Source organism: Larus michahellis, chromosome 3 (assembly GCF_964199755.1).
Source record: "Larus michahellis chromosome 3, bLarMic1.1, whole genome shotgun sequence".
NCBI lineage: Eukaryota > Metazoa > Chordata > Aves > Charadriiformes > Laridae > Larus > Larus michahellis.
Genome location: NC_133898.1, coordinates 51,432,961 through 51,503,902, shown reverse-complemented (window position 1 = coordinate 51,503,902; position 70,942 = coordinate 51,432,961). Strand labels below are relative to the sequence as shown.

General features: G+C 44.6%; 2 protein-coding genes across 6 annotated transcripts; one reads left to right on the top strand and one right to left on the bottom strand.

Annotated features, from left to right (window-relative positions):
- The first annotated feature begins 17,434 nt into the window (after window positions 1-17,434).
- CCSAP (centriole, cilia and spindle associated protein) lies at window positions 17,435-33,041 on the top strand. The gene is made up of 3 exons (XM_074580133.1): window positions 17,435-17,795; window positions 26,690-27,021; window positions 28,903-33,041. Exons 1-3 carry the CDS (start codon window positions 17,498-17,500, stop codon window positions 29,074-29,076), a joined length of 804 nt encoding a protein of 267 aa, XP_074436234.1. The 5' UTR covers window positions 17,435-17,497; the 3' UTR covers window positions 29,077-33,041.
- Window positions 33,042-34,242: 1,201 nt separating this feature from the next.
- Window positions 34,243-56,066, bottom strand: RAB4A (RAB4A, member RAS oncogene family). Of its 5 annotated transcripts, XR_012586156.1 has the most exons (9): window positions 55,845-56,066; window positions 46,041-46,121; window positions 45,145-45,259; window positions 43,602-43,664; window positions 42,206-42,360; window positions 41,185-41,280; window positions 39,047-39,207; window positions 37,516-37,720; window positions 34,243-36,429 (listed from the first exon to the last, which is right to left on the bottom strand). XR_012586156.1 is itself a non-coding variant. In XM_074580136.1 (8 exons), exons 1-7 carry the CDS (start codon window positions 55,873-55,875, stop codon window positions 39,092-39,094), a joined length of 657 nt encoding a protein of 218 aa, XP_074436237.1. In that variant the 5' UTR covers window positions 55,876-56,066; the 3' UTR covers window positions 34,243-37,720; window positions 39,047-39,091. The 5 variants fall into 5 exon arrangements, 4 of the variants coding, with proteins under 4 accessions (XP_074436237.1, XP_074436235.1, XP_074436238.1 ...); XM_074580136.1 differs by having other exon boundaries at window positions 34,243-37,720; XM_074580134.1 differs by lacking the exon at window positions 55,845-56,066 and adding an exon at window positions 55,177-55,787 and having other exon boundaries at window positions 34,243-37,720.
- Between the last annotated feature and the right edge of the window lie 14,876 nt (window positions 56,067-70,942).

Below are 70,942 nucleotides of genomic sequence, written 5' to 3'. Positions count from 1 at the left end.
TCTGCAGATGTCAGGGCTGTTAGCAAAATTATTAAAAATAAAGTAATAGGGAAACCTGGGTTCTGAGGGACAGGCTGGAGGGAGGCTCTGAGCAGCAGAACAACGGGACTCCTGGAGAAGATGAGGGCACTGAAGGTGCTTCCTAATTTCAGTTTGACAGAGAATTTGCTAGTGTGATAATCTGCATTGCGCAGGGAGCAGAGCGTGGCCCCCTCCCACAAAATGTCACGGCTCTGTCCCCTGTTTGGGCAGGGGAGCTAGGGCCCTGACACACTTCTCCCCTGGGGCTCCAAAACTTCAGAAGCAAAAAGCACTTTGACCTACAGTATTTACTGGGTTTGGCTTTGCTGAGAGGACCTGAACACCTTCTTAGTGCTGACACCAGTGCAGCTCCACGGCGTGCTCAGTTGACTGTGAATCTCCCGTGGGCATTTGGCCAATAATATTTATTCAATGAGATTTAGTAAAGGGACAAAATAGAGGCCACTTGAAAATTACAGTTCTTTCTTTCTTTCTTTCTTTCTTTCTTTCTTTCTTTCTTTCTTTCTTTCTTTCTTTCTTTCTTTCTTTCTTTCTTTCTTTCTTTCTTTCTTTCTTTCTTTCTTTCTTTCTTTCTTTCTTTCTTTCTTTCTTTCTTTCTTTCTCTCTTTCTTTCTCTCTTTCTCTCTTTCTCTCTTTCTCTCTTTCTCTCTTTCTCTCTTTCTTTCTCTCTCTCTTTCTCTCTCTCTTTCTTTCTCTCTTTCTCTCTTTCTCTCTTTCTCTCTTTCTTTCTCTCTTTCTTTCTTTCTCTCTTTCTTTCTCTCTTTCTTTCTCTCTTTCTTTCTTTCTTTCTTTCTTTCTTTCTTTCTTTCTTTCTTTCTTTCTCTCTCCCTTTCTTTCTCTCTTTCTCCCTTTCTTTCTCTCTTTCTCTCTTTCTTTCTCTTTCTCTCTTTCTTTCTTTTTTTCTCCCTTTCTTTCTCTCTTTCTCTCTTTCTCTCTCTCTTTCTTTCTCTCTCTCTTTCTCTCTTTCTTTGTCTCTTTGTCTCTTTCTCTCTTTCTCTCTTTCTTTCCCTTTTCTCTTTCTTTCTCTTTCTTTCTTTCTCTCTCTCTCTCTTTCTCTCTCTCTTTCTCTCTTTCTTTCTCTCTCTTTCTTTCTCTCTTTCTCTCTCTTTCTCTCTCTTTCTCTCTCTATCTTTGTTTCTTTCTTTCTTGAACCAAATGGGCTTTTTTTCTTTAAAAAATAATTAAAAGAGCTGTTCAGATGTATAGATTTCCATGGCGTATCTCCTGGGGCTGGAAAAAGGAGCACACGAGGGTGACTGTAACCTATTGATCAGCCGACGGGCGATGGCAGGCAGTGCTGATGTGGAGGGCTCCCACGTGGGACAGATGCCAGTCAGGGTGGGCAGCTTTAGTGACAGGGCCATTCGGAGCATCCCCCAGGCTTCACGCTCCCTCCTGGGAACTGCTGGCAGCTTTGGGGATCTTCTTCAGTCCCCCAGGGGCAGAACAGCCTTTGGGGTGACCAAAATGGTCTGGCTTCATTGTAATTGACGCTGGCAAAGGCTCAATTTTTAATTTGTTCAGGACCTGAAAAATAAATCAGCTTCTCATTTGATACGTAGTGGGAACAGACAGGAGTCTTGCTGGCTCCCACTGGGGATGTGCGCTGCGTGTGATGGGGATGAGAGAAACTTTATTGCCCAGAGGGTCTCCTTCTTCCCCCCAGGGCATCCCATCAACCTTGACCCTACACCTCCCGGCGCGGAGCTGGGGCCAGCAGCGTGTAAACCCCCAGCACAGGGATGACCCCGGGCAGCTTATCCTCTTGCGCTTGCAGGGACCACAGCCAAATCCCGTCTTGTCTTGGCTACTCAAAGCCACGCTCTGAAACTAAAGCGTGTGGCTCGGAGGCAGCCCTGGCCACGGTTGTTCAGGGACTGCCGCAGGCAGCCTGGGAATGAGCCTCTCTGTAACCCCACCTTGGGGAGCTGTGTATATATAGATCCCTGGAAGCAGCTTTCTCCCTTGGCACATCTCTCCCACTTGGAATACCCTCCAAACATGCCCTTTCTGTCCCCCTGCGCCCTCGCTGCTCGGCTTCCAGCAGCTTCTCTCCCTTCCAAGGAAAACCAAGGCTTTGAAGCTGAGAAATCTGGAGGAAAAGCTGGAGGGAAAAGGGGGAGGACCACCTTGTAAAAGGGCCCTCACATGTGCTCAGAAATAAGCAGCCTAAAGCTGGTGGCAACAGGCATCAGTGCCTGACCCTGGCTCACGGAGGCACATTTGTTTCATTGCAACGTGGACGGGCTCTTCCACAAGGAGCGGAGCTGTATTTGCAAAGGAGGCCATGCCTCCTAGATCTTCTGGTTCAGTTGCCCTCTCTTACCAAAGCAGGAGCGCTCTGAGAGGGAGTTCAGGTACATGGATGTAGGAGGATCTCTGTATGGCTGCAGCTCTGCCCTTTTCCTAGCGGAAGAGCTGCCCTGGTGCCCGGCACACGCGGGAGGGGACAGAGGTCCTCCCACAGGCAGCACTGGGGTGGTGACAGGAGATAGAGACCCTTCATCTCACACCTATTGGTCCCTCAGACACAGACATCACCTAATCTATTTGAGTGCAAAACAAAATGAGTTTATATTGCCATTAACAGTGGCCAGTGCTAAGCTTAGGTTGCTCACGTTGCGTTGGCTAAGACAGCACTGGGAAGGGGACATCCACAGAGCAGAGAAAGGGCTGGTCGCAAGTGCGGTGCAAGACTCACAGCACCTCTGTCCCTGCCGGGGGGGCAGGTGACCACAGGACAGTCCTGCCCTTTCCAAACCTCCCTGTGGCTGCAGGGAGCAGCTGTCTGCAGAGAGAGGGATGGGGACCATGCAAGTGGGAGGAGGTCCAAAGGATGGTCAACCTAACAGAAGCCAATAAGGTTTCCTAGGGCAACTACATCTGCTTCTGTAACATTTTGAATTCCCTTTAGCAAAGACAATCACAAAGAATGGTTAAAATAACAGGGGCATGAGGGTCTAAAACAGCTTGAGTTTGCTGGCAATGAACAATGCTGTCACTGGGCTATTTGTCTGTGGAGTACAGCCAAAGGGCCCAGCAGGGAGCTCTGCACGCTCTGCGCTACAGCCCGTGCTGAAAATGGAGCGTGGTCCAGGTGCTGAGGCCGTCCGCTTGCTTGCCACCAGTTATTAGGGCACAAGTCTTATGAGGAGCGGCTGAGGGAGCTGGGGTTGTTTAGCCTGGAGAAAAGGAGGCCGAGGGGAGACCTTCCCGCTCTCTGCAGCTACCTGAAAGGAGGTTGTAGCGAGGTGGGGGTCGGTCTCTTCTCCCAAGTAACAGGCAATAGGACAAGAGGAAATGGCCTCAAGTTGTGCCAGGGGAGGTTTAGATTGGATATTAAGAAAATTTTCTTCACCAAAAGCGTTGTCAAGCATCAGAACAGGCTGCCCAGGCTAGTGGTCAAGTTGCCATTCCTGGAGATATTTAAGTGTAGACGTGGTGCCGAGGGACATGATTTGGTGGTAACTTGGCAGTTTACAGTGGGACTCGATGACCTTAAAGGTCTTTTCCAACCTAAATGATTCTGTGATTCGGAGTGGTTGTGCAGGGATCAAAGCACTTTTCAAAAGCTGTAGAATAGGATATTTCCTCCATAAGGATTTTTTGTCCAGGAAACCCTTACCCCACAACCAACCAACTGAGAGCTCCCAGAACCCCCAACCCCAAACATTTTGAAGTAATGACGGTGTTGTTTCAACCTAATCCCAGCAGCACTGCCGCAGGTGACATGCTGTGCTTCTGTGACTGCAGGAACTGAGCAGTTTACATGGGGAGGTTGGTTTTCTTTCCCTTTTCTCCTTTCCCATCCCAAGCCCATCATGGTTTTCGTCTGTGCCCATGAGCAAGTCAACATTCGCAGCTCTGTTTGTTACCAGCAAAGTGGCTTTTCTATTTTCTGTCTCAAAGGAAGATAATAGGGAATAGGTAATGTTCATGAAGGGGTTTGAGATGTTGTCATAGAAGGTGTTTGGGGAATGTGAAATACTTGTGATCCTAAATTTAGCTCTGACAGACATGCAGCCCAGTTTCCTGGCACAAATACCAGAGAAAGTCTTGAAATCTGAATGTTTTCCAAGCATGGCCACAAGCTGGAGGCTGCAGTAGCCACCGGTGGTGCCGGGGATCCCCGGCTGTGCCTCCAGAGAGTCCATTGCCTTGCTGAGGGCCCAGACCACCCTCTTCCTCCCAAGCTGTTCACACCAGGAACCCGAAACACCAGCAGTTTCTGTCCTTGCTCTGGGTGTGATGTCTCCGTACGTGGCCTGCGAGAGCCTTGTGGGATAAGATTATTTTTCAAACCTAAAAAAAGTGGCAAATTTAGGAGGATTACAGTACTCAATCCAGTCAGCTCAGGGAGAATATGAGAAATCTCCACCGGGATACGTGTTTTAGGAAAAGCACGGCAATTGATTTTGGACCAACTACTCTGAGATTTACTCCCTCTTCCCTTTACTTTTGTTAGCCCACTGAAGCCGGCCCATCCTGGCCGACCCTGCATGGATGAGGGGTTATCATCCCCTGAGGGGTTAAATGCTAGGCAGATTAATATAGAAGATTGATCTGCTTAGGCGGAAAAATTTGGCATTAAGCGGAAGGTGGTGCTAAAATCCAAAATCCAAGTAAAAAGGGTGTAATTTAATCCTTGAGATGCTTACCTGCATCTCCTTGCACCTGCTGACACCTTGCTGTATTTTTTTCCTAGTGCCCGTTGCCCATGTTCCTGTGCGGAGAAGCAACTTGACGTAACTCCTGTTACGTCTTGACCGGGATGCAGAGACCAGGTGTAGCTCTGCCTGAACTGGAGGCGCTTGGTTTCTTCATCGGCCGCAGCTTCCCCGGGCAAAGGCTGAAGCAGGACTGCGGGCGGCCCAGGGAGTGCACCTGCTGAATGTGCATCATTGTTTAAAAATAAAAAAGGGGAGAGCAAAGAATACCATGGAAAATATTGCAAGGTCAGCAGATGGCGTGGGGAGGGCTTGTGCCTGGGCAGGGGGGTCTGGGCAGGGACAGAACAAATACCAGGAACTGTGGACGCGGAGGCCACGTAAGGAGAAGGTGTCGGGTAATGTGCTGCGCAGGAAGGATGGAGACGGCTCCCAGAGGTCCTGTATTGACGTTGCACTTAGTAGTAATTTTTATTATTTTGCCTTTTACAGTGTTGCAGCAAAGTTTCAGTCCGTTTATCCAGTCTCAGATAACCCTCTGCTGGGCGAGACAAACCCTCAGTGTAAAGGTTTGTGAACATGCTGGAGTCGATTCATGCAAGTAATCCTCACTGAAGCCACTGAGAGGACAACGGATTTGTTAATGTTTAAGTGCTTGCATGATTAGGTCCCAGATTAAGAAACAAAGCCAGAGCAATAAAAGCATGCGCCTGAGGAAGCAGAAGGGAGAAAGAGGGAACAATTAATTTATTGCTCTAAGTCCAGAACCTGGCATGGCTTGAGGCCATGAAATGATCAGCTGGAAGAAAAAGATTAAAAAAATATTATTTTCCTGACATGTGTAAGATGCATGTGTTTAATCTATTGCCTGTTCTGTAGGGGATTTATTGCTGATTTCATAATTCACATGTGTTTTTCTCCATTTTCTCCATGTGGAAGAATCAGCCTGAATTAAGGAACGGTTGAACAAATGAGGGTATAGAAGAAAACTGAAAAGCTGTTAAGACCCAAGTCTGGACCACAGGTATTCTGCAAGAGTAGTAGTTTTGACAAATAAGATACATGAGTGGTAAAAAAAGCATTTAAGGAGATAATATTTTATGACATAACGGTCGTCCCATTGGCCTTGCGCTGGGAGGGAGCGCTGAGTTGCAGAGCTGGAAGCAAGGGCAGGCTCAAGCTTCGAGGAGGTATTTTCATTTTATCTCTGACCAGCCAGACGGTAAATGGCTTCTGAGTAGTTTTGGAGAAATTACCATAAATACACCAACTGCATATGGGAACGGTGTTTTTATACGGTAAGTGTAGCCGTGAGCAGGGCTGGGCATTGCTAAATGAATATTTAAAGCAAATGTCTGATAAGTTCTTCAGTGGCAGTTTGACTTGTGAGTCACGTTGCACAGTCCCCAACCATGCCCCTCTCTATTTATAAATTCATGCCTTACTATATCTGACTCATTAAATAAGCCTTCCGAATTGCGGAAGGGATTCTGGTGGAGTATTATGGGACACGGGGAATAATTTAGAAGAGTAAGGGAAGTTAGAAAGGGCACGGCAAATCTCCGCACGCTCGTCACCTTCTGAAGAGCAGCGCTAATGTGCCACTTGGCTTTTTTACGGCAAAAAAGTCTGGGAGGCGCATCCCATCGACTACAGTCTGCCAGGCACAAGGTGGGGAATGAAGGTGAGAGGGAGGGCTCATCTGGTCCGAGCCCCTGGCTGTGTTTTAGGACATGCAGAGGCCCAGGGTGAGGTTATCCCAGGGAAGTGTGCCCACAAACACAATTGCGATTGAGCTGTCATTCCCTACGCACGGTGCCTGGAGGGAGGGTGTGGAGATGCTGGAGCTCATCCCTGCTAATGGAAAGGAGTGGAGTCTCAGTGGGGGCCCCCCCCTGCGTCTGCCCAGGACCCTGATGCGCTTCAGTGCTCTTTCTACTGACAGGACTCTACCCACTTGTTAGAATGAAGGGTAATGGTTTTAAACTGAAAGAGAGGAGATTTAGATTAGACATTAGGAAGAAATTCTTTCCTGTGAGGGCGGTGAGGCACTCGAACAGGTTGCCCAGGGAAGCTGTGGATGCCCCATCCCTGGAAGTGTTCAAGGCCAGGCTGGATGGGGCTTTGAGCAGCCTGGTCTAGTGGGAGGTGTCCCTGCCCATGGCAGGGGGGTTGGAACTAGATGGTTTTTATGGTCCCTTCCAACCCAAACCATTCTATGATTCTGTGATTCCAGGTGTCTGCCGGCCATGGGGTGCCTCGGCTCTGACAGGGTTTCAATGCACAGGAGGGTGAGCGGACGCATCTCTAGAGCTGCATCCTCCTCCCCAGGGCTCCAGTTGGAGATGGGAAAAAGTGCGTGTTACCAAATGCCAGGCTGCAGAAGCCCTCCCAGACACTGTGTCAGTGCCCACTGCTGGCACAGGGTCTCTGGCACCATCTGTGTTGCTCCCTGCAGCAGGGAGAAAAAGGCAGGAAAAGGCTCCCCATGCCCTGCCTGCCGCTGCCTTCTGTGGGGCAGAGACGGGACCCCCATCCCCAACAAGGACCCAGCCAGAGCCCCCGTGCACAGCTGCTGGGTTGCACTGGGTTGTGCTGGGTTGTCCCATTCAGTGTTTTCTTCAAATGCCCAAGCCCGCGACTCGTGCAGAGCGGTGCACCTCTCCCACCAAGCCAGCGGAGGGCAAGGGTGGTGAGGCAAGTGTGCCTTAGATGCGCAGCAGAAATGGTACTGGGGAGCACAGCGGCGGTGCCACTAAGGTGGAAGGACGAGTCCTGACCTGTTCTGGCCATCTCCTCTCCATAGGCAAAGGGCAAAGAGGTACAAAGACAGGCAAAGAGTTTTTAAAGCTCGTTCATATGAATGCATGATCTTCTTTCTCCCTGGCAGTCATTTTGCCATGGTGGTTGTCTTCAAATGCATTGAGCAAACGAGACACCAGGACTCAATGTGGGACACGCGTATGTTCTCATCTTTGGAGTCACCTTGGGGCCTGAAGGTCATGTCTGCCTTCTCAGAAGGAAGGGTGGTGCAGTCAGTGTAGGCTGTAGCAGCCTGTAGCCCCAAAGGTCTTTAATAAAACAAAATTTGGTATCATACATGGACATACACAAAATCCCCTACACATAAATCAGTATTTAGATTCCATGAAAGCGATTTCTTTCCTGCCTGGCTTAGCAAGGCCGTGCTGCTGCGGGTGTTCATCCACCTTCACGGAACATCTCCCTCCGCAGAGGTCTCGGGGCAGGCGGTCGGTCTGAGCACCACAGCGACAGCAAACTGAAGCAGTCACGTAGGGCGGTTCAGACAGCGGTAAAACTACAAATGAACTAGTACTTCACAGCGAGAGGAAGATGCTGCTCTGCTCTTGTGCCGGAGGGGGAACGGGAGCGTGGGGACAGCAGGGATGCCCACCCTGCTGTGGGAGTGCCAGGAGCACAACCCAGAGTCCCAAATTCCCAAACACGGAGTAAAGCCATCTACCTTCTCAGCTCCTGTGAGCAAAATGCATGGCTCAAGTTTGCTTGCGGGTAACACTCACGTTTCTTCTGAGCGAGCACGGATCTGGTACCAAGCTTCTCCTGCGAACTTGGCTCAGCGCAATTGTTTTAATTCTGTATCCCCTGAATTTCCCTGCATTGCCCATCAGCCCTGTTCCAGGGTGAGCAGAGGGTGCAGAAGGAGTCATTTCTTTCTTGCTAGTGTGCCAGGCGAGCATCGGTACTGGGGCAGGAGCCGGCAAGCTGCGCAGCCAGCTCCTCTGCTGCTCCAAAAACAGTCCCCTGCAGTGCCCTTGGCCCCCTCGGAGGCGAAAACAGGATGTAATTCTCCATGTGCAGCCCAGATGACACTTACAGAGGTGTTTCTGGCCACTGATGGTTTGTTTTTCACGGGGTGGTGGGGACAAGGTGGGGTCCAGCTGCCTTTTCCTCCCCCGGTGCCGCCGTGGGCTCAGGGCTCCGTGGTGGGTGGTGCAGGGAGAGGTCTGGTTCAGGGGCTGCTGGGGCTGGATTCACACCAGTGAGCTGGGGAGATGAAAGTCATCCTAACACCACTCTCCAGAGCCAACAGGTTCCCTGCGCTGAGTAGATAATTCATTATAAACAATATACACAGATGTCAGCACTCTCTAGGGGAGCCGCTCACAAGTGGTGGACAGGTTTTTTTCAAGGGCACCCATTTGTCAAGACAATTCCCGAGATAATTTCTCGTGCCTGGGGGGATCCAGCATTTCAAGCTGGGGCTTTTTTTTCCTGCTGGGCACGGGTTGTGCTTCATCCCAGTTCCCTGAGAACCAAAAATCCCGGTGCCAAGCCGTATGATGACAGATTTGAGGTATCCTTTTCCGTAAGGACCACGCAGGGTCTGTAGCTGCTGTTGGAAAGTGGCTGGCCTTTTCCGTGACTGTCCTTGCAGGGAGGCTGTTTTTCTGGAGCATTTTGGGATGGAGAGCACCAGTGGGGACAAACAGGTGTCTGGAGACAAATGTATTAAAATGTTAGTCTGGAGAGACCTGGGGAAGTGGCTGTAGTGTTTGCTTTTCTGTGTTCTAGATTGGCACTGTGTTTTGCTGAAGAGCTGGGCTTTCTCCCTGGAGGCAATAAGGAAGCCCTTTAGCCCGGACGGGAGATCTTCCGCAAAATGCTGGGTGGCGTGAAGGGCTGCAGAGACACCCCCGCCTCCCCCCCACCAAGGCAGGCCACTGGTTTAATTACAGAAATGGAGGAGGCCCAGGTTGGAGGGTGCATCTCGCCTGCTGCCTGTCCAGAAGGGACATCGGGGCTCAGGACAATGCCAGACCACAGGCCAGGATGGCCGGCATCAGCCCCGATGGCTTTGCCGCAGTGCTGACAGAAGGGCTGAGCCCCCGTGGCCCCACTGTCCTGCTGCCGGCGGCTACTGGCGGGTCCCAGCAGCACTGGTCCCTGCTGCCTCCCACGGGCAAAGCCAGGCGGGATGCCGAGGTTAGAAACCCAGACCCAGTGTGGCCCTTTCCAAAAAGAAAACTGCAAAGCCAGTGTCCGGCCAGCAGCGCTTAACACGTATGCGTGTGCTCAGGCTGGTAGCTGGGGTTGCTACCAAGCCAAAGGAAGGGACACGGTAGGACTTTAATCTCCCGCCTCCCTGGAGGCTAAATGAACTGTGACTATACTGGTATTTCCCAGCCCAATGGCCAAATGGCTAATTGCATGCCTCTCGCTAGCTGCGGAGACCTGCACACCCGGGGTTTGCACATCTGCAGGCTCCGAAGGGTTAAAAATAGATCCCACCCTGCCAATGGCACATTCTATGTCCATTTAAAGGTGTGCCATGCTTTTTGTGTATTTCCATCCTAACGCTCCTCTCTGAGACCAGAGAAAAGGCCTTCCCCGGGGATGACAAGGTCCCTTTTCTTCCGACGCGCGGCTGCCCGGGCCAGCTCCCCTCCAAAGCACTATTTCAGCGGGGCTGCGTTTGCCACCGAGGTGCCTTGTGATCACTGGGGAGCTGCAGCAAGATTGCCAGCACGGCTGTGGTGCTCTCCGCTGCCGCCGCCGTGGTGGCCACCCTGACACGTAGTCAGCAGCCAACGAGTTTGTATTTCTGAGCACGGTAGGGACCCGCTCTCTAAAGGAGTAAAATGTTTTTCCTTAGTTTTTCTTGGGATGCGGATGGGATGAGGTGGTCGGTGAGGCACACGAGCGGGCACTTGGGCAGATTTAGAAGGAGGACAAACAAAGCAGAGCTGCTGCTGGTCCTGCCGTGGAAGGGGAGCAATGAGGAGGGGGCTGGCATGGTGGTGATGGCACTGCTCTTCACTCTTGGAGGCGTGTGCTGCTCCTGCCGCTGCGGTGGCCGGGAGCGGGGAGCCGGGAGCAAGGCAGGGTGTGCACGGCAGGAGGGTGCCGGCAGGTTTCCTCTGTGGAGCCAGGCTGGCAGGAGCTGCTTGAAAAGGGGATTTTTCAGCTGGCATCCCCCAGGTCACGCACAGCCCAGGCCACCGCCTCATGCCACGTGTGAAACCCAAGAAAGCCTGGATAATCTCCAAAGGGCAGATGAAATTCCCATATCAAGCAAGCTTCACTCTAGCTCTGCTGAAGCCCAGGGAGGTTTGCCTTTGTGGGATGACCTGGGTGCTTTTATAAGGGGCTCCATTCCTCCCCCGGGAGCACCCAGCCAGTCAGCGTGGCTGAGACCATATTAGGGATGCCATTCCTGGAGTCCGGACTGCACACCCCCATCGCGTTCCCCATAGGAAGGCTCCCCGCGAGGTCCCCCCTTACCCTGACTTAAAGAGGCAGCGAAGGCGGCAGCTCCCGGAGAGAGGCGGGGAGGATGGGGCCCCACTCCTCATCCTCCAAGCCAGCTCTTCTCAAATGGGTGGAAGTGAGGACAAGCCAAGATGCCAGAGAGGAGGGAAGGGGGAGCCGCCAGCCTGCCCCCAGTCTACTGCTCGTGGTTCCCAAGGCTGACTTTGCCTCCCCGGTCGTCTTCTCCCAGTTTCTTTTTGCGGCCCCTGTGCAATTTTGGAAGCAATTTAGGAACTGAGCTCAGCAGCTGAGCCCCACTCCTCTTTGGTAGGAAAGGAGCTGAGCCCTCCATGCGAGTGGCTTTATTTGGGACCGAACCTTGGCAGGGCACAGCAGTGCCCTATCAAGAGGCTGGGACTCCTGTGTGCCAGGTACAGCTGAGGGCAGGGAAACCCCTTCTCGGGGAGCTCCCTGCAAGCCTTCCTCCTGCCCCATCGCAGCATCCTCCTCCACCCCTCATCCTCAGCTGGAGCCATCGTGTCCTTCGGGGCTGCTTCTCCAGGTGGGCTGGGGGAGAGCTTTCAATAAGCAGGCTTTCCTGAACTGGTGCTGGAGGCACTTCGGAAAAAGGTGGATGGCTGTGGCCATCTTCACTGGACAATCTCAAAGCACACAGTCGTGCCGCTGAGGTCTGTAGATGGAGTTTATGTTGGGATGAGGTTTATTCTGTGTTGAACATCTGCCATTTCCAGGGGAGGAACAATGAGATTAGGCTACATGGATTTCACAAACTGACAGTGAAATCAGAGTCGACACTGAGCTGCCACTAACTTCTGGTGTTTAACATCGGATCCAGGAATACGCACTCGAGCTGGGCTTGTCCCCTAGCCATCTCACTGCAAACTCTGTGAAGCTTTTTCAAGGATTAAGCTGTTTCCCACAATGCAGTTATTATTACCCGTTAGTTTATTGCTTGGGAAACTGAGTCCCATCACTGAGCAGGCGGGTGTTAGGTTCAGGACGGGCACCGGGCCCCATGATGGGCAGGTGCCAGGTTTGCACGTGGGGAATGGTGAGACATGCGGGTTCCTACAGTGGGAAAAAAAAGCCTGAACCTCTAGGAATGGCTTCTGTCTCCATCGCCTAGAGGTGACGCTAGCTCAGCGGTGACAGCCTGAAGCACTGACCTTTCAGAGCTGATCATTTCAGCCGCACTCCCTTACTGCTGTGAGACGGGGAGCAGGTTACAGCACGGGCCTCTCCATTTCTCCCCAAAAATTTGTGTTCTCCCAGTGACGGATTGGCTCTCAGAGGTGGCCAGCCCATGCCAGAAATTTGTAATCCCTTGCTCGTGTCAGATGCCATTCCAGCCTCTCGGGTGCCGTGCTGTAGTGCAGGGGTGAGCGGAGGAGCGAAAGACATGCCTGGGATTGAAAAAGGAACACGAACAGGGTCGACAGTAAAAGTAATCCCGACCAGCGGCCGGATTGCTGTTCCAGAGCCCCTGAGAGTACGAGAGGGGAACAGCTTTGTGCAGCATTATGAGCTTGGGACAAGGTTGGAGGGAAGCGTGTGGGCTCAGACACTTCTCCACCGCTTGCCTTCCCCTGAAGGGGTGCACAGAGGCTGCCTTGGCCCGTGGAGGTGGCACCCTGTAGGTGAACCCGCTCTTCTAATCCTTCTCTCATGACAGCGTTACCCTGTGGGCAGCTGGTGCGGACCTAAAAGGGATAATAGCCCATGAAACCAAAGATCCCACATCGGGAGGATTAACCAGGCTTCTATTAACAGCGCGATGGCTTGTTTTGTGAGGTGGCTGGGACAGCTACCCCTGCAATTTGGCAGAGCTTCACTGAGCTAGGTGAAGGCAGAATTTCATGGGTCTAGGAAGCCTGTGTTTTTCTCCCTGCCTGGCAAAATATTCTTTCTGGTTTGGGTTTTATGCTGTTAGGTACTTTAAAAATATGGTTTTCTATGAGAAACGGCTTCTTTCTTTTCCCTCTTTCCTCTATCCCCCAGACTTTACCCAAGCAATAGCTCAGCAGCCCAGTTTCAGATCACGACAGCTCCTGTTTTGGCTGGAAGCCAGCCTGCCAATCTGAGAGCTGTGTTGACATGTAATTTTCCACTCTTACTACATACAAACTGTCTGCTGTCCCCCCCTCATTGCCTGGAGCCACAGAGAGGTGCAACAGCAAAGGACTGCAAGTCAAAGCCGTGTGTAAACTACCCCACGCAATCACCCTGTGTCTTTCTGTGACCGCACTCTACAAAATAACATACATGCTCATTTTTTGTTTCCTGCTACTTTTTGCATAAAAACCAAATTATCTCTCTGCTGTGGTTATTTCAGACAGAAATAAGCCGTTTCCCAGGCCAGGCTGCTCTCCTCCCTAGAGAGAAGCTCTGGCGCTCCCGCTCAAACGGAGGTAGCGGAGGAAATCAGGACTCCTGGGGTTTGGCATTGATCAGTCACCTGCCATTGATCTGGTTTGAACCTCTTGACTTACCTGGCCACCTGCTGTGCTACCTGTAGGAGAGCAATAATAAGCATTAAGAGGCATAACTAGGATCTGTAGGGGGGAAAGTGCTTTAAAAGGAAAAAGCATGTTTAGAATTTCAAGTGGGTCTTTATTTCATTTTTTGGTGAAGGAAAAAGTCCAGCAAAATATGCAAGGGAGGAAACTCTAGTGTTAGTATCAGTGTCATAAATATTGTAGTTCCTCATTCAGGAATCATTTAATAACTGGCTACTCTCAGCCCATGGAAGTCTCTGCCACGAAGTATCGAAGCCAAAACTCATTAGGATTAAAAAAGTAATAATGTTTATACAGCTACGCTGAGAACATCCAGAGCTGCTGCGTTGAGGACGGGGAACGATTCTCATCTGGCACATACAGGGCCGCTTGGCTCTAGCTGGAGGGGTGAGGTAGGACTTGTCCTTCTCCCAGGACGGTCTCAGCATCCTCCCCCAGAGCTGCCAAATGTGCTCTGGAGCTGGTTTGGGATGGTGGCCGGCCTGGAGAGACATCGGGCCCTGTTGCCTGGTGGTTCCTGCACTGTAAACCTTAAGATTGATTGTGGCAGGCTGCGGGGAATGCGCCCAACAGCCACCGCTGCTGCTTGCCATCAGCCTTAGGTAATGTGTGATTTTCAACGTCAGCGATGCTGGGTGTCTCTGCATGCTCCTGATACAGGGCTTTTAATACAAGTGGTCCCCAGTCATTTCCCAAGCCTAGCTGCTGCCAGTCCACCTGGCACCGCAGGACGTGCGTGCAAGCCGTTGGGTGGGAGGGATGCGCTGAGGAGGAGAAACTGGAGTGGGACCATGAAGGTGCAGTTACCTTGTAGCACACGGGTGGCTGGGCACTCACTTTTACGCCAGCAAGGGATAGAGGCCCTAAACCCAGTATGCTACAACGGAGAGGATGGGTGGAGGCAGCTACTAACAGTACTATGTTATCCACAAAGTGCTGACATCTTGCAGGCTGATATGAAGAGTAGATGCCCAATCTGAAGAGTGCAGAGTTTAGTGAAAAAATGCAGAAAATGGGAACTGTCAGACTGCGTGCCAGGATCTGGTGTTTCTGGTTCTGGCATTTCGTGTGTGATGACTGAGACACGGGTCAATGACTGGGTGGCAAGTTTATGGGCACCCCAGAAGGTTGGCCCAGCGAAAGATGAACCCTTGTCAGGGAGGGAAGCCATCAGAGAGTGTCCATGTACCTCTGATACAGCTGTGTCTTCCTAAACTGAGGACAGAAGTTCTTTGGGAAGGAAAAGCCGTAAACAATTGTTGCTCTAAAATCATGCCTGGGAACAACAGCCAGCCTTTTCATAACCACAACTGCCAAGGTAATGCTTTGCAGGTTGGCTCAAAATGACATTTTGTACAAAATAACATCTTCTAGATGGAAAGCAAATGCTGCAAACCCCAGATCTTGCCCATTTATATGAAATCCACTGATGTCATCCGCTCATATAGACTGAGTAGAATCTCGGAGCAAGGAACCAGAGTCCCAATTAATTGGGGAGTAATCCGCTCTCCTCTCTAGCCAGCGCTGCTATGGCAGCATTCTCTAGTGCTGTCTTCAGTTACAGGTATTTTCATCCCAATTATCCCCCATTATTTTCCAAGAAATGCCCTCCATTACAGCAGGTGGTGCTGAGGGCACAGCTGGAGCACACTGGGACCACAGAGGTACCACTAAGGGCAACGGGAGAAGGCAGCGGGGACAACCCAGCTGTCACTGGAGCCCTCAGTGAGGATAATGAATGAGCGAGGCAGCTCCCGAATGTAATCCTCAGGATAGGAGTGAGAGGGGGCAAACCGCTGCATCTGCCTGGTTTTCTTCCAGCGAAGCACGTAGGCAAAGGCTCCTGTAGGTCTGCCTTGGATAGGGCACCACGCACGGCACAGCACGGCGAGGAGGTGCTCTCAGAAGGAGCTCCTCACCCATTTTTGAAGCTGTTGCATGATGGCTGACATGTTGGGGGTGCAATTTCTGTGCCTGTCTTCCCAAGTAGGTACGCCGCCCAGGCTCCGCTCCCTCGTAGCTCCATTGCTGCCTACCCCTGAGAGCAGCTGGCAGACCCGAAGGGAGCTGGAGAAGCTCTAACCGGTTTTAAAATGGAGCTTAATAGGTTTACGAATGCAGCTGTACAACATGCCTGCCTGCGGAACCAGGCACGGCAGTGCAATTGCCTCTCCTGATTGCGTTTTCCTGAATCGCGGGGGGGACACCCTGCATTTCCCCAATATCCTGCTGTCATGGGGCTGTTCCAAAACTGCAAGGGCTGTGGGGCTGTGGGGGCCGGAGGGAAATATCCCAGTGCTTCTGAAAAGGTCAAGCAACATCTGTGCCCCCTTCCCTCACCCCGGGGCACCACCGGCTTGCAAAGCCTCCACCGGTCCATGTGAAAACGGAGTGCTGTGTTCTACTCGGTCTGAGTACTGATTAAACTAAAACAGTTTCGTTATATTATCTGTATTGGGGACGGCATCAACCTGCTGCGCAGGCGGGGGTGCTGTGCACAACCACCACCCCCTCACATTAAAGCCACCGTCACTTTTGCGACACCCAAGGGTCTGGGCCAGCGTTTTCCACCCTGGGTACCCGTGTCAGCTTGCCTTTTTTCATTTGTGTCAGTTAGGGCAGGCGCGAGGCAAGGCAGGGCAAAAAATACTGTTTGCCTCCTTATTAAAAAAAAAAAAAAAAAAAAAAAAGGAGTTTCCCCCCACAACTGTTTCTGAAAATCCGTCAGTGCCCCCGTGTGTTGGGAGCGGTGGCTGGAGGGGTGTCCGGAATCCGCCGTGCAGAGCCCTGCTGCGTGCTGCCGAGGGAAAGCGGCTCCGCAGCTAACCCAAAACGTGGCGTTTTGTCACCCAGAGGGTTGGGGCGGGACGAGGGGGACCTCGCTGTCCCCTCTCAGAGAGAGAGGGGCTGCTGACAAGCGTGGCGGGGGCGGAGGGGGTGCGGTGGCGATGGCAGCGCAGCAACCCTGCCCAGGACAACGGCGACCCACGGGGGCCGGGACTGGGCGGCGATGCCTTAAAGGTGGAGCGCGTGAGAGAGGAGGAAATACCCAGACGCGGCGCTTGGCGGAGGAGCGGTGCGCGGCCGCGTCCCGGTGCGGGCACACCGCGGGGCCCACCGCCGGCTGCGCAGGCCGCCCCGCTCTCTGCATTCGCCACCCCAGCGCTTCGCTTCCCAAGCGACGGCGGCTGGACGAGGCGAATCCTGTTCTGGCGTTCACCGCAGGCGGATTTTTAAGGCAGATTAATGCAAAATGCAGAGAGAGAGGTCCCCGTCGTTGCAGGCGGCTTTGCCTCCCTGCCATCCCCCCCCCCCGCCCCCCGCCGCATCCCCCCCTCCAGCAGGCCCCTACCGCTCTACCCATCTTGCGGAAGCGGAGGTTAAATCAACACTGCGGTGCAGCACAAAAAAGGAGTTGTTGTTGCAAATTCGTTAATTTTGAGGCGCTGCGCGTTGTAAGCACCGTTTTAAGCAGGCGCCGGGCTGAGCCACGCTGCCCCCTCGGCGGGGCGGCAGGAGGGGTTTCCCGCCGCGGCCGGTACCGGGGGGAGCACCCAGGCTTCCGCACCCCCCCCCCCCCCCCCATCCCGCGCCCCGGAGCAGGCGGCTGCCGGTGGGCGCCCGGTTTTGGGGGCCCCGCTACGCGGCCCGCTCGGGGATCGCCCCGGTGCCGGGGACACACACGGCAGGCGGAGGGGGGGCTGCCGGGCAAGGGGGTGTCCCCGGGTGCTCTCACCCCAATGTCCCCTCACCGTCCCACCCCCGCCCGGAGGCGGCGGAGCGGCGCCCCCCTCCCCTCTCCCCCGCCCGCGCGTGTCACGGGCCGCGCGCGCCGTGACGCCAGAAAGGTTGGGGAGGGGCCTGCGGTGGCGGCGGCGCGCCGCTATTGGCTGCGGGCAGGCGGGGGCGGGGCCGAGCGCCGCTGTTTGGATTTAAACGTTGCAGCGGGAGGGGGCGGGCTCGGCCCCCAGCGGCGAAGGCGAGACCCGGCGGCGGCTGATCCCGGTTCCCAGCCCCGCCATGGTGGTGCCGGCGCGCCGCGTGAAGACGGAGTACATGAAGCGCTTCAAGGAGCCCAAGTGGGAGTCGTGCGGCGCTTGCTACCTGGAGCTGCTGCGCTACCGCCTCAGCCGCCGCCTGCTGGAGCAGGCCCACCGGCCCTGGCTGTGGGACGGCTGGGAGCAGGACAGCGGCGGCAGCGGCGGCGGCAGCAGCAGCACCGCCGGGTCACCCTCGCCGCCGGGTGCCGGCAGCCCCCCGGTCGCGCAGGAGGAGGAAGCGGCGGCAGCGCCGAGCGAGGCGGGACGGGCGAGCCCCGGTAGGGAGCGGGGGTGATAGCGGCGGGGGGCGTCTCCGGTGAGCTGGGGAGCGCGGGCCGGCGATCTAAGCCCCGGCGGGGGGCGTCGAAGATGGCTCCGTCTGGTCGGCCCCGGCGAGGAGCGGGCTGCCGACCCTCGGCGGCGCCCGGGCCCTGCGGGGGGTGCCCGGCTCCCCGCCTTGGCTCGTCTGTGCCGATCGGTGGCCGAGGGAGGGCGATGGTATGGCGGGGCCGGCGCTGAGGGAAGCGGGGCGCCGGGGTAGGCGTCAGGCGGGGGGGGGTGCGTGGGGCTTCCCGCCGAGGGCGGTGTGTCAGAGAACCAGACCCCCGCGGGGGCCAGGCCTCCCCTCCGCCGCGGCCCCGGTGGCCTCTCGAGGCGCTCGCCCTCCCGGAGCCACGGCAGTGAAGTGCCCTAAATCAGGCCCTGGCTGGGGCTGCGGAGGAAGCCGTAGCTGCGGCATCGGAGGCGTCTGTTTAAAGAGCCGAGTGGTGGCAACTCTCGCCCTGAGTCACGGGCCCTTATGTAAACGGTTGCCATGGCAGCGGAGCATCGCCGCCATTACATAAGCCGGTTCCCTGGCGAAAGCAGCGGCGAGCGGGGCCGTGTGTGCCTGACGCCATCGCGCACCTCCTCTGCCTCAGCTGAGCGCCCGGGGCCGACGTCTGCGCTTGTGGCTGAGCGCAGGCAACTCCGCGGGCTTACGCAAGTGCGGAGCTAGTGGTGTTTGTCTCTCTTCCTGCACATCTTGCCTTTTGATGTCTCAGGGATTAAGGATGCGGAGTGGGTAGACAGGTAACAGCACTGTCAAGCTTCCAAAGTTGATGTTTTTTTATCCCATGGGATATCGTCTCTTTTCTATAATGAAATAAAACTTTTATCTGGTAGCCATTGACTGGTGTTTCACAATGTGTTTCGAATCAGCTGCGTATCTGTTGCACAGTAGCAGGGCAAATCCTTGAGAACTGTTCAGCTAAGCCTCGTGCTGCCTGGGGAATCGTCTTGGGGTTAGATGTGCTTGCTTGGAGTGGGGAGACATTACTCTGTTTCAATATCCATGGGGCCTAAGCTTACCAGAATGATCTGTATTCCAATATTCAAGGCTAAACTGCATTCATTGTCCTTAAGAATACTGTGTTATACAAAAGCTTTAGCTATGCTGTCATCTGTTCAAGAGGCCTGGTGTTTCAGAGCATGTTAGTGATGTGGGGTTTTGCAGTGAGCTGTAGACCTCACGGCTGGGTGGACTTATGGTAGCCAGCCCCTGTATGGGGATGCACACAGCTGCTGGGTGCTGGGGTAATGCACTCCACCTCCCCAGAGCTGTGCAGTGATGGAAGCACCTCAGCTAACCAGTAACAAAGTATTAGTGGGTCTAATCTTCCAAGCAGGCCTTGAGGAAGTGAGACTGCGGAGTATGTGTGGAAGCAGTAAGTAACGTAGCATCTCAGTGAGAGGAAGCACTAAGGAATTGCAACAGAGGAGGGATTGGTTGCAAGGGAAAAGGCGATGTGTTCTGATGGGCAGTCTAAAGGCTTGGCTTCTAGTGAGAGGAGGGTGGAAGGTGCTGAAGCTGCACTCAGAACTTGGCACTTCCACCTTTTCTGATGCAGTCTGAACGTGTGCCAGTCTTAGGCAGTTTTGGTAGCAACCAGAATTTCTTCTGCTCATTGAACCAGTAGGGTGGAGCAGGTAGCCTTCTACATTCTAGATGGGACTGGTGGTTGCCAAGGCTAGAGGCTGCTGGCCAGGGCACTCTGGTCCTTGGCCTTCTCCCTGACTCCTCTCTGGGAAGAGAGATGGCTGGAGTTACTTGGTAGCCTGATTCTGGTAGGGCCAGTTTTGGCAGTGGATAAAAGCTTGATAGCTGTGGATGTGCTGCTCATGCAGGCACTTTCTGTGGTCGGTGATGGCATGTGTGACTATCCAGTACATGCGTAATTGTGTCCTCACTTACTGCATCCCAATGGCAACTGGGACTGTTGGGGCAACAGTGGCCTGTCAGTCTAAGGGGTTTTGGGCCATTGTGCCTCTATAGTTGATGCAACTTTGCCATGGTTGCTGTAAGGGAATACCTAATGTTCTGTTAGGTCCTTGCTATTTTATGCTTATAATAGGAGAAAAATCTCTACCTAACATGCATTTATTTGCCAAGTGGCTTAGGATAAATGTTTTTCTAAGTTCTGCCAGTATTTAAGAGCTTTGCAAGTCCTTAGCAGAAGGACTGAAACATCTCTGCTTAGGCAGCTGGATTAAGTGGAAATTTGTTGTATACTAGTGTGTACACTAATATGTAAGCAAGCAACTCATTCAGTATTGGACAATTGTAAGGATGTATTTTGCTTTTGCTTAGCAGCTGGCTAATTAAAACATGCAGAGGAGATAACATAGAAACTGCCACTCTGTGAATCTTCCATTGTTCAGCTGCTTTTTTTTCTGGAAGAACTTAATTACACTGAAGTGCTGTGGGGGTAGCTGAGTGTGCTCATGTTGATGACATCTTTTGTCTTCAGAATCTGACATCCACCCACATGCTACACCATCCTGGCTGTTACCTGGCTACTGCTGCTTCCCTCTGTTCTGTGTGTGGGACCTCATTTCTGGATGAGTGGTACTGAGAGTGCTTGTGGCCAACTGTGTTTGGCAAGCACTAATATTGCCTAGTATCTGTGGTAAAGCCAATTTGTGAGGGTGTTCGTGGCAACTGTTGCTTCTTTCCCTCATTAAGATGAGCCTCTTGTGCTTGTAAAGCAGTTTGTACATGCTTCTGGTGTGTGTAGAGAAAGCTGATGTATGCAGCTTGACTTTAAGGTTTAGTGGTATCGGTCTAAAGTACTACCAATGTGAACACCTGAGATAACACGTTGGACAAACAAGGTTTGTCACTGTATGTCATGCTTAAGCTATAGCTGAGTGATACTAGGGTGTGCTTGGTAATTCTTTCTGGCCCTTCACTTGCAGCAACTGTTTGTGGGACTGTTCTGGAGAACATGCCCAGGCACAGATATGCTTTAAACATAATCCAACAAAATCTTGACCTAAATCAACTGGTCTAGTTGACACATCCTCAAAACTGTCAACAGAACACAGTGGGCCTGTAAGTGAAAGACAGGAGCTCTTGGCAGCAGCACTGCTGTCAGACCTGTTGCTTGTGAAATGATACTGCTGCACACACATGCAGGATGAAGGCATCTTTCAATCCTTATTGCCATTTTGCCTTCAGCATTTTTGTGCACAGCTCTTAAGTGACAGCAGTGACAAGCTGGTATCAAAGCAGGTGTCACACAGTAGCTGGGGAAGTGACTGATCTGGACTAGTGCAACTCAGCAGAAGATCCAATTTCAAACTTAGAATCATAGAATTGTTTGGGTTAGAAGGACCTTAAAGACCATCTAGTTCCAACCCCCCTGCCATGGGCAGGGACACCTCCCACTAGACCAGGCTGCTCAAAGCCCCATCCAGCCTGGCCTTGAACACTTCCAGGGATGAGACATCCACAGCTTCCCTGGGCAACCTGTTCCAGTGCCTCACCACCCTCACAGTAGAGAATTTCTTCTTCCTAATATCTAATCTAAATCTCCCCTCTTTCAGTTTAAAACTGTTACCCCTCATCTTATTGCTACACTCCCTAATAAAGAGTCCCTCCCTGGCTTCCCTGTATGCCCCTGTTGTTCTCTAATCTTGTCTGCCATGATGTTGAAGGTATATTTGCTGGCCTAAGCACATGGGAAGGAGTACCTTGTGGTGTGGGAAGAAGGCAGTAGTGTCAGTTCAGGAGTTTATAGTACTGTGATTCAAAGCTGCTCCAATTTTTTTTGGTTGGAAAAAAGCTTTGCTATCAAGGCAAGGCCATTGTTACTTTCTGAGCTCTGCAGCAGATGAAGCTTGGGTGAACCTAATTGACTCTGAACTGCTGTGTTGCTGGTAGCTCCAACATGGCCTCCTACAAGAACTGTCTGGAAGCAATGATGTTGCAATCTGTTTCAGCTGCATTAACTACTGTCTACCCAGCTGTAGTTAGTTCATACCCACAATTAAGTATATGCCCCCTGCAAGAGGTCTTGGAGACCTGCCCTGTTTGGAGAGGTGTTTGTACTAAAGCACGAAATCCTGAGTTCTTCCCATGGCAGCTTTAAGCACAAAGTGCTTCTCCTGAACCTGAGGTAGTGCTGTAAGGAGCAAACATCTCTATATAGAGATAATACTGTTGACCCCTAGGGCCTGATCAGAAGGTTGTTGGTACTTCTAGTAAGTCATCAGAGTCTTTGAAATGGGAGTTGGGTCTGACCTGTAGAGCATGCAGTATTGTGGGAGGGAGGGAAGCTCCACTTGAGCTTTTCCTGTTTGAGCCCTGGATGGGAGCTGTTATTTAAGCTGGGCAATGCAGTATTAAGTGACCTCTTCTGGGCAGGAGTTTTCAACAGCCATATTGGGTGGGCCTGGCAGCCTTGTTCTGCCTGCTAAGCACTTAATCCCCTCCTGTCCAGTGTGCTCTGCTTAGCATCCATGATGCAGTTTTCGATGTTCCTAGCTTTTCCTCCCTCTCCTGTCTAATCCCCGTAATGCTACAGCCAGTCAGTTCTGAGTTCTCTGTGTCTGCTGGAGCTGCCATGCTGCATGGGAAGGAGATGGGTAGGTGTTGCTGCTGGCTGGGCTCCCTGAGCAGCTGGGCCTAACTCCTTCCTTGCTATCAGCTGCTGCTTTTCTACCTTCCTGTGAAAAGGGGTGCCTAACAAAATGGCTTGGATATAAACTATAGTTTAACAGTTGCTCAAATCTTTTAAATAAGATATCTGCCTTGTGCCTTCAGCAACTGAGTTCTGTATAAATGCACTGTAGGGGTGAGTTGACTGAAATACCTGCTCTAATAGCAGGTGCCCATAGGGTGCTATAGTAAGCTCTGGCATACAGCATTTACTGTAAGACTGTGTGCAGGACTCTGTGTGCCATTTACCCATATGCTTTTATTGCTATTTTGGGACAAGCTGACTCAATCATTTCTGCACCAGCTGGGACTATATCCTAGTGAGCAGCATCCCCAGGCATGGCTGTTACCTTGAAGTAGTATCTTAAAGCTAAAGTATCCATGCAATTGCCGAGTCCCCGCTTCCCTGTATGTTAAAGTCTCTAAATGCTTTCTCTGCTGCTGATGAAATCCCTGTTGCTCCATTCTCCTTTATAGAGAGGGAAGATGCCATTTTCCCTTGAACAGAGGATGGAACAGCTTCCCAAAATAAAAGCACTCCTGTTCCAGGATTGACAGCAGTATGCGTCCCTTCAGGGTTTTATTTTCTCAGAACAGTGCTTCCTTCTGATAACGGCCTCTCTTACACAGAAGGGGACCTAGCCAGTGCCTTCTTAGGAGTGGGCTGTGTAGAGATATGTGTGAATAATACAGTGCAAGGGGATAGCTCTGTGCTGCCTGTTGCAGCTGTGATGAATGAGCTGCCTTGTTAGCTGTGAAGCTGTGTGTCCCAGAGCCCAGGACACTATGCAAAGCAGGTCTCTTACCACATTGAGGTCACTGGTGCTTGCTTTTTATCCAGCCTTGGCCATAATGACTGAAACTTTGTGCACCCAATATTTAGATATGTGAAATTTGGCCATTTTGTGTTTTCACTCTGTCATTCCTTTGGCCTTGACTGCTGCTCTTGCTTATTTTGTGGGGACACTCAACTGAATTCTTAACAAATACAGCTCCAAATACTTTAACACTGCTGGCTACTCTTTATCGAATACTCAGCTGTACTGCAGTATCATCTGTAGCTGAGTGCTGCACCTGCATATCTTGGAAGATGTGTGTATAGGCTAGCCTCAACAGGGCATCTGTGCTGGTTGGCAGCAAGTAGAAAACATGCTGGCAAGGCAAGACTAACAGCTAGCAAGAGAGAGCATGAGGAGGCTTGTCTCATGAGAATGCTGGGGCATGGGGCAAGCCTTCGTCTCTTTACCCTACAAGAGCGAAGTGAGTGCAAGAGTAAATGGATGCTGAACTGGATGCTTACCCAGTGTGCCAGGCAGGTAACTTCCATTTCATCAGAGCTGGATGGATGCAGAAGCAAAATTAAAGCTGTGTCAGGTTGGGCATGTACTTGCTTGACTAGCTAAATCATAGCAATTAGCAGGAATGATTGCTATTGTGACACAGGATTGGCAAACCCTTTTGCTTTTAATGAAGATATCTAGGTAAAATTTGTTCTAGTTGTTTGTGATCAACCTCTCAATATGTAAGCAAGCCTTAAACTAGATGAGCTCCTGTGCCAGTGGAGGAATTCCCTCCATATGTACCAAGGTATGCACAGAGACTTGGAACAGAGGTAGCCTGCAGCTGGTCCCTACCACAACCAGAAATAGATGGTGTGGCAGAAAACTTGCAAGTTCAGCATGTTTGTGTCATCAGAGTTTGAATGTATCACTGTGTGTATCTAGCAGAAGGCACCATCTAATGCTCAAAGGTGGACACTTGAAAGGAATCCCTTCCTAGTGGACTTCTATGCTGTTAGGTTAATAAAAGGCTTTAGTTGCCATGGTTGGCCTAAAAGCCACAGAGACTTCAGATCACAATGTCTGCTTGTGCCCACAATGCTTAAGGATCATGTTCAATGTCTAGCAAACAACTCCAACTTGTCCACACTACTGTTAAAGCTTTGCAGGATGGAGAACTGTGTTGGGTTCTGTTGTATATGCTTTTTTCCAGAGTCGTATTTCACTAATGTACTGTGAGCAGTATATTTGATTAGAATCATGGAATAATTTAGGTTGAAAAAGACCTTTAAGAAAATAAAGTCCAACTGTAAACCTAACACTGTCAAGTCCACCATTAAACCATGTCCATCAGCACCACATCTACCTGTCTTTTAAATACATCCTGGGATGGCGATTCAACCGCTTCCCTGGGCAGCCTGTTCCAATGCTTGATAACCCTTTCAAGTGAAGAAATTCTTCCTAATATCCAATTTGAGCCTCCCCTGGTGCAATGTGAGGCCATTTCCTTTCATTCTATGGCTTGTTATCTGGGACAGGAGACTGACACCCATGTTGCTAGAACCTCTTTTCAGGTAGTCATAGAGAGCGATAAGGTCTCCCCTCAGCCTCCTTTTCTCCAGACTAAACAGCCCCAGTTCCCTCAGCCGCTCCTCATGGGACTTGTGCTTTAGACCCTTCACCAGCTTTGTTGCTCTTCTCTGTACATTCTCCAATACCTCAATGTCTTTCCTGTAGTGAGGGGCCCAAAACTGAACACAGTACTTGAGGTGGGGCCTCACCAGTGCTGAGTACAGGGAGATGATCACTTCCCTAGTCCTGCTGGTCACACTATTCCTGATACAGGCCAGGATGATGTTGGCCACCTGGGCACACTACTGGCTCATATTCAGCTGGCTGTTGACCAACACCCCCAGGTCCTTTTCCACCAAGCAGTTTTCCAGCCACTCTTCCCCAAGCCTGTAGTGTTGCATGGGATTGTTGTGACCCAAGTGCGGGACCTGTCACTTGGCGTTTTTTGAACTTCAAACCATTGGCCTTGGCCCATTGATCCAGCCTGTCCAGATCCCTCTGTAGAGCCTTCCTATCCTCAAGCAGATGAACACTCCCACCCAACTTGGTGTTGTCTGTAAACTTCCTGAGGGTGCACTTGATGAGCTTGTCCAGATCATTGATAAATTAGTTTAGATCAATTAGTATTAACAGAATAGTTCAAGATCTCTTGTCACCAGTTTGTAACACCGTACAGATCTCAAAGGTGGGAAAAATCTTTGGACATTCTTTTCCAGTCAGTAATTGTTATCCATGGGCATGATGTTATAAAACAGACTTGTTCAAAAAAACTTACGGCCTTATCATAAGGTGTGACTTTCTTACCAGCCTTTCTCTTAGATTTATGAAGTATTGCAGTGCTATACCAGTTACTGGCTGCTTTCATCTGAAGTCTAAGATCAAAATTGTTGTATATAAGAAGTATTGTGCAAGAAAGGTCAAGAACTGCTAGCATGAGGCACCACAAACAAAGGAAAAATAGTTCCTCCATAGCTCTATAATGCAAGAAGATTGGATTTTAGGGAACAGTTGTTTCCCTGTGTTTTTATTATTTAATGTCTTATAATGCTGATTCAGACTTCAGTGTTGATCTGCCAATTAACAATGATACAGACTTTAAATTCTCCCTCACAAACCCTACTCTACATACCCAGTCCCTGGAAGAGAGATGCTGGACCATTGTTAGGGAAGGTTTAAAAAGCGTGTGTGGGGGAAATGAGCCTGGGAGAGTATTGCCTGTAGAGTGTGGTACTTTAAATGTAAAACACACTTCACAGAACAGATAGTAAGGTTGATGTCTATCACTTTTCTCGGTCTTTGCTTCATACTCGCCTCTCCTTCGTTAGCAGAGAACCATAATCATGATGCAGGTATAATCAGGGAGCTTAGAAAAGAATCACTTTTTTCTTTCAGTGGAAGCTTATAATACGAGGAATTTAATATTGCGCATCCTCTTATCAGACTTATCTCTGACTGGCTGGCAGCATCTACATGGCATTCAGCGTTCCATCTGTTTGCTGTCTGAAAGATGGAAAGATGACATAGTGAAGACAGACGATCACTGGAAACAGTCTTCAAAATACTGACTGGAGCTACTGGTTATCTGTAGCCACAGTAGTGAAAGGCATGTTTAAGTATGTGAAAGCTGATGTAGAGAGGGATGGGCTTGGAAATACTGTAGTCACTAAAGAAAGAACGAAGGCATTTAAGCAAGGTATATATGGGTTGCTAAGGAAGTAATGACTTTTTCCATTTCTAAAAAAAGCACAGCTTCAATGATGTGTTAAGAGAGGCTGTGCAAACCAGACATTAATATGTTGTCATTGGGAACTTAAAGCATAACTTTTTTTTTTTTGTTTAGAGAAAGAAAGAGAAGAGCAAGAAAAGCCGCAGAGGGAAGAGCAAGAAAAGCCGCAGAGGGAAGAGCAAGAAAAGCTGCAGAGGGAAGAGCAAGAAAAAAACGTGGAACACACTTCTGTAAAGGAAGCAGACAAAACCAGCCGTACAGGACGACGTCCGAGTCGAAGTGCCTTGTCCAGTCGTAATGATCGAAGATCAGCCAAAAGTCCTCAAAAGACAGATGCACCAAAAGAGAACAAACATCCTTTTGCTCTGTATGGGTGGGGAGAAAGGCAGACGGATACTGGAAGCCAGAAAACTCACAATGTCTGTGCTTCTGCTTCAGCAAATGAAGTAAGTAAAAGCTTCTGGTTTGTTAAAGGGCGGTAGCTACTTAGTGCATGGGTAAGACATATGTCTAATATCTAGGTAAAACTTCTCAGGGATGCCTTTATTTGAGTCCATGGAGATTCTAGCAATAAATTCGAAAAAAAAATATTAAAACAGATCTAGCAATAAGCCTGAAGAGGTTTGACATGTCCAGATCAAATAGCTCTTAACTGTTTTGAAACTTCCCACGTTTGACTAATACTTTCAAGTTCTGATTAAAACTTGGCTGTCTTCTTTCTGGCTGTTACAGCGCTACCAGCAAAACTGGCTGTTCATAAATGTATTTCTGCATTCTGAACTTCATGAAAGCAGGAGAAAAGCAGCAGGCAGTTAGCAGCAGGCACCCCACAGCAGGCAGGTATATAAACACTGGGGCAGAGCTTGTGCTGTGAACGAGTGAGTTTTGCTGGGGCGCTTCCTAGGAGCAGGAGCCTCACTGAGAAGGTAGAAATGCTTTGCTGCTAAAATGTCTGTCTAGCAGCCTCTTTCAGCGGGTTGCCAGCAGGGAACATTTTGCTGACAGCAGAATGGTCTGTCGGGTGGCTGATGGATTGCAGGGTTGATGTAAACATTAGCAAAATAGCACAAATAAAATTCATGGGCAGCACCAGGATTCCGCTGTAGCGGGGTCTGTTTCCTGCCTTAGCAAGAAACACTAAGGCTGGAGTATTACAACGGATCCATTTCTTTTCTATAACTCTCCTAGGCTGGTACAACATAATCATTAATGTATCCCTCCCAGCGTCTTGTCTTTATCTTACTACTAATGTAGAGTCTGAATCTATGACCCAAGCTATCTGATGATGAAGGTGGGTGGTGTTCTTGATGTGTAAGATAGAGCTGACTCCTGATGGGCTGTTTTGGAAGGGTTTGAAGCACTTTCTTTTGCTTCCTGGACAGCTCAACCCTTTGAGGGAAATGAGGAACTTGGGTCTTGCAGCTCTGGAAAGAAGCTGCCTTTCCTGATGATGGATACTGCTGCTGGGGTGATAAGCTGTGGTCAGTGGTGGACACAGTTGGCTGTTGTTTTATGTTAGAGCTTGACAGGCTGATGCTCAACTTGAGCAGAGATATCTATGCTTTCTGAGACTTCTAATATTTCTTATGCTAGAAACAGTTACAGAACCCCTAAGATCAGGTCTTGAGTTTGGAGTGAGCAGGCAGGACACTTCTGAAATGCTTCCAATTATGCAGTGCTTTGTCACTAAGGGTGTTAATCTTTAAGCGGGAACTGATTACTTACTGTCTGGCTAGGTCACTTCTCTTGAATGTTTGAAAAATATTATTTTCCCCTAATTGAGATGGGAGGCAGTTTTAAATCTGGAGATGGAAGCAAGCAAACATAAAGCTGGCTCTTAAATTTGGGGAAAACATGATAATTTCTTAATATAAAAACATATGTATGTTTGCCTGCAGCATGTTGTCAAAATTAGTTCTTCAGTCTCTAGGGTTTGGTCTTACTACTATGGCTTAGGTCTTAAGGGATGCTTGGGCATGTTGAGGGATGTTTAAGAATTTAAAATGGTAGAAATAAGAGAATTGAGGTTTTTAGAATGTCAGAGTAAGATTGAGAAACACTCAAGATTTTTTGAGTTGTTTAATAGTGTGAAGTGGGAAAGATGCAGAATGGAATTTGAGGCATTTTTTTTTTTTTAAGAAAAAAAAAAATCTGAGCTTCTGTTAGTGGTACAAATTACAGAAGAAAATACAATCTTGTTAGCAAACCCTGTTTCTTCAGGATGGGGACTGGGACAAATACAAAGTGATCCTCCGTTTTCCTGGAGGATGCTGGGGGCATTCCTAGGGTTTTTTTTTCCTGCTGTAATACTAACTCTGGTCTTTTAGATTCATGAATCTGCTCTACGAGCAAAGAACAGGAGGCAAGTGGAGAAAAGGAAGATTTCTCAGAGGCGAGTGCGGTCAGCAGAAGCAGAGAAAGCTTGGCGAATAAAGCCCTCCCCGCCAGACAACCCTTGGATGACGGAGTATATGAGATGCTACTCAGCAAGAGCTCGGTGAATTCGTATTCCCTTAGGCATCTTCAAAAGAAGTTACGCATATCAGGACACTGGTGCAAGGAACCAAACTACTTATGCAAGGTTTTTATAGGGAGTTTCCAGCTGTTAAAATATTTATTACAATATTTTTATCTTGGCTACCTACCTCACAGTGGGGTGTATTGTTGGAGCCATAACATTTGAAGAGGCTTTTAAATACAGCTACCCAAACTTTTAAACAATTCCCCTTTTGGGAATCTTTCTAATGCTTCAGTTGACTTGTCTGGGGGTGGGGAGAGGGGGACCTTAGCATACAAGGAGTCAAAGCAAACACTTTTTTGATCTTGGTTACAAATAATCTGTTGTCCCTTGTTTTAAAAGTCCAAGTCATGGGGAGGTTGTGTTGGAAAATTACTTTAAAGGTGTGATGGAGGTGCCTTTGCATTTATAGTACTATTTGATTTCATACTTCTACCAAAATAAGTATATTAAGACAGGCATCAGGAAAGCCGGTGGGTCTGGTAAACAGCACTAATAAATGTAGATGCTTTAGGCAAACAAATATATAGGCAAACAAAAATACCAAGTATTGTTTGTATATAGAAACTTTCGAAAAACCTTGTTTGATTAGTGAATCTGCTGATGCTAACTTTTATTGCTGTTTCTATGGTCATTAGAATAAACTACAAATTTTCAGGGCAAGAAACAGCTACAGGATTGTTTTGCTGTTGCTGTGCCTGTTGTACCAAATAACCGATGTAGACAATCATCTGACGGCTGCTGCTCAATAAGCAGTTGCTTGTTCCACCAGTATCAAGTTGCACCACTGTTAAGCTTGTGGTCACACTCACTCTATGCTTAATCATGTACGTGCCCGTTTGTTGAAGGAGAGGGCTGGCTCCTGTCTAGTGAAGTCTATCTATTTTTAGCACTTAAGAATATCTGTTACACTTAGTGGGGGTCAGAGTGCAATATGCATTCCATGTGGTGGTATTGTACAAGTATCCTATTAAAGTTTTTAAACTTGAAAAATCATGTTGATAGAACCTGTAGATGAAGTCCTGAGATGCTTTCTGCCTCTCAAAATTGGTGCGGGACCCCTCCCTAGAGGGGGGTGAGGGCCAGGGGAACAAGGAGAGGTTGTACCCTTTAGTAAACAAGAGTATATAATGGAGTTTGAACACTCTCGCTTTGTAGGTCCTCCTTCTACATAGTAAGACAGTCGTTTGTGAGATCCTCAGTGGGGTTGTTTTTGTTTTTTTTTCTCTTCAAGCTGCTGTAAATTTTTTTTTTCAGTTAAGCTTTAGGCAGATTATTGCTGTAGTTGTGAGCTTCGAAGTTCTGTTCAGATGTGTTGTGTGTTAGTTACATATGTTGGTTCTCTCAGTTAAATTGTTTTGAAGCTTGTGTTTTACAGATTGGACACCTTCTCACAGGAAGCACGCTTGCACTTCTGCAGCAAGAACCTGCACTAGCCTTAGCTTCATTCCACAATCCCAGTGAGTAAGCAGGACTCTAGAATTACCACTGCAACACACAGAGTTACAGGCTTCGTGAAAAGTTTGAGTGTTATTGAAAGAAAGTAATCACGCAAAGGGACCAAGCACTGCTGCCTCCTAGTGTTAATTATGGTACACCAGTAAAGGTTTCATTACTCCGTCAGTTTTAATCTCGCTAAAATGTCCTAGAATCTATGAAATTATAATCTGATTTTTACCTGCCTTTTAAGCAGAAAGCTATAAAAATACAGACATTCTTGTTCAGGCTACCTAATAGAGTTCTTACAGTTTTTATGTCTGGGAATGCATGTAAAGTATGATTTAAGTATGTTTTACACATAGCAAAATTATTCTAACTTTTAAGTAAACCCAGGTTAGAAAATCCATTTAAAACTTCAGAACAGTGTCCAAAACTGAGTCAAACTATTCCAGAGGATGCCTTTATTCCATACGAGATTCCTTTAATTTCCTTTTATGCTATGTTTTCCTCTTTAAAACAGCTGCTGTAAATACATTGAAGTTGCTTCTGATGCTGTTTCAGTTCCTAAATCCACTCTAGCTTTGAGCAACAGTAGCAAAGCAGTAGCTCAGTCATGTTCTAACAGCCTTATTCAATAGAAACTCTGCCTGTTCCTGATGCCCAGAACACCACGTACACCTCTGCCTTTGTAGGCTTCATGTAACTACAGCAGATGGACTGTGCCCTCGGTGCATTTTGCCACATTAAACAGTTTCCTTGATGGTGTGGGGCAGGGCTCATCTTGCCAGGCTTTCAAAGACAGCTCCTACTGTTCTCTTCCCACTGAGAACGGAGAAGCCAAGACGATTATGTGCCTGCCTTAAGTACCCATTTTGGATAAGATGAACCTCCCATTAGACGTTGGTGTTTCCAATAACTATAGAAGGCTTTAATGTCTTCTGCCTTGGATACTAGGTACCAAATTTAGAACATCTCAAACAGGCTTCTTCAGGTGATCTAGAGAGCATGAAAATCTTCAACAGCATCAAGGCTGCTGTGTACTGAGGAAATGATCTGGTTCTTATCCTTGTCTGGTCAAGAGCTGTTCCCTGCCAAAACAATTTGGTAGACGACAGTAGTGACACTAATCGGGCAATGCCATGCTTTTTCAAATGGTCTGTAGCTAAAAATAATCCTGGGTGCTATGTTGGTACTAGCTTGGTTTAAGTAATAAAATGCCTGAAGTGAGGGGTAAATTATTCTGCAAATCGGGTAGCCTTCCTGCATTTGGGCCCGCTTTGACTAAAAAAAGGCAAGTAGGTTTGCTTAGGCCATGTGAAACAGTATAGTTCTGATAACTGCAAGTTGTATTTTGACAAAATATTTGACATGTGTCAGGCTGAAGTCTGGAAACCTGTTATTTTAGTGTTTTGATGTTAACAAATGAAGAGCCAATTGACTTGGAAGGCAGAACTTCTCAAGTCTAAAAGCTTTAACGATATTCCATAGATTCTTACAGGAGGTGGCTGTTTTGCATTAAATTGGACTCACTGAAAATGGAAAACCTAGTGAATATCACCATATGAATTAAGGCAGTTCTGGACCTTGTCTTGCATGGTCTCTTGAATTTGGCCAAGTGATGAACACTTCTCACTCCTGTTTTAGAAGTAAAACTTTGTAAGAACACAGTAAATACTCAGTTGTCCAAAGTTTTCATTAAAATAACTGTTCATTCCTTTTTGTTTCTGAAAGTACTTAGCTAAGTGAAACCAGACTTTTACAATGTGTAATGCTGCAATTTAACTATAGTGTTGTGAAGACCAGTGTTTACGATGTAAAATGTTACAATGAAAACTGCATAAGTCTGTCCCTGTACAATACAGTAGCATGCCTGTTCAGTCACTGCTGTCACATCTCTGCAACTATGAATTACAGACTCTTTCACTGGAAGCTGAGATACTCAAGGTGATATCTAAATGTACAGTCAAACTTCACAAAACTGAGGGACAGACCTGAATTTTTGGTAATGATTTTATCCAGATAGAAAATATACATTTTAAGCAAATTTTTAACATGTAGGGAAGTGTATTGTTTTCATTGTTTTATGGTATAATGCAGTGCCACTGAACTATAAAGGCCTTGCTGTCTTTTTTTCTTTTTCCTTTTTTTTTTACTGTGACAGGGACCAAAAGCTAGCAATCTGAGGGCCTTATGCGTGGTAACCTGGATGTTCCAATTTATTTTCCAGCTCAGTTAGTGCAATCAGCAGCAAAGCCATATATGGAGCCTGATTCAACACCTTGACAGTAGGCCCTATAACATTAGGGGTACAAGTGAATGGGAAGCTGCCTCAGCTATTGTTAGCACTGAGTTCACTTTAAAAACTATAGGGAAATACCATCTAAGCTTGAAGCAATATGTGTTTTTTAAAGTTTTTAAACAGTATTTGTTTTTAATGCTTCTGTATTGTCTATATTTAATAGCGTAGTGTCAACTTGTATATGTGAATAAAATGAGTGACACAAAGTGCCTTGACTGCTTGTACTGTGGCTTTTGGGGTCTCAGGTGTTCCATGAGAGGGTGCTTTAGCCTCTGCATGCAGACTGTGGCTTCTGCTTGTCCCATAGGCTCTCTCCTGAAAGGTAAGTGACAGGCTTCTGGAATGACTAGGGTTGGGGACAGGGTTAGATTACAGTTACAATTCCGGCTGAGAGCTGAGCTTGTCTCCTGTCTTCCCCCTATAACTCTCCCACAGATTCTTAGTACCCATTTCCCAATCTGGCCGGCTTATTCTACTACTAACAAGATAAAAATAGAGCCTAAAATATAATAGCTGGCTGAAGTGCAATGCATGCGGAAGCCTTTGGGAATCTTAATTTAGAACTTTGGAAAAAGAGCGTAACATGGGAAAAACCAGGGTGCTCTATCACTGAGAACAAATATAATCTGGCAAATAGGAAAGCCTAAGCTGTTAAAGGATGGCTATACTGACGTTCTCTATGTTGCTGGTTCTACAGTAAATGAAGGACACAAAGCTACCTGGTATTTGTACTCTCTGGATTTAGAGTGTATTTCTTGAGATTTTTATCTTTTAGCATATAGAATATAATGCAAATGAGTTGCACTGAGTAATCGGGCTTTTTTTTATAGCATTCATTTTTTCAAGCCCTTACGGGAGCTGTTGACTTTTAGCCACAGGATACCTAGTTGAATACAATGAATAGTCAAGAGCTGGGTCAACTGTGAGTTGCCTAATAGCCTGGAGAAGTTGCGAGTGCAAATACATTCTGTATTTTCCCCTTGTTTAGTGCTTTAAAAAAGCTAAACTTCTGAAGCTATGTTCTCCGAGCTCTAGACAGACCCATCTCAGACTGACAGAAGGGAAGTGCCTGTGCCTTTGCAGCCATAACCTCTGAAGGACATGCAAAGGGAAGTGGTATATTGTTCCTCTCTAACAGGGGGTGGCAGCAACACTGTTGCAGGGTTGGGGCCCTCCCATGCCATGGGCAAAGCTGCTACCAGAGAGTGCAAGGAGGGCCCTGCTCCTGGGAAATACACTGAAGCACTCGAGCTCCTGGAGCAGCAGCTGCTGCTCCTTTCCTTACCCCGTACTTCTGAATTCATTGCACAGTCAGTATTTTTTCATGGCCATCTAACACTTGCCATGTTATAGACTTCACTTACCAGGCAAAACCTGTACAAGTAAATAGAATTTGCTGTGAGACACCTAGAAAAATCAAGAAAGATTCTTTATTTGGTGCTGATACAAGCATTAAATGAAATAGTGTAGGCCAACAGACTGATTAAAAGGCAAGACATAGGCTTTAATAAGACATTTAAATCTTTTAAAGATCTGAACAGCTAAAGCTCCACATCCAATAAATTCTAGGATACAGGTACCCAGTATTATTTCATGTAAAACTCCAAGCCATCTTGCTTTGGTAAAGTAAGAATTTTACACTAAAAACATACATAACTTAAACTATTTACCACTTACTGTTTGTTTAGGTGAGCTAGGTTTGGTTTGCTGTATGAACTATAATGCTAAAGCTTAATCTACTCTAGGGCTGTTATGGGCACGATTTTTATTTTCAGAAATAAAAAACCCTCAGAGGAGAAACAGTAAACAATATAGCTTGCACTGGTGAGAGCTATTGCTTCCAACAGTATTTTCCTCGGGAGTTGCGCTTTTAGAAAGTTTCTTTTTAAAATGTCAGTAGATATGCATAAAAGGTTGCAATACTACAAAATGTGCACATTAACCTGGTTAATGTGTATACAGTAAGAGTATACATTAAAAAAAAAAAGGTAAAAACATGTCAAAACTCATTATAATGACGCTACTCTCTCCTTCCAGGTAGGAAGGGGAGAGCTTAAGACAGTCGGTTATAGAAAGAATGAAACTGTGCTTACTGCTTCTTAACCACAGACACTTGACTACAATGATCATAAGAACCAAGTATACAAAAGAGGCCAGTCTTGTATGGAAAGGGAAAAGGACAGGAAGAAGTATAAGAAAATCCCTGCCAAACTCCTAACATTTCTATTTAAAAGCAATGGAATTAAGTAACAGTCCCCTGCTCCTTTCAGCTGCTACTGTGATAATGGAAAGAAGTTTTGATCAGCAGCCAAGCCCACTTCAACCATCGTAACAGTGACAAGAGACAGACCTTTAGCTTTACTTGTGCTATGTCTTAGCTGATAAATAAGTACCCAGCTTTCACTTTTGTGAGTGTACCAAGAAACCTGATTAGATTGTGGTAAGTGGGGCGGGGGGGAACAGACTTCCAAAAATACCATCTTTTCCCAGCATTCCAGAACTGGTTTGGGTTTTGAAACAAACACCCTTCCCTCCCCAACTCTGGCAGAAAAACATCTCAGTTGTTAATATGCCATTTAGACTGGTTGTGGAGACAACTTCATCAAATGTCTACTTCTCAGGACTTGCTTTTGGTAATTACTTCCAGTCCTGAGTAGTGGAAGCCAAAACAAGTTGTGTAAGGATTAAGACAGGTAAGTTTCATTGGAGTTCTTTGATATTCTGCTAAATGCACAGTTAAGCTGCTTCAAAAATACTTTACCCTCTTACCAGGAAGAGAATACTCCTTGGGAACAATTGTTACAAATCCAATCTGAAATCTTAATAAGATATGTAGGAGAGAACTATAACATCAAAGTCTTTAGAATCAACAGCCTTTTTAAAACAAAACCCAGGCTTTTAAAGTATGAAGCAAAATTAATTCCTTTTAATTCAGAGATCACCTAAAATGTCTAATTTTCAGCTAAGCATCCATTTGAACCAAAAATGTCAGCATAAAGGTAACAGCTTTAAACACAAATTCCACAAAATATGGTACATCTCTGTGTAGCATTCTTGCTTTGCTCTTGTGCTTTAACTGCCCTCTAAATTACAGCACCAGTTCAGTTTCCTGGTTTAGTTTTTAAACGTGCATTTGACAAGTGACCCTCAAATACAAACGATTCATATATAGAAAACAATAGAGCATGTTTGACCTTGGAATTTCAATACTAGGTTCTGATCAAATTAATTATTTTGTGTTGATTTGCACGTCCAAGGAGGCATCCCATTTCTGGTTTTACGAGTAACTAAGTAAAAATGTCACTAGCGATCTCCATCAGTGCAAGTGAAATCGCCCCTCCTCAATTCAGCCACCTCCAGAAACACCAGCTTAATTCTGCAGCTCCTTATCTGGCACAACAAAAGCCCCAGGTCTCTTACCTGATTAGTTGTCATGGCACCATAAAAATGATATGCAATACTTGTGGTTCAGTCCTCCGTCTTGGACCCTGTGCAAGTTTCTTCCTCTTCAGTCTCCCACTGAGAAATGAGGACAGGATTCCTAGTCTCTTGCCCCGTGCCTCTTCCCCACAATAAAATGGGGGCAGGAAAGAAAGTCTGAATTGTGTGTTTTAACATAGGAAAAAAAAAAATCAGTACCAAGGCTGAAATTGCCCTCGATGAGTTTCACAGGAAGAAAGAACTACTTAAGTAGTACACTTGTTTTTTTTTCCTTCCATCACACAAGTCTCCTGGGGGCAACGTGGACAGCATTACATACAGTGCGCTCACATGAAGTTCAAAAGTAGAGCTCCAGCAAGCCAGACTGCAAGTTCCCAATTTTCAAATCTAATTTTAAAATTCAAGTTCTTAATTGTAATTTATGAGTGTTTAAGAAAAAATAAATGAGTATTTTAAATTTCATGCATTCAGGCTACTTTAGAACTCCTCATTTGGGTTCAGTCTGTACTATGCTTCAACAGAGATCATATTTCTATGTGCTGACTGCTCCATTTGTGATAAGAGGTTAGGAGAACTGCTGTGACAATTCCCCGTAAGCCCATGCCCCTGCCCTAGAATTACAACACACACAGAAGATGTACAGTTCTGTTCACATATACATCCCACCTTCATGATGCCAGCGCTATAGAAAACATCAGGACCAAGAAAACAGAAAATTCCAAAATCCCAGTCAGTCAACAGCCATTTGAGAGACTTAGAAGTATTTTTTCTAAACTTTTGAAATTTGCTAAAAGCTTCAGAAGTTATTTAATAACTGTGATAAAACAGAATATGTGAACATCAATGAAAGTTACTTTTCGAACTTGACATATTAGTAAACATAAGTATGGGTCCTAACCATATGTTGAGAATCAGTCATGTCAACAGCTTATTAGAATGTGGCAAACTGAAGTAAGAGAAAAATAAAACAACTGCCCCTCATTGACAGTGCCAGTGGTTTTATAATTCAGGTCATAAATATAAACTATTGTGCAACAAACAAACATGACAAAGCCTACCTCAGTTAAATTTGTTTATATGATAAAAAAATAAAATATTAAACTGCTCATAGTGCAACATTCTATCAGCATACATAAGTATACCATGCTTTGTAAATTTACTATTACATTATTTACAGTATATAGCAATGCTTTAAACCAGAGGTGAAAGAACAAAAATAGGTAATGGAAAATGTTTACATACAGCTATGAGTCTTAATATTGTCCACCAAATTATCAAGTTTGCTTTGCAGACTTTTGTGTCATGTGAACACTCCTGCCCCACATCACAGGGTACACCTTTCTGTCAGCAGTGGTCTGCTTTGTTCGTAGATAGTGGAAAGATGTTTTTAAAAACTGCATAGCCTTCAAGCTTCGTCTGTTTCTTCAAACACCATTTGCAAGGACAGCTGGAAAATACACAAGAACTCCATTAATTACCTACATCCGATCAATCTGCAAACTCAACTCCTGAAATAAGATCAATAAATATTCACTCCTGTAGAGTCATACCAAAACTAGACTAAATTAATGCCTTTTTACAGCAGTCTCTTAGTTGAAGGATGATGTTTTATAGGAGGAAAATAAGGGAGGAAAGCAGTTCAAGGATTCCTATCCATTATTGAAAAGTCTGAGCTTTAGGAGCTAAGCTCCCAGAATATAGAACAAAACATGAGAATGCTTTATTTAACGTTCTGTAAAGCTTCTGCTGGTGTGCACTGCTCAAACTGATAAAAAATGAATACAGTAAAAATGATGCAGTAACTATGCCTGCAGTACTTGTTTAATTTGACATTGCTGTCTTCTTATTAGAGAAATAAGGACTAATTATATAAGAATAATTAACAATACAGCAATTCCTTAATTAACCCTCATAGAGTGAGGGAGAAAGGACTGTCCTAACAGCCACTTACATACTGCAAGGCGTTAAGGAAAATCCATGAATATTGAGAGGTGCCTTGAGGACAACTATTTATAAGAAAGACTAACCACCAAGCTGTTCTTGGAAGTAGGTCTTGTCACTTTTAGGTCTCTTCCCCTACCACTGCTAGAGGGAAAAATCTGTTCCTCACTTCCTCTGAAGAATGCCTTTGGAAGACTTTTAGAAGACTGCACACCCATTCCACAGACCACAGCAGCCCTAGCAGAGCTACTTTAGATGACAACACTGCTTAAGCAGCAAATACTACTATTCTCTTGTTGACATTTCTGCTCATAGCAGACAGGAGTTGGAATCACTTTGGGCTGGTTTTAGGCAGAAAAAAAAGTCAGTGGAAGTTTGAAATCCAGTATTATCTTTACTTTTCAAGTCTCAGTCTTTAAACTTTGTATTTTCAGAAAAGACAAGATACAGCATCATACATTTTGTGAATTCTCATTTCTAGTAATATTTCTCCACAATACAACAGAAATGATTAATCTTCTCTACAGTGCATTAGGTAACTATTAGGGCTATAATGCATTTCATGAATACAGAATTTGAAAGTGTTTTCCCGCGGCATTACTCAGAGTAAGCAAATGTCTATAAATACTTAAATAAGAGCGCTAGTCTTGCTTTAGCGGGTAGATGATAGAAGAAAAATCAAAGCATATAAAAAAAAAATCCATTCTACTGTGCATTATTTAACTATATTCTATGCTACTTTACAGGCTAACTGAAAAAGCCAAGCACTCCATGCAGCACATTTATGAAATATGGTAACGTACCCAAAACCCTGAGATCATTGTAATCTTACCTTCTGTATCTAAAATGAATATTTGGGAATTTGTGTTTCGTTTCTTTAACACCCACATTCTTGAGCACTTTGTGCTTGTGCTCTGCGTGGTGATCTCAGCTGTCTCAAGGCAGCATCTCCATACTGAATACCTGAGCCCATTCTTTCTGGATCCAATTCTCCTGATGAGAAACAAAATGGTCACAAGAAGATGGATCACTTGCAAATAATATATTCCAATTTAACTAACAACATTAGGTAAAAAATGCATAATGATGTTCTGCTCTAGTTACGGAGATCTCTATTGCAATTCTGTTTACTTTTAGGCAATTCCAAACCTTTACCATTTTCTCCTGTAATTTCAAACATGCCCTTAATCACAGTGACAAAGCAGTTTGTCTCTGAGTTAGGCTGCAATGAGAAATGTATTTGCACTAACTACTTCTAACAAAGGAAATATCCAAAATGTTTTCTGCCAACACTTAAAACATACCTGCTTTCAGAGACTAATACGCAAAGAAAGTAGTACTGTAGATACCAAGCCAAACAAAAATGGATCTATCTGACAGTAGGATTCCATAAAGCATTGCCCCCAGAGGAAATTACCTCAGCCTTCCCTATTTCTGGTATCCATTTCTGCCTACTCCATACCCTGTGCCTTCAGAAATATTCTTAGGGCTGTATGGTGGACCAGCCAAGATTAGAAGCATTTAGTCTATTAAAAAAAAAAAAAACCCAAACCAAAACAAAGAATCCCTCTGAATAATTCAGATCACTTAGGTTCATTGCACATGTGGGCCCTTTGTAAGTTAGCAGATGACACCACGTTGAAGGGACCAGTTGAGGGCTGTCATTCAGAAAAGACCTCGGCTGAACTAAAGGAACAGGCCAGCAGGAACCTGATGAAATTCAGCAACTACACATGCAGAGCTCTGCACCTGTGATGGAACAACCCCAAGCATTGGTACAGGCTGGCGACCAACTAGGTAGATAGCAGCAATTGGTTAGCACTGGGACACACTGTCCAGAGGGGCTGGGGAATTTCAGTTCCTGGAGAGTCTCAAGATGTGCCTCAACGAGCCTCGGGCAACTTGCTCTCACTTTGAACCTGAATGTGAACAGGAAGCTGGACTAGAGACGTCCATAGGTTCTGGAAAGAAGTTTCAATTTTTCCATGACTCAGTGCATATGTGCTGGTACAAAGGAAACAGGAGCAGCTCACAGAAAACAGGATTGACTTCTGCTATGGTAATGACTCTTTACATCAGTCACAGAACTACAGTATCATATGAAACTAGCTATACTTTGCTTTTTGGTTTGTTTTTTTGTTTTGTTTGTTTAAAATGGAAGCTGCTGTTTGGCACTGATTTGATGCAGCAATCAGGAAATTTCTATGAAAATACCATATTCTTTTAATCTAAAAATTTGTGTTTGGCATTCAAAATATGTAATTAGAGTCTGAGACAGACTTTTCAATATGGCCAATATTTAAAATTTTGAAGATACCAAACAACTAGAAGAGAAGAGAGGAAAACTGGAATGCAAATTAGCTGTAATGACACCTAACACTTAGGAGCCTGTCTCTGATGGAAACCTGCCCACTTGAGCTGAGAAGCTTCTGGTATATTTCTAGATCTGCAAAAGTAAAAATAGTTTCAACCAAGAGGCAAGGTCACTTCAGAGAAGCACAGTTGCTAGGAAACATCCCTGAAATTTTCAGTATTACAGTCAAATTCTCTTCACTATATTTCCTTCTACATATGAGAAGCAGAATTAAAAGTTATGTCTTCCCCGACTCTAGGTTTTTATTCTGCATTGCTAAAACTGTCTAATGTCAGGCTTGATGTCTGTAGGGACATAAACTCACAGAATGCACAGCCTACACTTGGAGCTGACTGTTAAGGTAAACACTTTGTAAAAACATCTATAATTCACACCACCCTGCCCTTTTAGTTATACCGATCTAACTTAGAAGTCCATTCCTATTAAAACATATGGGAAGTAGCTATAAACCAAATGGGTTATTTTACCACAATGAAATTTTGGTTCTTTGAGTCAATTCTATTAGAGAACTTTGAATGGCAGTATTTCCACATGCACTTTTAGTTTTCAGGACAAAAAACAACAAACACACTAAAAGAAAATAAATCTCAATTTACCTGATTCAATTTTATTGAGTATTTTTCTTGCACACTGTACAAAGGCCTCTTCAACATTTTCCCCTGTTAGTGCACTTGTTTCCAAGAACATCAGCTCTGCATTTGACACCAGAAAAACATTCTCAAAACAAGTCTGGAATATCTGATATGCTAATTCAAAGCATGAAAGGTAGGAACAATAACAATTTTCTTAAGGAGAACTATTGTCAAATATTATGGTTTGGAAAAATTAGCTTTTGATGGCAAAACCATAAAAAACTTCCTCTGAAATACATTAACCCTAGAAAGTTGAATCCAAAGATAATAACCTGGGCTGTGCATATAAAACGGTGCATGAAACCAAAGAACTTCACATAGTTTCCCATTAAGAGAAAGTTACATGCAGGACAGCCAGCAGCCACAGTAGGCAGAAATAAAATATCTGTAATTGATTTATAAATGCAAAACCATTTTTTACTGATGGCAGGACTGCAGCAGAGAAGCTCAAACTGAGACTGGCTTTAGCTGCCACAGAAATGTGTCCTCAGACTGGACATGCTGAATACTACAGACCAGGTAATAGTCCTCTGTATCCATGCCATGCCCTGAACTCAGTTTCCCATGAGTAAAATTCACGGCTTCCAACTGCAGCAGAGCCCATCCAACCTTGTCTATGATCTACAGAATCTACAAGATGCTGAAAACTAGGAAATCATGCTCTTCATTTTCTCCTCAGTCCTTTGGAGGCAAGGCAATAGCTGAAGTTGTATTACATTCCCTAGGGAATATATCTCTACACAGAAGATATTCTTTCAGTAGCAGCTGTGACTGGAAGAATCACTGGTAATGAGACTTAAATAGTACATGTAGTTCTCACTGCAGGCACTGTCCCCTCTCTATGCCTCAAGTACTGACAGAACTCTCTTTTCTGTAGACATTTGACAAGTCACTGTGGGCAAAGTACTCCCTAACTGCAGAAGAAAGAAAATACTTTAATTATTAAGCATCTTTGAATGCTACATGAAGACTTTTTACTACTTACCATTTTCTTGTGCAAACCGGGATGCTTCTAAAAAAGTAACTTCACGATCTGCATCAAGATCTTTTTTGTTTCCACACAGTATTATCACAATATTTTGACTTGCTAACATTCTTGCATCCGTCAGCCAATTAGTAAGTGCATTGTAGGTTTCTCGGCTATGTAGAAAATGACATGCTTTATTAGAACACACTAATTTCTCATGAACAGATCACTGAACTAAAACTCAGAAGGAAAATCTGTATTTCTGGCAAACAACAAATTGCTGCTAGTCAGGCAAGTCACCTACACATCTCAATATGCCAGCTATGAACTGGGAAGAGTATCAAGTTCCTTCATGAAATTATTTAAAAGCTTAAAGTTTTGAAAAAGCAAAATTAAATCAACCACAATATATAAATAAATACACACAATTATAAAATTATAAAATACCCTGTTAACATGAAAAACTACAATTTTAAGTACTAATCTAGTTTTGCCCTTTTGTGCATGAAATTTTGGGATAACAGAATGAGTTATTGTTTAATATGGAATTCAACTGATACTTAAGTTTCAGGTGGGATTGTAAGAATTTACTACATTTATGTAGAATTGCATGCCTGAACTTTCATGTTTGTGTCAAGACCAATAATATCACAGGCAGTTGCCCTGCACACACCATTAGTCACTGTAGTGGTAGTTAGAGACAAAACCTTCAAGCAGTTAAGACTGACACATGAGTCCAACTGTGAGTCCAACTGACCTTAAGCACAAAACAGATTTCAAAGACTGCTCAGAGAACAGTCCACTCACAGGACAAAAAGCAACAGATCCAGCAAATCATTGTTAACCAACACAAAACTTATCTGATGAATATCAGTCAATGACGGCCAGGAAAAGATGTGGAAATGTGTAATGGTAAGGTATTCTATTGGCTGCCTACAATATTAAAATATTGAAAGATGCAGAGATGAAGAGAATTTTGGGCTACAGTTAAGGACCATGTAGGTAGACGTAGCTTCTCCAGAGGATCACCTGTAATACCAGCATGCTAATAAGCACTTTCCACAAATAGGGGCGTACCAACTTGATTAAAAGTGGCTAAGGTCTGCTCTTAGTTTCTGTTGCAAGGCTTCCTGACCCAGTGGTGGCATGTAGTCCACCATGATTAGATCAGCTACTGGTGGGCCAATTCCCATGTTTTTTTCTAACCCTTTGAGACTTTACATTTATGACATTCACAATATCTCATGTAAGCAAGTTCCAAAACTTAAATACGCACTAAAACAGAAGTACTTTTTATACTTATTTTTATTCTTCCTGCTCATTCTCTGTTAGAGGACTAGGTACTTGGGGACGAATCATTATGCATTAATTGTATCTGGTAGTCTATAAGCAAAAGAGTTGCTAGCCTTCTTACCTGGTTATATCATAGACAAGCAAAGCACCTGCAGCTCCTCTATAGTAACTCCTTGTTACAGACCTGAAATAGAATCACAGATGTACATTTCTGTAATATCTTCATTGTTTCAAATCTGTGTTAATATAATGCAATGTATATTATGAAACAGAATTGTCATTTACATATTTAAAATAAAATGTGGGTTTTAGATAACATTATCAGCTGTGCAGTAGTAGACTATTTACGACTTTTGACAAAGCACTTTCACTAAATATATCTGTACAAGCCTTCTCAAAGTCCATTATGACCTGCGTGCTGCTGAAGCTATGCATATCATCATGCTATATGGCCTTATACAGAAGGGGAGCTGATGGTGGTATCTGTGGCTTGAAAACAGCATAAGTAACGTATGTTTGAGGAGAAAATAGCTATAATTGAACAAATTAAGGCTCCTTAAGTTGAACAGGAGGAGACAAGGAAAGCAAAGCAAAGAATCCTTCAAAAGGTAGAGGAAGAAGAAAACCATCTGCTAAGTATGCAGAGGTGTGATCAGCCTTAAAAAGAAAAGAATAAGATTATAAAAAAGCAACAGGAAAAAAAGGACCTGCAATTCTGTGAACACTTTGAACCTGAAAGAGCAGAATTTGCACAAGCCTCTGAAAGTACAGAGCTCCTCAGAATGCCAGGATATCTGGCCCACACATTGAAGAGCTCTCATTAATGGAGACTACATGGCACTGCCCAGCTTTACCTGATCACAGATGTAGCCAAAGTTGTCTAATACAGGACATTTATCTGGATTGCTGCCTATTACTCAGACTTCTACCACCATGCTCATCTTTGTCAACCATTGCCCCCACCCCCCAAATCAAAGAAACCCCCAAGTCCCCTCCCCTCCAAAATATAAAAAAAAACCCCAATGTCCTATTTGACAGTGAATGTACTCAGGAATATATTAGATCTCTACTGAATTTGATCTACGCCTCAGATGGATGACACAGTTAAAATACTGCATTAAAAGTACATTGGGGGTTCTAAGCTGGCAAATACGTTGCTTTTTCTTTAAGAAACTTAAGAGATCTCAGTCTTTCTAGAAGTGTATTTAGCCAAATGAACGTGACAACTGATTCTTTTTTCCTCTCCTCTAATAAAATAATGTTATCCTATTAAATTGTTCTCATGCAGATTTTGAAAAGCTTACATCTTCCTGGCATTTACTTAGTCCAACCAATAGAAGGTCTTCTAAACACAGAGTTAAGTACACAGTTATTTAAAAAACTATTCTGAGTTTGGCTGGTGAACAAGCTTTTAGCCACATATTCTACTCAAATACCTTAGCTACCACAGAAAATACTCAGTGAAAGGGCAGAACCTCAGATCCGGCAAGGCAGTGTTGCTTTACTGAAATCAATGGATCTATGTCTCTGTGTTCAAATTGGAAGATCTGGCCTAGTTAATAACATGAAAGCAGACAAACAATTCTACTGCCCAAGAAAATAATACCCAACACCCACAGCAACAATTTAATAAGTAACACTTAATAAAATGATTTAAAAAGTACCTGAATCTCTCTTGTCCTGCTGTATCCCATATCTGCAATTTTACATATTTACCACCAACATTTATGATCTTCGAACCAAATTCCACTCCTATAGTATGATTTGAGTCATCTTTGACTACAAAAAAGAAATAAAGCCAGACTTATTTGGAGAATAGAGTGAATAATTAGTTTTTACATAATCCAATTTAGGTATAATCAGACGTCCTCAGTGTTCAAGTTACAAACTACTTCCTAAACAACCAAATTCAGTGGTACTCACAAGTGTACTGCCACCATGCAGAAATAAACAGTCTCACAACTTTTGAACAGCTTATTCTATTCAAAATTACTACTAGGAAGGCCTGCCTTAATCAAATCATTCCTAGTTCACATTAATAAAAGGCAAGAAAACTTTTGTACGCTTTTTTCCAACTGTGTTTTCTAATACTTTGACGCAATTTAAAATTAAAATTCATGGAAAAGCAGAACACAAAAAGACACAGTCTTGCCCATGAATAAGCAAGAGCTACTTCTTCTTTAAAACACAAAGATACTTGCTTTATGTACGCTGTTGATATCACGGATTCTCAGCAATATACAACTGCCCTTACTAAATATCTAATATCTAGGGAAGCTTATAGCTGCAAGATATATTTCTCACAAAAAGTCTGTATTTTCATCACCATCCTGTTATACTTATTTGAGAGTAATAGAGAATACTGCTCAGTATCAGGCTTTTGATTAGAGATCAATAAAGATTTACAGCATGGTTCTGAACATAATTCTCAGTCAAAATCCTCATCTATATACATAAGAGAATTATGGAAACTTCAATACAAAGAATAGATACGCTTGTAGGCAGAGCCTTCCATGGTACAAAGCAATGGAGAACTCTTACTGTGCTCACATATACTTACATTTCTTTTCAATAAATTGATGTAGTAAACAGGACTTTCCAGTTCCAGCATTTCCTATGACCAAGAACTTAAACAGGAAATCTGAAGATTGAAAGACAAAAAAATACTTGCTAGATTTTAGTATGCACTCACATTTTTGCCACGAGACCAAGTACACAAGTCAGCTATTCTCTACTACCTGTTATTTCAAAGATAAGGGAATAGATGACAAAATCAGCAAAATAACAATAAACCTGAAGAACAACCCAATGTATTTAATAGTGATGTTACAAAGTACGAGCTAAGAATGCTATTTGTTTATAGAGATAGAACAATGACAAGAAGAGACGGAAATGGCTGAATTTGAATTCGGTTAAAATAGGCTGAATTACAGGTATATGGTTGGTTTGTATTCCAGCAACCTGTTTGAAGGGTACGTAAGTACAAATGCCCTATATAATGACGTTGTTTCTTCAAATTTGTATGCTTTTGTACTTTTAAAAATTTTTATATTTTTTATTTCGTTCACATTACTTTGAACTTCTCTATATTAACTGCTTAATATTCATACTTCATTTTAATACCTTTAAAGCTGGAACAACTACAATATTTTTCTACAAAATTTGCAGACAAAAAGCAATTTTTATTCCAAGATACCTGCTTTTACATTTCCTCCACATAGTAAACTAAGATAGAGGTACTTCTGCTGCTTTACGTGTTTAAGAGTTTATATCAGAGTTCATTAGCAATGCATGTATTCAAGATTTACGGTCCATTTGTATTGTTTTAACAGTTACATATAATGCTTTAATACTGCCTTCCCAGATCTGCTTTCAGTTTGGCTACAGACTGAAGAAAGCTTCTTTGTCTTACCATTGTCAAACACATACACTGATAAAACATGATTAAAAAGTTTACAATTGCTTCCCCTAATATATAGCCATCAAGGCAATCTTTACAGTTCATGAAAGAATCACTATTTATTTTTCTACCAGCAGCAGCTTTTTTTACAGTCATCTTTACAACTTTATTGCACAGTTTCTCTTACAAACATAGCACATCTCCAGAAGTCATCAGGTAAGCATACGATGAAAAGGATTAAGTTTGCAATATCAACAAAAATCAAAATAATTTCATTAACAGTGTTCAAAGCTGTCAAATGGGTTACACAGATATTGGCCCAGGGAATGGCAGAGTAAAAAATAAATTAGACTATGCTAAGCAAGTCAAAGCACTGGTATGTTACTCCATCAGAACCTCGTTTGAGTCTTTAGTTTTACAAACTGGATTTAACATGCACAGAAATCTACGTGCTCATTTCATTTCATGCAGGAATTGTTATTTGTTATGGTACATCATAAACACCCCCTAGCAATGGTAAAAGCAAAAAGCAAGTTTCTCATACAGTAAGAAAATTCCCACTGATGAAAAGTCAATAGAATCATAGAATCATAGAATTGTTGAGGTTGGAAGGGACCTTTAAGATCATCGAGTCCAACCTTTAGCCTACCCTGACAAGAGCCACTTCTAAACCATGTCCCTCAGTGCCCCATCTACCCTTTTTTTAAACACCTCCAGAGATGGTGAATCCACCACCTCCCTGGGCAGCCTATTCCAATGTTTAATAACCCTTTCAGTGAAAAAATGTCTCCTAATATCTAATCTAAACCTCCCCTGACGTAACTTGAACCCGTTTCCCCTCGTCCTATCACTTGTCACCAGGGAGAAGAGGTCAGCTCCCATCTCTCTACAACCTCCTTTCAGGTAGTTGTAGAGGGTGATAAGGTCTCCCCTCAGCCTCCTCTTCTCCAGGCTAAACAACCCCAGCTCCCTCAGTCGTTCCTCATAAGGTTTGTCCTCCAGGCCCCTCACCAGCTTTGTAGCCCTTCTCTGGACACGCTCCAACACCTCAATGTCCCTCTTGTAGCGAGGGGCCCAAAACTGAACGCAGTACTCGAGGTGGGGCCTCACCAGTGCCGAGTACAGGGGGATGATCACTTCCCTAGTCCGGCTCACCACACTATTCCTGATACAGGCCAGGATGCTGTTGGCCTTCTTGGCCACCTGGGCACACTGCTGGCTCATATTCAGCCGGCTGTCAACCAACACTCCCAAGTCCTTTTCTGTCGAGCTGCTTTCAAGCCATTCTGCCCCAATCCTGTAGCACTGCATGGGGTTGTTGTGACCCAAGTGCAGGACCCGGCACTTGGCCTTGTTGAACCTCATACCATTGGTCACAGCCCATCGGTCCAGCCTGTCCAGATCCCTCTGCAGAGCCAACCTACCCTCAAGCAGATCAACACGCCCGCCCAGTTTAGTGTCATCTGCGAACTTACTGAGGGTGCATTCAATCCCTTCATCCAGATCATTGATAAAGATATTAAAGAGAACCGGCCCCAGCACCGAACCCTGGGGGACACCACTTGTGACTGGACACCAACTGCATTTAACTCCATTTACCACCACTCTCTGGGCACGGCCATCCAGCCAGTTTTTTACCCAGCGAAGAGTACACCTGTCCAGGCCATGAGCAGCCAGTTTCTCCAGGAGAATGCTGTGGGAAACGGTGTCAAAAGCTTTGCAAAAATCCAAGTAGATAACATCCACAGCTTTTCCCTCATCCACTAAGTGGGTCACCTTATCATAGAAGGATATTAGGTTTGATAGGCATGACCTGCCCTTCACAAACCCATGCTGACTGGGCCTGATCACCCTGTTCTCCTGCATGTGCCGTGTAATGGCACTGAGGAGGATCTGTTCCATGACCTTCCCAGGCACCGAGGTCAGACTGACTGGCCTGTAGTTCCCCGGATCCTCCTTCCGGCCCTTCTTGTGGATGGGTGTCACATTTGCTAACCTCCAGTCAGCTGGGACCTCCCCGGTTGTCCAGGACTGCTCATAAATGATACCAAGTGGCCTGGCGAGAAATAAATAGCAAAACAGATGGCTACAAGACCTGGGAACATCCACCATCCTTTGTATTCACCCGTCTTCCAAATTTTATTCATATTTAAAATGAGGTAGTGTTTTACTAAAGATTTTAGCTTTTTTACGTTTTAGCTTTGCATGATTTTTCTTGTTTCAAATGTTGTAATTGTCTTGGTATAGATTCTGTATTCTACCCTTCTCAGAAAGAGATTGCTGTTTCTTGCTTACAAATATGACCATTTACACGCTCAAGACATTCTGTTCCAAACTCCTCTCATTCTTCACACCCCCACCCAGCTGCTCATGCTTTCTAGATAAAAAAAAAAAAAATAGCTACAAAAAGGATTTTGCTTCAGGTTGTGAAAATTTTGTGTGTTATCTCCTGTAAAGAAGGTCCCTTCATGTCATCTCAACTGTAAAACACACTGGAGCCGAGAATGCTTCATTCTATCAAGTCTTCACTGTTAGTATAAAATGTAGATATCATAAATAGCCCCAAAGTGTTAGGTTAAGAAAAAATTCATCTCTGAAAGAAAGCCAAGTTTCTCTTCTTATGGACCAAATACCACTAGTTAGCTGCCTTGTGTACATTTTCATATATTTAAACTACTGTGGGTGGGTGTAATCTCACTGGTTTTACCACTTTCAGAGAGCTCCTCAAGATGTGAGATGTTCTGAGACAGTCACAATTAAAATAATCTGCTTCTGCTTTCTGCACTTTTTCCCAAAAATAAATCTGAAATCCAGTTAAAACTCATTCTCCTATGTATCTGGTTTGTCAGATTTTTTTCTTAAAAACAACTACAAAATTCAAGTCTACCTTCCTTTTTTCCATGGAAGACTCCTATTATTGACAGTAGCATAACAGCTACTGTCAAACTAAACCAGGAAAAGAATAAACCCAAGTCTCCATTCGTATACTAATTTGCTCTGTGACTGTAAGAACTGGTTGTTAAATGTGATTCATGAAGCCATACTTCTGCAACCCACAAACCCATACTGAACAGCAAATTTAACACGCCTCTCCATTGTACGCAGACAGGCTTCAGGCCAGTGAGAAATTGAGACAACAGTGTCGCTGTCAGGGATGAATCTGGAATAGCTTCAGAACAGCAGTGTATTTTTCCTGAGGTGTTTCAAGTTGAAGTGCTTTATATTTTGCTCTGAAAGCAAGAGTGATATTTGGGGATTTTATATTCATGTCTGAATTGATTTTAGCAGCACGTTATAATAGACTCCCAATTCCTGTCAAGATTCTATTGTGCCAGACAACTTTAAAAGGGAATATTTCCTACAAACAAATTACTTAGATGCTGATTCAACACCTGCTTACTTAGTAGGCAAAAAAATAGATTTCCCTCCGGCAAAATAGCAAACAGGTTTTCTAAGGTAAAACTTGAAAAGGCCAGTTACAATTCACTTGTTTACTGTATGAGAGTAAGAGAAATGTGATTTATTCTACCATACAATGGAACTATCAAAATCTTACAATAAAAAAATCATAACCTTTCTGCATCAAAGGAGGCAGCAATGTTTCTAAACACATGTCGATTCATAGGGTTAATGACACTTTGAAGTAACATTCACAAATGTAATTGTACTTCTCTCAGTTTAAACTCCAATTTTATGTAAATTGTTCAAAATAGCAAAAGACTTATCCACAGTTAACAGTTTATCCACAAGCACTGGATAACACATTTCAGGAAATATGGAATACTTTGCACATTTAATCAACTGCAAGGAAGGACAAGAAAAGGGATTTGCCAATACCAAAAGTCACAAATATCCATATTTAACAAGTTTTTAAGTTCACCGCCTAGCATATTAATGAGTAAGGTAATACCAGGTAAGAATAGGGAGGACATTTTTCATTTTGTTATTCTGGAACTTCTTTCTTATCATGTCATTCTGTATGGTAACAGGAACCACATAAATTACAGTTTTATAACTTTTTTTTTTTATTGCTTGATTTAGGACATGAAATAGCTTCTCTTTTCTTTGAACTGTACAGATGTACCTAAAAATTCAGAAACACAGAAACGGAATGAGATTGGACAGATGGCTTCTTTTAGCCCAACTGTAACACCACCGCATACTTGCATCGGGAAAAACTTTTATATATTAATTCTTTGCAATTTCACCAAATGCAACTCTCATTCTCGTGTCTGCGCTACTGCTTAATTGTTCTTGTTTTTCTTCTTGGTGTCTTCTTCCCACTCTTCCCAGAGGAGTTAAGTAACTTCATTTCACAGCTCAGCTTTTTTTGGTTTTTGTTTGCGATTGACAAAGCGGCTCTGAGCTCCAACATTCCAGTCAGCTGCCAAGGCTGTCACCCTAGAGAAGTTTTTCTTTTGAATTCTGTTGTTCCTCCTTCATGGAAAAGCAACATCATTCAGATGTTACAAATGCTTGCTACCATGCTGGCTACTGAAAAGGTCTAGAAAAGTTAAAGTACTTTGCCTGTAAATAAGATCATCATTATACATAAAGAATTTAGGACGAAAACTGAACTCTGTGCCAAAAGGAAAAAGGGTTACAAGACATGCACTAGAGAAAGCATAAAGAGATGAAAGCATAGCACGTCTGTTTAAGGAAATAAGGTAATATAAAAAATCAACTTACTTCCCTCTGTGAGCTACATGCATCATCTGATCCCAAACTGGGTAGGGGGTACAGGGAACAAAACTTATTTTCTAGCATAGATGAAAAGGCGTAAAACTGTGGCATCCAAAGATGCACCAGCAGCTAAACTACATGGGGGAAGGAGGGGGAGACCACACGACAATGAGACAATTGTGGGCTTTGACTCATGTACCAGCAAAAACAGATGGTTGATATAGAAACCACCCCCAGACATCCAACCTCCTTTAACTGAAGTTTACTCCAGCAGAAGGAATAACTGAACAGCTTCTGAGCTACTGCAGTTTAGTCTTTAAGATGTAATGAGAATTAAATTGTTTTTTACATGCTTGCTAACCCAGAAGAGAGGAAAAAAAAAAAAAAAAAAAGAGACCAAATTATATCCTCAATCTCAGTTTGGTCTTCCAACTCCTTGATAAAGAGTAGAACTTACATTCACTAATGCTGACCCTCTGGCAACTCTCTCATTCACACCATGCAAAAAGCGTCTTTTAGTAGTTAGGCATCGTCTATTTTGCAGAAGTCTGCATAAGGAACAGTGCTCTGAAGCATTCCTACTGGCATATGCTGCCTCAATAATGACAGAATAGAGGAGCTATTCTCCCTGCTTACTTCTTCCTCTAGCAAAAAGAGTTAACAAGATAAACCGGTAGAACAGATAAAGCCAGATCTATTCCAATCTGCATACAGAATGCTTGAAAGAGGGAAGATCTCCTTCCTTATAAACAAAAGAGCTATGCCCTCTAAGCAATAAAATCAGATTTGAAATAAACTGAAGGCCAGGGTGATAAATGCAGAGACCATCAGATCAGTGGAGGGAGGTGGGATGGGGAGAAAAGAATGAATCGAGTTGTCCAGACCAAAACCAAATATTTTCAAATGGAAAGAAAGACTATACTGTCCCTACATTCTCTGACAATGACAGAGATTGATAAACTTATGTGCCCAGACTGGGAGTAGTAGATACTGGTGGAGAAAACACAGGGAAGAAGGGACTGAAGAGATTTGACTGGAATCTTACATATCATGTTTACTTAAAGGTAGTACAACCTTTCTTCTTCTACCATTTAAATTCCAAAGGTTGCTTTGCATTTATCTATTAATGGTAAGCTATTTTTATGTCAGTCTGTATTAAACATAACAGAAAACTGCATACTTCTTGCACTGGGAAGGAGGAGAAAGCGCGCATGTGTTGTTACATGGTAACTATCTACAGAGAGGCCCTTTGCATCTCAGAACTCGAGTTAAAATAATTTTCCTATGAATAACAGATTTGTTTACAATGTTACAAGATAAACTTTTTAAAGAATGATCCTCCTCTCCCAAAAGTTGCAGTAAAATGTTCTTTCTAAACTTAGTCTCAAAATTCATGGAGTTTTCTTGTATTCATGATTGTTTTGGTTTTGTATTGGCACTTTGTAAGGGAAATAAATTGATCACATAGGAAAAGGATAAACAGATTAGAGTGCTGAGAACAGAAGATATACAACTGATGATATGGATCTACAGGGAGAAAATACGGATTGCAAACAAAGAATTTAGTGCCAAGACAGTGAGAGACTACAGACCTTGGTTTGAAACGAGGGAAGAAACAAGAATCACAGTAAGGGACAAATAGTTGGGAAAACTGGGTGAACAGAAAAGCTTCAAAGCAGACAGAATTTGACAGAGAGAAACGAGCTCGGGAAGGGAAAACAACAGGAAGAGATATGTAAATTAACTGAGGTGGATAATGAAGTATGATAGGCAGAAAGGACAGACCAGAGGAAAGGCTCTTTATTTCTCATGGATTGAGAATAATATTGAAAAAAAAAAATACCCCCCTTTCAAAGGGAAGACATGTTGAAACCTCACAACAAAATTAAAGTAATAAAAAAGTCAGACAGCAAAATGACATTGAAAAAGCCAACAACCAAACACAAACCAGCAACCACTTTCCTGAGCCTATCTCTACGGGATGAAAAGCTTGAGGTTACATAATCAGAACAGGTCATAACCTACGTAGTAAGAAGAAAAATCCAATGCATGAATAAGAATCTACAAGGGCAGAAGCTCCATGGATTCCAGCACTGAGGTGATGCAGTGACCACTGATCTCAGTCACCCGGAGGGAACTGCCCTAATACTTCTATTAGCCTTGATGATCACTGTAACAGCTGGTCAGAAACAAAGCACCCTTTGTTAGGACAGCACATTAAATCCCAGTGAGTTCATCAACACAGAAGATCCATGATTTTATCACATCATACTGTTTACTTTGACCTGTCAATTGGGCTGCTACATACGTGGCAGGGCACTGTAAAATTAGATACTGATTAATGTTATGGTCAGAGGTGCTATGACCATTGTTAGATTTTATGTTAACTTATTTTTTATTCTTCTATCTACTCTAAACCTTGACACTCTCAAGTGCTCTAGCTCAGAATTTTTGTAGCTTGTGCATGAATAGAATAAACATTGAAACTCAAAATAGAAGCATACCAAACAAGAATTAAACAAACAGAAGAAATAACCTACAACTGCAAACCTTCAATTTTAAGAGTTTGTCTTCTAGGTTACTAAAACAATCAGAAAGTTATCCACAGCTAAAGTGAGTTTACAATCGCTATTTTGCATAACTGGAACAATGCAAAAAATGTTGAAATGTACTCATTTAAGATACAATCATCTATTTAGCTTGCTTACTATTACAGCATCAATACAGGAGCACCGCTGAAATTCTGTCCGTCATCTCTGGTTGTCTACGAACCCATTTGCTTAGAGACTACCAATACAACTATAAGCACAGCCAAAGCGAGCCGAGTTCTTGATCACAAGAGTTCAGAGCATGAAAAATTAGTTCAAACTCAACTCTAGATTTACAAAGCACACCTCTCTGATTTCTACATATAAGTTTTACATGTTTCAAGATAGTACGGAAAAAAGAAGCTGGGTCTTAATATCCTAACGTTTGCACTTCAAGGGCTGCCCCACACTCTTGCTTTATTTTGTTCCTTAGTTCTGTGCATCTGTCATACACTGAAGCACTGTCCAGTGGGACAAAACATCTTAAGCACTGATGACTAGGGTATTGAAAATAAACTAAGTTACATAGCAGAAGGAATCAGGTGAGTTAGCCTACTAGTAAGAACTCCTGATGGCCATGCCAGCCTCCCTCACACTTAGAGCTGTTGGGTCCAATTTTGCTTTAATTATCCAAACAATTCCTTATTTTCAAGAATCTGCTCTAAAAGCAAGAGGATGCAAGTCCAGTTCTAAAGCCTGAACAGCTACTGAAGATAAGACGTTGCAACAGACAAAGACAGAAAATTACAAGTGAAAGGGTTTATCACAGTATTCAATTTTGATCTACTCTCCAACAACCCATCACATGAGCTTTGAATACGTTTAAATGTATGACAGCATTTTTACACTGCAAAACACTACAGAACTGTATCTTATGGAATGGGGAGAAAAACCAAATTGATTCAAGCAAACACAGTTGTGTCAAAGTTGTGTCAAGTTGTATCAAAGTGATAAAGAAGAGAAAGTAATACTATTCAGTTACTTTTCGCCTCCTACACCTAGCCAGCAATACTAGCTCTGCTTACCTTTTCGACTCCTCGCTTCTCCTTGATGCTTCCCTGTCAGGCACCGACACACCCTGCCAGTGCCTGCGGTCCAACTTACTCCTTCAAATGTTTTTCTACCAGGAGCAGTTAGACATCCATGCAAACACAGGGACATTTGAGCATATTCACTGATCTTTCCCCCCTAACTCGCTCTCACAATCAGTTCTTTTTGATGCTTGCACATCTAAGACAACAGGACCGAAATCCTAACTTGATCCTCAGAAGAACACAGTCTCCAATTAAAGAAATGAGCAGCTTCTCCCACAGGACACGCACTGCAACTTTCCTCCGGAATTCACTTAATCGTAACAAGTAGCGTCCGAGTCCCCTCGCCTAGATTTCACTTGTGTTTCCAGTCAGTATTTCCACACCACGGAAGATAATTTTGCAGGCGCACTGCCGTGCCAGCCCGGGCAGCAGAGGGAGGGGCGGGGCTCCGCAGTGCACACACCTCACAAGAACGGGCAAAACACCACAAGCACATCCCCCGGGGGGAGACAAACCCGCCGGAGCCCGGAGAGCCGCCGCCACCTGCAGCCGGGCTCCCCAGGAGGCGACTGCTCGGCCCCGGGCCCGCTCCCCCGGAGGGGAGGAGGAGGAAGAGGAGGGTCCCCCCCCCCGACTCCGCTCCGCCCCCCGGCTCCTACCGTAGGTCTCGGACATGGCAGACTGCGACATATCAGGAGCGATGAGCCCTGCCCGGGGAGGATGCTGTCGGGCGGAGGCGGGCGGGCCGGCAGGGAAGCGGACAGGCCACCGGTGCCCCGGCCCGCCTCAGCCCCGCCACCAACGGCCGCCGCTGCGCACGCGCACCCAGGCCGCCTCGCCCTTCGCCGCCGCCGGGGGGGGGCGGTACCGCGCGGAGCCCCGCCTCCTCGCGCAGGCGTGGCGCGCTCGCGGCCAGCGGCCCCGCCTCCGACCCACCCCCCTCCCCCCCACCGCCAACCGCCCGCAGCGGCCGTTAGCAAAACAAGGCGCACGTGCGGGGCTGGAGAGCGGCGCCGCCGTTGGGGCGGCAGCGCGAGCGCGGCCTACGTGACAGAGCGGTCGCTCCGCCTCCCCGAGCTGGGGCGCGGCCGGGTTGTGAGGGGCGGTGGCGGCCGTGTTGTGAGGGGCGGTGGCGGCCGTGTCCGTGTTCACAAAACAGTCCCTCAGGCAAACGTGCCCCGTGCCGCTCCGGTGCCTGCGCTGGAAGCTAACGGTGTTTGTATGATTCAGAGGTTCCCCTCTGCTCCTCCTGGAAATTGGAGCCGCGGGGGAGGCTGCTGTGGGGAGCGGAGCAGGAATAGTCCCTCGGTTCTGGCACGTTGTCTCAAATCTGAGCTGATTCCAGCTGACTTATAGAATCATAGATTCTATAAGTGGTTTAGCTAGGAAGCGACCTTAAAGATCACCCAGTTCCAACCCCCTGCCATGGGCAGGGACACCTCCCACTAGACCAGGCTGCTCAAAGCCCCATCCAGCCTGGCCTTGAACGCTTCCAGGGATGGGGCATCCACAGCTTCCCTGGGCAACCTGTTCCAGTGCCTCACCACGCTCACAGTAAAGAATTTCTTCCTAATATCTAATCTAAATCTCCCCTCTTTCAGTTTAAAACCGTTACCCCTCATTCTATTGCTACACTCCGTGATAAAGAATCGCTCCTCATCTCTCCTGTAGGCCCCCTTTACGTACTGGAAGGCCACTATAAGGTCTCCTTGGAGCCTTCCCGAGGCTGAACACCCCCAACTCTCTCAGCCTGTCCTCATAGGAGAGGTGCTCCAGCCTTCTGATCATCTTCGTGGCCCTCCTTTGGATCTGTTCCAACAGGTCCATGTCCTTGTGCTGAGGGCTCCAGAGCTGGACACACTACTCCAGGCGAGGTCTCACCAGAGCAGAGTAGCGGGGTAGAATCACCTCCCTCGACCTGCTGGCCACACTTCTTTTGATGCAGCCCAGGATGCGGTTGGCTTTCTGGGCTGCAAGTACACATTGCTGGCTCCTGTTCAGTTTCTCGTCCACCAGCACCCCCAAGTCCTCCTCGGGTCTGCTCTCAATCTATTCTCCACCCAGCCTGTTTTTGTGCTTGGGATTGCCATGACCCAGGTGCAGGACCTTGCACTTGGCCTGGTTGAACTTCATGAGATTTGCACAAGCCCACCTCTCAAGCCTGTCAGGGTCCCCCTGGATGGCATCCCTTCCCTCCAGCATGTCGACTGCGCCACACAGCTTGGTGTCATTGGCAAACTTGCACTCAATCCCACTGTCCGTGTCTCTGACAAAGATGTTAAACAGCACTGGCCCTGGTACTGACCCTTGACAAACACCACTTGTCACTGGTTTCCACTTGGACATTGAGCTGTTGACTGCAACCCTTTGAGTGTGGCCACCTAGCCAGTTCCTTGTCCACCAAATGGTCCATCCATCAAATCCATGCCTTTCCAATTTAGACACCAGGATGTCAAGCGGGACAGTTTCAAGCGCATTGCATAAGTCCAGTTAGATGATGTCAGTTGCTCTACCCTTATCTACCAATGCTGTGGCAACATTGTAGAAGGCCACCAAATTTGTCAGGCAAAAAGTGAGCAAACGGTTTTTCCCTGGTGGAGAACCTTTCTGTGCCAACTCCTCCTGAAAACAGGATCCCACTGCCCAGCTTCAGTCATAAAATGTCTACCCCAGGTTCTTTGAAATACCATCTGTGCCCCTGCCCTCACAGTTGCCAGCGTTTTGGCCAAAGTCTGAGCCTTTTGCTGACAAGCTCTTTGGGGGACATGGTAGAGTAGACATGGGGAAGAAATTTTTCACTGAGGGTGGTGAGACACTGGAACAGGTTCCCCAGTCAAGTTGTGGATGCCCCATCCCTGGAAGTGTTCAAGGCCAGGCTGGATGGGGCTTTGAGCAGCCTGGTCTAGTGCGAGGTGTCCTCGCCCATGGCAGGGGGGTTGGAACTAGATGATCTTTAAGGTCCCTTCCAACCCAAACCATTCTATGATTCTATACGTAAGCTAACAGACAGGAATTTGGGGTTTTCTTGCAGAGCTCCTGACTTCACCATTGCTTTTCTTACCTCCAAGATAAATCCCAAGGAAAGTCAGATTGTTGAATAAACTTCCTAAGTGCAATAGCACCTTGTTTAGATTATTCTTTATTTGATTAACTCCCCTGTGATCCTGGTTATTCTGGCAGCAAGGAACACTAGGACTCCACCACAACAGCCTGTCCGTCTTTTCCCTCTCCAAGCAAAACTTCCCATGTGTCCTCAAGTTCTCCATTCTGCCAGTGCTTTTAAAAATTCCTCCTTTGTTTTTTCTGGCTTTATAGTCTTGTTGCTCACAACTTCCCGTTCTTTCCACTTCTCCATCATCTCCCAAGCAATAGGAAAAACTGCCTCTGCCTGTCCCAGCCACCTCCTTACGGAGACTTTTGCTGGTCAAAGGTCAGCTTTTAAGTTCCTATCTCTAATCAGTGAAACAATACATGTTGAGCCAGCACCAAGAACCCCCCAGGGAACCTGCTGGTTATTCTTGATGTTGTGGATACATATAGACAAAGAAACTTGCTACAGTTTTCAAAGAACCAACTAGTTAGCGAGTTCATACTATTAACAGTAATTAGAGGTTATATACACAGTTTCCCAAAGTTATCATAGCCCCGATGCACAGAGGAGATTGAGGTCTACAGTGTCACATGTGAGCACTTCTCTGGGGTATCTGCTCTCCAGGACGCTGGAGGAAGCTGAGGGGTCTTCATGTGAGTTGCATGGATCTCAGTTTGTCACAGATGAGAGCTTTGTGGCTGAAAGCTGTCCCCCAAAATGGTACGTTTTGAGGCTTATGTTGGGCCTTAAAGAAGTTTCGTCTAATGTCAGCCAATCCCTGATAGATATTCGTTATTTTTGCTCAAAAAAACCCCCAAACCCAAACCCAAATCAAAAGTATTAACAAAAGGATACACAAAGATTGGTTAACAGAAAAGTAGAGAGATTTTACTAGATTACTAACAGTATATCATGTTGTGTAAATAAGAGAGCATAGAGATTTAGACATCTTGCACTATATAAACAGTACTTTAGGCTAAGAGACAAATTAGTTGTGTCAGATGTTGTTTTTTATTATGTGTATCTTGCAAGATGAGCTTGCCTATGTGGAGGTTGTATTTGGTAAATAAGTCATTCTGCTAATGCCACATTTCTCTGCCTGCAACCGCTCTCAATTAGTTTACATGCACATGCCAATAAAATACATTGGAACTGTAAAGCTTTCTATAAAAGCTATTAATAATCCTGAAGAGGAAGATGGAGGTTGGACGAATGGTAAAGCAAAGACAGGAGAACATGAGAGATGAATAGGATTCAGTGTTTCAGTATTTCTGCTTTAGAGAGGAAATTAGAACAAAGAGTAAAATTCAGAAATAAATAAAATTGCACTAGGTTTGAAAATATATAGCAGGCACCTCAGTAATTTCAGAATATAGGATCCTGTATGTTAATAAAAACATTCTTTATGAGTAATCAAAAAATAAATAGTTACAATTGACCGCATCAGTGCCCATCTTGAGTATGAGGTGAAAAAACCCAAAAGGCAAATGTTTAATTCATCTTCTGATTTATGGTTTCTGTTGTTTACATCTGCTAGAAACTTCTGGCTTGTGTAAAAACAGATACATTATGTCAAATTGTATCTGCAGATCAGGCATTTAAATGCAATCATTTGTTCCTCAAATTAGTTTCACCACAATTATTGTGCCTATAATTGGTTGTGGTTGTAAAATTGCTGCTCAGAAGGTCATACTAAGGTTTCTTTAAAAATGCTAATCTAATTTTTTACTAGTTTTTGCTAAGCAGTGTACCATAATATTAGTGCCTGACACCTTAGGAATGAAAGAGGACCCACAAGATCTCCTCAGAGCCAGACTCAGGATGGGGTATTCTGTGAAAGCTCTTTCTTCCAAAATAAAATAACCTGACTTAGGACTTCGTAGATTTGGACAAGGCTTTTAATGACACAGTATTGCAAGTGGCCAGATCCTTCTGTTTTCCTTGCCTGCCTTTATAGGGAAACAAAGTTCTGTCTGGATCTGAAGTTTGGCCGTGTTTTGGATTCACCTTCATTGTGGGCTGAGTGCTTCTCGCTGGGGCTGGAGTGCAACTAAGGGTGGGCTATTACTTGAGAGAGCGGTAGGGCATGTCTTGGATTGGTCTGAAGGTGGCACTACAAGGCCATATGTGAAAGGCACTACAGCAGCCTGACGCTACTGTGTCTTTTCTCTGTTAGTTATGGCTGTGTGGCATGCAGTCCAATCTGAGACTCAGGTAAAATGGGGAATAATATATTCTGCCACACTTTCCTGTTCCTTGTGTGCTGAATATGGAAAGCAAGCCAGCGTATCTGGAAACTGCAGGCTTCAGCTCGATTTGAAGCAGCAATGAATTTGGCTCCAGCAACCTAAATGAAATATGAATATAGGTGATTGATGCTCTGAGAAACCTCCGAGATTTCCATGACCTCCTTGTACGCAGTGTCATTGGCCAGCTGACTTCAGCTGAAAACAACTGACATCATCTGGACACTGTCATCTCCAGCTTCCACAGAAGCTGCCCTCAACCTATGAACATGGTTGTCAATTAATGTAATTACAGTTATTCATGGAAATTCATGGGCTGGATAATTCTAAAATCATGGGCTTATCCCTCAGCTGTTAGCCCAGAGTGTTGGGAGCTGGTGAAGGAGTTGACTGCAAAGGTACATTAGTACTGTAATCGAACTCCTTTACCTTGCCCCATGGTGAACTTTTCCAAGAACAAATATGAAGCCCACAAGCTACGCTACTATGCTGTCAGACAGTGATGGCTGGAGTCCTTCATGCTATATGCTAGCTACCTGCATTTTTCTTTTATCATGCTCTCTTCACCAGTAGTAGGGAGAAGGCAGCCACACTGTGCAACCTGATACTTGTGAAGAATCACCAGAAGCTGGGATAAGCTCATTTCAAGATAGCTTTATGCTATAATGCAGAAGTCAAATTTGCCCTGATGTGGGATTGAGTACCATCTCTTTTTGTCTTGCAGAACCCTATATAATATTTTCAGGTATTTTGTCCAGAGAAACATATTAATGCACTTTTACTAGCTTAAAGGTATATAGAAGCCAAATATTTCAAAAAGAAGTGCACAGAATAGAAAAAAAGGAAATCAGGCCATAACTTTCAAAAACAGCTAGTGATTTAATTTTGCAAGAATCATGTAAATAGAGTGAAGGGGCCTAAATACTTATTTCAGCATGTCAAGAGAGGCACAGGAAAATGAAGACAACAGAAAATTGTGTCACATTATGAAAGTACATTATTCATTGACAGTGTCAAGAACACAGGTTTGTGTGACACCTGTGTTCTGTGAAGTTAGCCTCATGGTGTCACCGATTAACTGCGTTTTTGGGTGAAATAGTGATAATGGGATGTAACTGGCTACATTTGTTCACTTTTAACAACAGGGAATGGCTGAGGTGTTTGACATTTTTAATACTAAATCCTTGAACTAGAAGATTTGTTAATAGATTACCCAGGGACACTCAGGGACAACACATGAATATTCCCCCTTTCAAGCTCAAAGCAGTTCTCCCTGCTCAGGAGAACTCATACTTAATGAAAACTTTGCTCATTTGGGTCCTGTTTCTCAAGCAAATATCCTCAAAGATGCAATATAGGAGTCTTGACTCAATTCTGCCTCTTCAGTTGCTTTGAATGCAGCACCAGGATGGCTTTGGATGCGGGTGTGAACCTGCGTGGTTCACCTGGGTGGCTCAGCAAGTAGTGCCTCTGTCTGGGTCAGCGTGTGAGCTGCATGCTTGAGGAGGAATTTGTCTCATCACGTCCCATGTTACAGATAACCAAGTAGTGGATGCATGATCTCACGCTCCCAAGCTCCTTGTCTCCTAGCTAGCTGAATCAGGGATCTGACCAAAATGTACCATGATGCCAGTGCTTTGCTGTGGTGGGGCCTGCAAGTAGCAGTGCAGCTGGCCCCTAGCCCATGGAAGTACTCCCATGTCCCTTGCTCAGGTGTAGCCTAAACACACACTGGTCATCTGGACACCACCTGTATCAGTGCAGAATGAGAGGCACCTCCAGAGAGGTCTTCAGCCCAGCAATCGTCATCATCTCTCTGAGGACAGAATGGATCACCTTCTCTCCATTGGCTCTCTTATAGAGGGAGATCAATGTAGGCTTTGAAAAACTAACTTATAAATAGCTAAAAGTAGGAACTGTCAAACCCCACCCTGGGGGGTCTGGCTTAGTCTTCCTTTCTGCAGGCCGTGCTTGTGCAGATGGAGGAGGGACAGGGATGAGGCACCAGGCTGGTGGGGAAAACCACTGAATCCTCTGGGCCCGTGCCCTTCGGCTGTCCCCTGCCTTCCTGCCTCCCCAGTGACCATTGCTGCCAGCATACTCACAGCAGGCTCTGCTTGCTGCTGCTTTTGGAAGCAGCCAGGAGGTGTGTGCAGATGGCTGATGGGATATTATTTTGCAGCTTTGAGGCCCACTACTGGCAGTTCATCATGCCATTGGAATTATAATGGGCAACATTTCTTCAGGTTTGGCGAGTAAAGCCGAATTTGAATATGCTTATCTTCCTCTCTGAACTGTTATATACCTTTAAATATGCAGTTCAGAGTGACATCCTTGCCTCTGAAAGCCACTTTCATTAAATAATCTGAACAGACCGTGAAGCTCCTGGAACGTGTTTGTTTTGTTGTGTGCACAGATGTGATGATAGGGAGACCTGGTGGGACACAGGCTGGCAGTGCTAAGCTGTGCTCAGTGGAGAGACCTCCCTGACCTGCAAAAATGCCCCCTGGTCATGAGGTGCTGTGGTTTCCAGTGCTGTTAAAATAAGCTGCAACTGCATATAACGCTTACCTGATACTGCTCTTCCTCCTGAACATGGTGATATTATGCAGCCAGGAAAGCTGGGACAGGCCAGCTTTCATGTAAAGAGGACAAAGAGGAGCACATTGCACATCGGGAATGGCTGTAAGGCAAGATCAGGAGCTGGTGGAGGCCTGGGAGAAGAGAAGGCAGCCATGCATGAGGAGATGTCTAAAATCTTGCTATGGCTCTGCATGAGCCTGAAAAGGTGATTTGTGCCAAGATGTTTTGAGAAGACTGGTCTACAGTGCAGTGGTAAGCCTTTCACTGCTAAATATGTGCTCAGTTTCTCTGAAGCCACATATTTCTGTCTTAAAAGCTGCAAGATCGGCATTTTTCAGCTTGCCATCGTATGTTCATGAAGCATTCCACAAAAGAAAATCTATTAGTAACTGATCACCTATGAAGGGATCAGACTTTGGTTTATTTTTTTTTAGACACGCATAAAATTCAGAACATCTAAGGTCTAAAGTAGCTTTTTCATACACAATATTTTTGGTATAAAAGCCAAGGGATTCACCTGGCGTTTGCTGGGACAGAGGTGACTGACTGAGCTGCCCCATGTAGAGGAGGTGTGCAAGCTCCCTTTGTGCTGCAAAGAGGAGCACTAGACATGTTCCAGAGTGTCTGAAGGAAGAATCTGTGCCTAAATATAAAAATGTCCGTGCAGCAAGTGAATCTCAGCTCCCAAAATGCAATTCTGTCTCAGGCCATGCACATCATTTTTCATGGCTGTGTTTCTGCCTGGTTCACCTTCACTTGGAGATAACCTCGTATCTAGTTTCACCTAGCAGCTATTATTTTCAACAGTATTTTTTGGAAACTAAATGTTTGAAAATACTTGTGGTCTATGAAGAAGCTTCCTTCCTTTCTTCTTTTTTTTTTTTTAATTACATCATCAAACTGACGTGTTGATTGAAATGAATGGGCATGGATTTCCATCCAGCCTATGGTGTTAGTGACTGCATATTGTTATTGATGGCTTATCTAACATGTGTTTGATGATCTTATCTAGCTTCCTAGCTGTTGCTGTCACACAAAACCCACACAGATCTGTTATCACCAGTTAGAGGAGAGGTTGAAGGCAAATGAGGCAGATATGTTTTTCAGCAGATGTTACAGAATTTTTAAGCCTGCCAGAAGACTTGACCCTCACTGTGTTTCTCTTTCAATGCCAGCTGAATGTTTTTGTTCCTTTTAGTCTTTCAAGTGCATTGTACCTACAGCAATACCTACAACGGGATACGTCAGAGGCACCAGCTCTTCACAATGCCTCTTGCCACCGGTTACAAGTGCCCTAGAAGGGCAGATGCCCTTTCTCAGCCATGAGGGCAGGTGCACTCAGCAGCACCTCCTTGTGGTTAAAAGCATGTGTTTAAGCCTGATTCTCACGTATTAAGGTCCGTTTGGATCACTCTGGCAATGTAAACATCCTTTAAGCAGGTATACATGAGGGACTCAGAGTCCAGAATTCAGCTTGTAGCTTTTCTGCAGCTGCTCTCTGCCTAGGGTCAGGGACGGTGCCTCCCTTCAGTCACGGGCACAGAAATTCAGAGCAGATCCCCATTAAGGCATCCTAAAACAGGTACCCTGTCTACATCTACTTGGATGCTTGCACACATGCCCATCTGTCAGGATGGCACTGTGCCCAGGCTGGTCAGGTCCTCTTCATAGGCGCTAGTGCTGTGCCAGGCATGGTGTTTGGTACCTGACCTCCGTAACCTGGCAAGTGACCTCCTAACGGCATGGTGGCCTCCTCAGACAGCTACCACATATGTATCTGGACAATGTTTTTTCACTCTTGACCACACCTGTTGACCTCCCCTTCAGCAAAGGAGGAAAGAGGGCTCAGGGGCTGTTTGCCAGGTACATGGGTTGTCTTGCAGTAGGCAGCTTGGAAGCTCTCACACCGCTTCTCCTTTTAAGGGACAGGGAGCATATCCAGCAAAGCTCTTGGGCTGTTCCGTGGAAGGTCACGCCAATGTCAGTCCATGGCAGAAAGAAGAGAATGAGTTTTTAAAGAAAAAGGAGAAAATCCTGCTGAGCTCAAAGCATAAATTGAGTACTTTGCTTGCTGAGTGGATGAAGTGTTGCCTGATAACATAGGATGCTCTTCTGTATGAACGAAAGAACAGAAGAGGTTTTCTGTGCTGGAAAGCAAAATCCTAGTCACAGGTGAAAATATCAGATGTGATCGATTCTCCACAGGAACAACTCATCATCCGTTAAAACTATATAAATATGTATTTGCAGGCTTCTGTCAATTAAGCCACGAAAACTCTGCTTGCGTGTTGATTTCAATATTGTCTAGATGGACAAAGTCAATTAAAGCAATTCAGTATAACAGAAGCAGGGTAGGTCAGATTCTTTTGGGAGACCAAAGAGGATAATTTTCTGACACCACTTAGTTGATGGGGTGCTGCCCATACTCCGCAGATCACTGACTGTGCTCAAAGTTTTGTCTCAGAATTAAATTTTACTACAGCTGACACACACAATCCCTTTCTAAGTTACAGAAATCAGATTTAGGTCTGCATAAGGTCCTTAAATATAAAGCCAACGTAAACAGCACAGGACTTAATGGAAATCCTATAAAAGTATAAATCCAGTGGATTTACTTCCTGAAGCAGTAGGGAGATTTGTGGAGAAGCTACGATTGATCCAGCATGCCTAACTCTATATTTTGTAATGCGTCTTTTATAGCAGTGTTTAAGCACCTTGTACGTCAAGGAGATTCACACTGATTAAGACAGAAAAAGACTGATTTCAATCCCTCCTTTGGGACTCATGCAAGTTTGTCTTGGATGATCTTCTAGGTGGTTTCTGCTGTATTGCATTCAAAAAGATAGTCTGCATCATGTTCGGAGGGTACAGAGTGCAAGCCCGCTCTTGTTGCTCATGGGAGAAAACTCTGTAGCCTTACACTGGGTTCTTCTTTCAGCTTCCACACCCTGTGCATGTTTGGGTACATTTCCTCTGCACAAGGGCTCAGAATATTTTTGTTAGTAGTAAATATTGTAAAAGGAGATTTTGTGAGATTGTCTTACAGCCTGTCAACACTAAAATTATCTTAAAAGATTTGTAACAAGATTTAAGCTCTTGGGCCTGGGCTTCCAGTTGTGATCTTCTAGTAGGATAACTCAAATGGTGCTCATGGTCCATACTGATGGGAAAAGGCCCCGGGTCTGAATAAACAATTTGTAGATACTTAAAAAATTCCAGACACAAATCACTCAGAAGTCCAGAGGCAGGAGATTGAAGCTTTCTCTGCTGGTGACTTTAGCAAAGATAGCACTGGATTATCCTCAGATAAAAAACCACCTATTGCTTTTGCCAGCTTAATTTCTGACCCATCATTTTAAAATTGTTAGGGAAACCTCAGGGGTTCATTAAAACTGAAATATAGATGCAATTTTCTTTATTGCTACCAGCAAAGCAGTTGTTTTCCTGGGCTACACCAGCACAGCCAGGCAGTGGTGTTGTGGTGGGCAGTCTAGAAGCATCACCCTTAGGAGTGTTTAAAAGAGCCCTCCTCCTAAATATGCTGTTTAGGTCCTGCTGTGTCTATTTTACATTCTCCCTTGCTAATTAACTTCTTGTCAAGGCAATTAATATCTTCTTGCTCTACAAATGGCTTCCACAAAATATAAATCATCACTTTATTTTCATATTATCTTGTCTTCATGGATAACCAAAAGGAATCTTAGTAAACTTAGAAAAGCAGCACGTTTTCATTTTCCTTCTTAACCAGGAAAAAGGTTTCCTATAACCTTTCTGAGTAACATACTTGTATACCTACAATGAAATTCACTGACATCTCATCTCTAAATGATCCCAACCCGTATTTCTGCAAAATTAGAGTATTCCCTCAGGGCTGGGAGAGACCCTCCTGGCTGGGCTGATAACAAGATTACACACTGATAGGCAGCCTTTCTTTGGAAGGAAATTTTAATACATCTTCAATGTTTAATCTTGTTGGCAACAACTTTGGTTCTGTAATAGTCATCGGATTTGCTAGTGTCATGTCACTATTAATTTCTGTTACTAAAAATATTTCTATTCAATCAATTCTTAATCTTGCAGGTTAAATCATAACCTATGCAACCATAATACAGTTAGGGCTTACTAAAATGTTAAATGAAACATTGCAGTAGATGCTGAACCTTACTGTTGGACTTTTTTGTATTTTAAACAATAAATACCCATATGCTAACTATACCTTTACTTGGGTGTTTTTCTTTGTCAGTTTTTTGGGGGTACATCACACACAGTGGACCAGAATCTTTCTAATTAATTTTTCTGATCATTGTTTTTCTCTTACAGATGCTGGCTTCAAAATGAGCAGAAATGCACGATTGGGCATAAATATCAGCATCTCATGAAATCACACAAATACAAGTAAAAACTCCAGAACAAGACAGACACAGTCTTCCTGTCCCAACAGCAAGAACCATGTTTGGATAAAGTGTGAGGGTTGCCAAAATGCAACTAGTTCTTAAGTTATGTGCTGCGACACCACGGCAGGTAATAAAACTGTGTTAGTATAATTATTTAAAAATTATTTAAATAAGTAATAAAATTAGAAAGCGATCTTTCCTTCTTAAGTCATAAAACTTTAGCACGTCATCTCAGCTATTATCAACTAAGTAAATGATTTATTTCCCTATCCATTTATATTTGGCTGAATAATTATTCTAATCCCCTTTCATTAGTTAGATGATGTATTATAAACTGAGTCCATTACAAGTTTGTCTTTTGCGGATGATGCATTTTACACATAAAACTTTGCCTAATAGTTTTCATCTGCATTTTCAGGAAAGATTATTCTTAACCACAAATGTATACAACAGGATCCGCTATCTAAAAAATCTTTAAAAATAAGCAAATCCTATAGCTCAAAACTGAGCTAAAATGAGAATTTTATTCTGAGAGCACACACTGGAGCGCTGGTGGTATTGCCTCAAACCTTTCATAGGGTTAAAAGGAAACCTGCCCCTCATCACACCATCCTATAATGAGCATCTTTTCTTGTTTCAGGCTTTTTCAAGTATTTCCCAATTTATAGCCTCTTAATACACATTCTTCGTATTTGGCAAAACATAAGAACCCCTGCCCCAACTCATGCTGAAAAAGTACATTCCAGATTTGTAAACCTTATTTTTTCCCTTGGTGACTTCTTTCTTCACAGTAACTATTGGACCAGGGGGGTGGATTAGATGATCTTTAAAGGTCCCTTCCAACCCAAACTATTCTATGATTTTATTAAATTAATAAAGTTCGAGAGGCTACCCACTGCTTGCTTCAAGTAATCATCACAGAAATCCTTTGGGCTTCAACTTGCAAATCCGTACAACAGTCTAAACCAACATCATTATTAAAAGAAAAATATTTCTTTATTTCATTCCTAACAAGTTGTATAGAATTATAGCCTAATTTCACTGCTAAAGAAAAAGCTTGCAGCAGCAATTCAGTCTTTAAAATTTCCATACCACCAGGCCAAGAGGCTATAAATCATAGCTGGTAGGGGCTGGTTGAGGCAGCTTCTGGGGAGACATTCTCCAACTGATACTATTTCAATTAATTAACATTGGAAACATTATCCACAACATTCTTGCTTTTAATAGCCCTAATTGGATACACATAAGTCTCCTGTATTAACAGCTCAGTGAAATTCAATCATTTGTGGACAATTCAGACTTAAAACTACATAAACGAGCAATGTTACAACATCCTTAGCTTTCCAAGCATTCTCCCGCAAAAATGTGTCAAAATAAATATTTCTTTGGCTTCCCCAGTTTAGCAGGTGTGCCCAAGTCAGTTTATAGCAACTGCAATTAATTATCTAATTCTCCCTGGACCAATGCCCTGTGTTTGCAGTCATTGGTTTCCTCGCCGTTGTTTTAATCTTATGATTAATTCGATCCATCCTTCCAAAAAATAAGGCTCATAGAAAACAGGTAATTTAAACTGGGCTTCCAGTAGTTTCAGACATCTGGCTATTATGGTTGAAATCAGGAATTGTCAGTGTCACCCCTAAAGGTAAGTTCCTCAAATGCTCCTGAAAATGCTCCTAAACTTCAGTTCCAGTGGTGCTCTGGCTGGGGACAGAAGCTGCTTTTAAAGGCAAGGCTTGCTTCATCTACGTATAAAACATGGAACTCCCCATGTGGATGCACATAATTATATATCTTTTCTAACCAATGCTTCATTTACAAAGCTGATTGTCAAATACATAAATAATAAATAGATCATCATTCAAATAAACCCTTATTAGTATCCTAGTAAACTGCAAAGCTTCTAATAACATTACATTTATTAAGAGCAAAAATGCTGCTGCATCTATCTCTTGTTAAATATAAATGGCTTAAACAGAATGTCCTTCACAAATCTGCTAAGTCTTGCTTTCTGAAAAGTTTGTAGAAGCTTAGCAAATGTAAAGATATTTTTTGATTGCACCCAATAAATAATTTCTTCATGTGCAATGAAATATACCTCTTATTTCATGCAATTTTATTGATCAAGAGAAAGTTATCAAATTCCTGGGAGCCAATTTTTCCAGCCTTTGTGAAAGCACACAAAGCATATATATCTGTCAAAATCACAAAGTATTTGTATTTAGTCAACATTAGTAATTCCTCAGAAGTGAGGCTGTGGGAAAGCACATGTAACCTGCTACTCCAGTGTCCCCCTGCTCCCTGGCTGGCCAGCTGCTGAATGGTGGCCAGAAAGCGGACTCGGAGAAAGCAAAGAAGTAGCAGCTGCCACAGTGGAGGAGGAAAAAAACAACCCTAGAAATAACTCAGCAATTGTCTTGGAGCAGCTAAGTCAGGAAATGTTAATTGGTAAAACAAAAGGTTGTGATTTTTCTAGGGGGTTATTTTCTGCTCTGCGGTATGAGGAACCTGTTTCTGGCAGCCCCCCAGCCTTCTGCTTTGGGGACTGAGTCATGCCTTGCTCTCAATGTGTGCCTTCAAGAGGTATCACAGGGGAACAACGAGGCCAACTTTGGGATGTTGGTCATTCTTGGGCATTGTGATTTGAATAATCCAAGCAGCTAACTGGGGCAGAGGGCAGATCATTTGCAGCTAACTGGGGCAGAGGGCAGATCATTTACATCAAAGCTGAGGAAGAAGTGCTGTGGCTTTTAACAGGTAATTCTTTCAAAATCTGGGTTTGGGCCAGATGGGCAGCAAGGACAAGCATCCCACTTTGGAAAGCTGTTTTCTGGTGGAAGTAGTGTTTTCTTAACCACGGCACAGGTAAGAAACATACCCTACCTCAAACAAGGACACCGCTAGAAGAACCCAGGACCTTAGTGCATCTGCAACACAGACAACACCTGACATCTGCATATCTTGCTGGCATGAGGCCACCAGCACCTCTCTGAAGTGAGGATATTTCTGTAGCAGGACCTTTCACAAAATAAAGTAGCAAGTAGTGTCTCATCTTCTGTCTTAGAGAAGAACATTGGTCCTTAGAAGATGGCATGTCTTGCAAATTTCAGTTCTTTGAACAACTACATCTGTTCAGCTGGTACTGTGTAACTGCTCTACCTTTTTTCAACCTAGCTGAAGTTATTGGTCTGTGATAACTTGTTGCTGTGGATACATAATAATTTTTAAAAGAAGTTTTTTCTGGTCCCTACTCCCTCCCATCTGACTTTTCTGTTGTTGTTATTCTTATTTCTCATGCAAAGAAACAGGAATCATCATAGTAGCTTGCAGGAAAAGTAATTTGTCTGAGTAAAATCCACAACTAACATAAATGGCAGCTACATGCTGGGGGAGGAGATGGATATGTTAGGAATGTCATAAATTGTCTGTTTCTTCTATCTTGACCC

Excerpts from the sequence above, each read along its gene's own strand:
- CCSAP (XM_074580133.1), top strand. The coding sequence starts at position 17,498 with ATGGTGGTGCCGGCGCGCCGCGTGAAGACGGAGTACATGAAGCGCTTC. Across the intron at positions 17,796-26,689 it reads GGCGGGACGGGCGAGCCCCG|AGAAAGAAAGAGAAGAGCAA; the intron begins GTAGGGAGCGGG and ends TTTTTTGTTTAG. Across the intron at positions 27,022-28,902 it reads CTTCTGCTTCAGCAAATGAA|ATTCATGAATCTGCTCTACG; the intron begins GTAAGTAAAAGC and ends CTGGTCTTTTAG.
- RAB4A (XM_074580134.1), bottom strand. The coding sequence starts at position 55,312 with ATGTCCCTGTGTTTGCATGGATGTCTAACTGCTCCTGGTAGAAAAACA. Across the intron at positions 43,665-45,144 it reads GCAGGACAAGAGAGATTCAG|GTCTGTAACAAGGAGTTACT; the intron begins GTACTTTTTAAA and ends ATTCTATTTCAG. Across the intron at positions 39,208-41,184 it reads ACTCAATAAAATTGAATCAG|GAGAATTGGATCCAGAAAGA; the intron begins GTAAATTGAGAT and ends GTTTCTCATCAG.